The following is a 71,275-nucleotide window of genomic DNA, read 5'->3' on the forward strand; positions in this document are numbered from 1 at the left end:
CTGCCATTACTGTGCATTTAGGTGACCATGATGAGAGAGACAGAGTCTGGCTGGCTCAGATGCTGGCAGTTTTCGCTGCAGTCTACCGTAGCGTCTCCTTTCAGGCCAGAATGTCAACGAACAGTGACTAAGTTTGTGGTAAAAGGCATTTGCCACAGCAGATGCCCCCGATTTTCGGTAAGTGAATGTGTTTAATTGTAGGCAGGGACATTACTGGATATCCTTGTGTAATTGCTACAGAATAATTTATGTTATACTTTGTTATTGCTACAGAAGAATATTTATTTTATTTTTTACATTTACAATTTTTTCCCCGGGGACCCTGTGACACCCCATTGAAGAGCCATAGGCTGTGGATCTCTTAAGATCTCACTATTGGGTTTGTAAGGCCATGTTACTCCTAAATTTCTATCTTGTTCAAAGAGAAGATATAAAACAAAGTTCCAAGCTAATCGACCTGTGTGTTCTCCTTTTTTAAAAAGAATCGATAAAGAATCGAATCGTTAAACAGAATCGAAAATGGAATGGGAATCGTGAAAATCTTATCAATACCCATCCCTACTCCACCCTCATTCAGATCTGGCATTTGGAACTATTTTGGTTTTCATGTGAAGTATGACCTTGATGGACAAAAGTAAAACAGTATGTCTGATGTGCCACGCAATACTCAATTACATTGGTGGGAACTAGTGCGTTAGCGCAGTTTGCTCGTTAACGTGTTGACGTCGTCCAGCCCCACGCACGGGGCGATCCGCGGTAACTTGTTAATGGAGATTTGTTATGGCGTTAAAGTCATTTTAACGAGATTAATGCTGACAGCACTAGTGGGAACACAATGAATATGACTGCACATTTACGCCGACATCATCCTAGTGCAAAGACAAGTGGAAGCAGACAAAAACAACAAGCACGCATGCTACAAACTTTACCCGAGTCATTTAGACAGCCGTTAGCACATGATTCTCCTTATGGGGACCTGATATGTTTAATATGCTGCTGAGAATATACCCCAGAAGAAGCGTATAGTATAGCATTTATTTTGGAAAGAGCCATTTCTCTGTAATAAACTCTCTTTTCCAAAGATGAGTGATTCCTCGATCAGATAGATTAATTTTTTTATTACTTTGTTGTTTCAGCAACATTAAATTTAAAAACTGTACTTTTGAGTTAAAATATATATTTATAATTTTAATAAATGACAAATTAAAAAGGCATGAATATTTTTTTGTATCGAAAAAATATCGAACCGTGAGACCAAAGTATCGAACCGAACCGTGAATTTTGTGTATCGTTGCACCCCTAGTATATACGTAGATTAGCAGAAGTAAACCTACATCTAAGCTGTCCTTTTCAAAGAAACAGCCTACGATGATGTCCTTGTGTCCACCCAGGGAGTAGTAGATCAGGTTGGCCCAGCGCTCTGCACCGAACACCCACGTCGACATGTCTTTGCTGCCCACCACAAAACACCTGGAAGAAAAACGCCACAATCACAATGTATTCCTGTCCAATTACAGGCTTCTTCTGCACTCTCATGTTTGACAAACTCACTTGGAGTCGTCTGTCCAGTCGATGCAGGTGGTTTCATCATAGGGACCGTAGTAGCTCTTGTCTAAGACGAAAGCATTAAACTCTCGCTTCTTCCCAGGAGCGTGGTACATCAGAGCGACATTTTCCTTTGTTACAATGAACTTCCTACAAATTAAAAATGCAGCAAACAGTCGTCAGAATAATTTTTGTTCTCTCCAGATAATGATTTTACAGCACACGTCTTTAATGACTTTAAAAAAAAATAAGAAGTGGATGCACAGGTTTGAATTTATTTGGGATTTTCTTTAATCCACAGAGACCTCCACTCATGTTTGGTTAAATGTCCCTGAGTAAGCTGCACCTTGATCAGACACGTTTGGGAGCCATCAACAATCCAGTGGTATAACCTGGCACAGACCCAGCTTTTAAGTGTAGTCCACAAATTTTCAAAAGGGTGGAGGTCGGGGTTTTGTCAAAGCCATTCCAGAAGTTTAATGTTTGTTTTATTAATTAAAAAAAATAGCTTAATGTGTGTTCAGTATCATTGTCCAAGTTTTCAAGTTTCAACCATGTAACTGTTAATTTGAGGTAATGTTGAAGAATTTGGAGGTAGTCCACCTCCTCCATTATTTCATTATTTCATGTGCAATGTATCTGTATTACTGACAGCAAAACAGCCCCAGAGCATGATGTTACCACCACCATGCTTTGAGGTTTGAAAGCCTCACATTCACTCCTACAAACATACCTCTTATCATCGTGGCAAAGCTCAATTTTTATCTGGTTTTATTTTACCATAAAACGTTTTGGCTTGTCCATGTAAGCATCTGCAAATTTCAGTCGCGCTTAAAGGTGTCAATTTTGGAGTATGGGCTTCTCTCTTGGTCAGCACCCTCTCAGTCAATGGTGATGTAAATCTAACTTCACCTTGGACAGACTTGAGCCTTGGTGGTTCCTGAACATCCTAACCAATTTCCTCTCATCTGAGGGTCACAGTTTGAGTCTGCTTCCTATTAAAAGGCCTTGTCAAGTTAAAAGATATTGCTGAACCTTCAGCACCACTTATTAAAAGATTCAAGTGGGTGAATGTATACATTACAGCCTGTATCTATATGCTTGAACCTGTGGGAATTACATCCATCTCTTCCGCTTATCCGCCCTGGACAGGTCGCCAGTCTGTGGCAGGGTTAACACATAGAAACAAACAACCATTCACACTTGCATCTACACCTATTGGCAATTTAGACCTACCAATTAACCTAACCACACTAACTGCATGTCTTTGGATTGTGGCAAGAAGCTGGATTACCCAGAAAGAACCCATGCAAACATGGGGAGAACATACAAACTCCACACAGAAACACCCCGGCCAGATGGTGAAATTGAACTCAGGATTTCTTGCTGTGAGGCAACAACGCTAACCACCGTGCATGCGAATTACAGAAAATCCAAAATAAATTTAAACTTGTGCACCCAGTTCTTGCTTTTTTTTGAAGTCATTAAAGACGTGTGCTGTACAATCATTCCACTCTGGACGAAGATCAGTTTAAAAAAATCATTAAAATCCTGAAATTACCATCACATTCATGCCTATGATGAATGGATGTAAACGTCCGACTACAACTGCCATATACACCCTGCTGAGCTGTATCTTACTAACACCAACAAGAAGTAGTGCAAAATGCGTCACACAGTCTGAACGCCCTTACCTTCCATCAGGTGAGAAGCGGATGCTGCTCACAGGTTTGTGAAAGTGGAAATGATGAAGGATGGCTCTGGTGATGAGACTGATCAGCACCGCTGCACCATCTGTTTGACACAAACATGATCAGACACGCTTGGATTTTGTTGTCGTCCGAGTCCTAAAGAAGACCTTAACTGTAAATACTTTGTACCTTCATCCACAACAATCGCCAGGCTCCCATCAGGAGAGAGACCCACACAGGTTATATTCTTTGTCGTGGAGAACGGCAACGTCTCAGACGTGTTGCTGCAGGGCAGAGAGTAAAAACACATCAGTCTTATTTTCATTATTTTTAAGATAAGGTGACTTTAAAGGTTACTTATTATGCTTTTTCTTACTTTATGACATATATGTGATCTTTATGTGTGTAAATGTAGACAAAGTTTCAAATAAGAAGGCAAATGTGAAAATAATCCTACCAATAGCACAAACTTTACATGGAGCCCCTCTGCAGGCTTCCAGAAGTTGGCAAATTAGAGGAAAAATGTGCATTTAGGCAGGAAGGGATAAAGATGTCAAGATACAGAAGCCAAAGGGGCAAAGGGTTCAGAAGAGAATCATGCAAAGCTACTTCAGTGTAGATTTATCATGACAAATACAACTTTTAGATGCAACTGAATGGAAAATAAATTATATTTTCCATTCAGTTGCATCCTACACCACCTGCACACTGAAACCTATAAACCTATACTGCAGCACAATCAGTTGTATTTTAATGTGGACACCATGAAAAAAACACATGTCCGAATACTTTTAAGTGACCACAAAAAACAGTGCATTCAACTCTTCTCTTTGCAGGTACTATAACATCTGGACGCTGGGCACTACATCCAGATGTTGTAGGACAGGACTTTACAGATAACCCTTTCCTGTATATGTCATATATCACTGTTTGTCTTACTTCTTCAGGTCGAAGACAGAGATTCTGTTCCCAACTGGACTGATAACAGCGTTGCCATCTCTGGAGAAGTTCAAATTTCCCTGGCGATAGACTGCGCCGAGCAAATTGGAAAACTACAAAATAAAAGAAAAGTGATTTTACTTTTGAGCATCAGCCAAGTGTAGGCAGCTCCTGTCAAAACGTGGGAATTAAACACATTCAGGGGCAGATTCTTTAATTGCATTAAAACACACACACACAACTAAACCGATATTTTGTTATTAAATACACAAGCCGAAATAATTATGAATGATAAACCATTGAAAGCAAAAACACTTGAATGTTTACAGCACTTCCAACATCGAATAACTTATTAAATCTAACATTTTTTAAATGGAGTTTGGTCTGACACGCATTCCCGCTACCAAAGCAGCGCGACTTTAGCAAAGTCGCTAACAGCAGCGCACTTACCCTATAAGCAAACTTCATTTTACTAAATATTCATTAACTTCAGCACATTAATCTTCTCTTTTTAACTCTTTATATATCCCAGGAGGAGTATGAACGTGAGACCAACATGCTTCTTCTTCCTCCACACGTGTATCGCGTTTTGTTGACAGTCGACACATCCGGTTTGAGTTGACTTGGAAAACTGCACGGCGCCCTCTGGTGACAAGGAGGTTAAAGTACAAGGTTGTAACATAAAAAGGGGTTTGACTACATGCATAGCTCCCCCCTTCATAACATGTGTACACATCTGTATAGGCAAGACTTTTTTTGAGAACTCATAAATCTGGATGGTGACAAATAATGTTGGACTGTTGTTGTAGATGTTGGAGATGACTGTGTTATCTGTATTATTTTAATAATATTAAAGGTACTTTTTGTAATTAACACTGGCAGATAGGGTTGCCAACCGTCCCTTAAAAAACGGAATCGTCCCGTATTTAGAAACAAAAGTACACGTCCCGTATTGAGCTAATAAGGGACGCACTTTGTCCCGTAATACAGTGAGAATCAAAAGTAGTCTATAACTTTTAATGGAATTAACGCTTTGTTTGAAAACATAATTCCCAGCCCCTCTCCTGCTTTGTGACCAATGAGCTGACAGCACACTTATGACAATTCGAGTATGACAATTCAGATTACCGCTTATCTCATTGGTCGAGGAAAGGTCGCTTACGGAGAAAATACCGGAAGACAACAGATGACCACAACAAGAAGCATGGCAAACAGGGAAACAAACGCCGACACTGCGGTGCAAGTCTCGGACGACAGTACACCTAAAGCTGGGCATACACTTTGCGATTTTTTCAGTCACGTTATTCAGCTCCTGCTCAAACTGCACGATTGACTCGCAGGGGTTATAAGTTCGTAGGTTACGATGCAGGGTCTCACACTATACCGCCCGATACTCTGATGCGACCTGAGTGCTCACACTGTGCCTCCATAAAATGAAGGTTATAACAGAAAATCTGTCGTTCGCTCTCCCTCTCTGTCTTTCACTCACACAGACACGCACACCACCACCATCAACTTCGCTAAATTGCTAATGAAAAACATTGATCAGGCAGCTGTGATTGAGCAGCAATGTAAATCCAACTATTTTCACGGTTGTTGTGGTCGTGATAATTTTGTGATGCCACATCGAAAAGGCTCGGATGAGCTTTCCAAAGTTCTACAAGTTGTGCCTCCATCACTTGTGTCCAGATCACACGCTGCACAGCCGTGCTGCTCCGTCTTTTTCACTGACGTTTACGTGTTTGCGCGTGAGCAGTGTGAGTGGCTGCAGTGACACCCTCACGAGCGATTGATGATCGGGAGCTGGTCGTGAGGTGTTAATCGCTTCTCGTTACCCCACGTATACTACACGATGCACGACGAAGGCCAAAATCGGGCCGATCACCAAATCGGTCGCACGACTCAAAAATCGGCTCAAAATGGGCCAAAAATCGCACAGTGTAAGCCCAGCATTAGACCAGCAATGTTTGTTCCCCTCAGAGAAAGAAAAAAAAGGCTGCAAAAGTACTGGGAGGAATGGGAAAAGGAAAACACCTGGCTGGAAAAGTGCACGACAACACCTATAAAGCGCACTGCACTGTGTGCTGGCGCACTTTTTCCATAGGCATGCTTCTAATGGTGGGCACATGAACAACATGAGGGGCGTGAAAGCTCGGGGAACCCTTAACCAATTTTTTGTCCACCAGGCCACGGCAGAAGCAGATATGGTATGTAAACACTGGTTTGTTTTTTTAAACCCTCTGGTTAAGGTTAATATGGGCATGTGCAGTGAATATCAGCGCTATGTGGCCAGAAGTGTGATAATATAATTTATTTTGTGTAATAAACAACTGCAAGGATAGATGATTACAACAAATAGATGACTAATACATAAAAGTAATACATAGATGAATAATGATGATGAGTTATGATGCGTAATCATGGGAACAAGCGGGTTTACAAACGGGAGCAGCTGATTAGCGTTAGAAAAGCTGAAATAATACCAAGCCAATTGTACTAAATGCACTATATGTGCACTGTTACAAGAATGTTTTTCGTTCTATTGTTTTCTATTAATTTATATAATTTTAAGTTAAGCAGGACAGAGTTCTTTTAAAGAAAGATTTACTTATATTCTCAAAAGTTAAGCATGACAGGCTTCTGTTTAAGAAAGAGACCTGTTTTATTGTGTTAATGTTGTCATTTTGAGCTAAAAATAAATGGCTAAATGATCATTTGTTTCCCATATGGTCATGTCACAAAGAATATTCATCTACTTAAATCAAATTCAAGTCAAATGGTTAAAAAAAATAATTTCACACACAAAAAAAAGAGCTACAAAATTCACCACACTGGGAAGGGTGAAGACAATCGGGTCGCCCGGCCCTGGCCACGAGGTGTCCCTTATTTATTTTTCAGGGAGTTGGCAACCCTACTGGCAGAATTTGACTACATCTTTTACCACTGGGGGGCAGTGTTTCACCAGTTGTTTTCATTACCTGTGCTGATGCTTAACTTATGACAACCTGTTTCTTTTTTGCTCTCCCCATTTCCCCAAGGTGGCTTTATCTTTCCCCAGGTCTTTGTGGTTAATCTGCTTTTTAAAGGTGCAGTGTGCACAATCTCACCACTAGACGTCAGTAGACGTGCCACAATTCAATTTTGAGGCAGTGATTCTGCTCACAACTTTGCCACTCACTCTCACTTTGGGTTTTGTCTAACCCTCATCTCATCTCCTTGCCTTTTTTGAAGCATAATTTTTATTTTTTTTTTTTTTGTACAATTTATTTTCAATAACAGGAGAGTCATCATTATGCTGATCAGGTTTTGTTCTTAACAAAATAAATCTACTTTTCATTGGCATATGGTGAGAAAAATAAGATCAAGCTTTCTGCAATACCTGAAACACCAGTGGAGCTACTGAATATCAGTATCTCCGGTCAATTTTAAACTATTTACTATTGTGTGTATTTTGTGAGTGTAAAAAAAGAGAAATTACACTTTATTAATTTTCTTTTTGTCTGCAGGCCATTAATAATTCATTTTAAGGTAGAAACGACGGGCCATATAAGATCTTACCTACAGCCATGATTGGCCCCAGGGGCCAGACTTTGGACATGCCTGGGTTACACTGACTCATTGCACCATCTTGTGGTACAAATTGTTATTACACAAAAAGTGCAGCATGGCTCTCTTTAAATGTACATACATAGACTTTAAGCCATACAAAATGTTTGAAAGTAGAACTTACTTTTTTACATATTTTTCATTCTTACATCTTTCTTTACATCAAACAGATTTTAATATCAGACAAAGGTAACCTGAGTAAATTAAAAATTCAGTTTTTAAACAACGATTTCATTTATTAAAGCAAATTAACTCTATTAAAGGAAAAAGTCTATGCAAACCTACCTGGCACAGCATTTTACATTTTCAAGTACCTTTAATAATGTGTTCAACCAGGTGTTCACTTAAATAATCAGTTAAAATAAGAACAGAAAGATAGAAATATGTTACCCCTAAAACATCTTATTTTCCTAGTAAGAAGACATACAACCTTGATAATAGTAGATTAGGATATAACCATTGATGACTTTATGGCTCTTGTGTAGTTGTGTTTCTTAGCATGTGAGAAGTGCATGTCTTTAAATAAAACAATCCCAAAGGGACAAAAAAAAAAAAGGAAACTGAAATTCAAGCGAGACAAATTTAAAACAGAAACTCAACATCAGTGACACACTTGGAACTTGTTCCTCACTGGCCTTCACACAATCCCTCCTCCTATCTATTTTTAATACCCTCAGTTAATAATAAATCAGCTGGCAGCTACAGTACACACACAGCACACGTGTAGAAATGCGCCGGTGCCAGTGGGAAACTGAAAATGATACACCACAAAGGTACGGATAGCACCAGGTTTATGTTTACATCTTTTACTGGATCACTTGGCTGCGGCTGAAGACATGGTGTGTTGAGGCTGTCGGCCCAGTTTTCACGACAGCGTGATAAACAGTCGCACTTGTATCACTTGTAAGAAAAAAAGGCCTTTTTCACCTCAAGGTTTTATGCCAGAGATCAAAACAGGGTACCACATGCAGCCGGACGTATTTCTGGCCCCCGGTCGAGCACTCCAGGCAGCCGTACACGGTTTCCCGCCGTTGGTTGCCCATCCCGCAGAGTGCGCAGGGGCCCTTGGGGATGTTGTGTTTGAGGAGGTTGACCCTTGTATGTGAGCTTTCCCTCAAGTAAGCGGTGGAAATGTCCGTCATGCTGGCAGCCTTCTCGTAGTAGTCGGTCACCATGTCGTCCATGTAGGTGTCAGAGTGAGTGAGCTCTTCGAATGTTCGGTCATCTACACAGGGGTTGGATTAAAGTGGACTCAGTGTCTCAGAAGGATGGGTCAGTTTATTTAATGAAAAATACTGTAATCATACCTGCTCTAAAGGGGTTTCCGTAGATGATCCCAGAGAGGAAGCGGCGTAGTCGCCCCATGGAGAAGCGACCAATGAAACCACCAAGCTGCTCCCTGATCTGCTCACGCTCAAAGCCTCCCTGTGACTCCGGAGCCACACAAATATCTGACACACAGGAAGAAGAAAACCAGGCAATGTGTGTTGTTTATTATTATTTTTGTAGCAAATCAAACATTTCATTATTGACTTTGTATATCTCTAATAACAACTTAGTCTATGAAATGCTGGAGTAAGATTTGTTATGGTTTTGCTATGTTGAAAGTTTATTCTTGCTGCAGTATCAAACACTTCAAGAACTTAAGTAGTTGTAGTAAGGGGTGGCCAGTATGGGGACTGAACCTGGTCTAAAAGTTCCTTCAATGCCTGGACATTAGATTGGATGTTGTGTTCAATCACTCAAAAACATTAAATTCTTGTTTAAAACACTTTATGACTTCATTCCAAGACTTCAAATGTGTGTTCACTAGCTGGTACTACAGGAACACAAGGAGTCGCGTGGCCTAACAGGTAGAGTATCTGCCATCCGACACTTTATCCATTAGATAAAATCCCAGAAATCCAGATGAGGTTGCAGGCGTTGCCCAGCTGAAATTCAGAATCATTTGTTTCTAGATGATTTCAGCAAACTTGTTATCAAACCAATTCAGTAATTAACTGCTGGTAGGATGCTTTTACAACCACCATCAACCCAAATTGATGACAAGCTTCAAACACTCAAATAAATATCACACAGGCTCACGATTATGGTTTCAAATCATTTTGAGTGTTTCATTTTTGACCATTTTGACTTATTTCATCACTTACACTTCACATAGTTCATACAGATTTTGTCACCTTACCTGTCAACTATAAGTTCACCTGCTTTCATAGTGACAGTTAAAGACTAAAGCTAAAACTTTAAAAGGGTCAGACACTTCAAAGCCATTTGAAGTGCTTCATCTCATAAACATGAATTAATTGGCTAATTAAAGATTGGCATGGTTTGCCCACCTACCAAGTCGTCCATCCAGTCGAACAAAGAGCTCACAGATGCTGAACGCGATGGTGGTGTGAGCTGGGATGACAATGGCCTTGTCTCGACCTTTGGGGTTTCTGCAGTCGTCAATCTGAAACTGGAGCACAGCAGGAAGCTGATAGTTACACATGGAAAAGGCGGCTAAACGGAGAATTCGGGATTAGGTGAGGGAAAAATGATTGAGTTAGGACTCGTTATTTTGAGTAAATGATTGGGAGATGGATTGTTCACTGCCCTTGACACATTTGTTTTAAATATAAGTGTTATGAATTTAAGCATGGCAACATTACATACATGAAGACATAAAGTTTATTTCTATAGCAGATTTTCAGAACAACTTCAGCTGATCAAAGTGCTGTACACGTTATGCCAAATACACATTAACGATTTACAATCACTAAATAAACTATAAATACACATACATAAATAATAAAAGTCAATAAAACTTCTTAAAATAAGCAATAATTCAAGTAAACAAGACTATTTGTGCAGTAAAAGCCAGGATACCGAGCTCAACTAGAACTGGCAGTGAGTGAAAGTAAGGATTTTTTTTAAAGAATATTTAAAAATGTCTGTGAAGGTTCTCAGTCATCCAGGTCATTGTAGTCTAAGGAGCTTGGAAAGAAAAGCATCTGGACTTCTCTAAGTTTCCTTAAAGACGTTTCACCTCTCATCTGAGAAGCTTCTTCAGTTCTAAGTAACTGGTGGAGAGTCCCAGATTTTCAGCCATATGGGAATGTCCCCAAGAGGGTCATGGACCCCCTAATGATCCTCTATCTAATCACATGAGCCGAGGTGGGTCACAATCAGCCAAGGTTTCGGGTGAACCCATTGTGAAGCCTAGCCCCACCCTATTATGTGACTTACTGAGGTCAAATGGCCCAGGATGTGAGTGGGCATTAAGACACATTAAAAATGGTTGAGTAATTGGGCAGCTCTTGTGTGAAAGGGTAAATTGTTCCAAAGAATGGAGACAGCCACTGAAAAATCAGGGTCTTGGTCCTGGAGGGTGTTAAGATGAAAAAACTACAGGTATTTTTACCCTCATGGTGGTCCCTCTCATGCCAGCATGCACGGTCAGAGAGCATTGACGCGTGGTGCGAATACTCTCCACGACAACACAGAGGACACTGCGTCCGCTCTCCTTTGACTGACGAATCAGGCAGTGATCGAGGTCCACCTTCCTGGAAGATCAAAAAATGAGAGCTTGAATTAAACATGAACTCATTAGCACCTGTTAAAGTCAAGCAAGGCAACATCTCTGGCTTGTATTGTCCAGTATGGCCTGTATGTATGTATGAAGGTGTAGAATAACATGATTGTTTATTCATCCTTACGGGGAAACCCTCTTCTCACATTCTTCGTGTAACAAAGAGGTCGAAGGTCAGACAACTTATTGTGGACATAAGGAGAATACTTCAATGCAGATATCTGAAATATCCGATTTACAAAGTGCCATAATTTAATAACTTTTCCTAGGGTATTTTATGATTACTTTTCAAACTGATAAATAATTGATTAAAGAAATATATCCTTCTACTTGATTATTAATAAAGCACTACCTCAAAGTAACTTCATCTAATCTGTATTGAGAAACTATGATGATATTGATGCTTTAACATCCAGCACATGTAGATAAGAGCCCCCGCTGAGCTGCTGTTATACCCTGTCTGTCAATGCATATACCTGGAGTTGAGTTCACGCAATAACGTCGGCACCTCCAGCTCGTGTTTGGTCACAATGCCAAAGGAGGCTTTTACAGCCACTGAGTCTGACCCGCTGATGTTGAACCCCACGTCATTGATGATGTGGTTCCCTAACCGACCATTGAGAGCTACATCAGATTTATCTTCGTAGTTGAGGAGTTGGTAAGAGGAAACCCCTGCAAAAGAAAACAATAGTTAATATTATGGTTAACTTATGCTTTTGTAAGCATTAACTGTAAGTAGGTCCGACTCCAGGCCCAACAGTAAAATGGTATCTGTTCATGCATCTGTCAAATAATAGTTATTTAACATATAGAAGAGACAAAGTACATTTTATAATATTTGTTGCAGCAGTGAAACATTTTTTATAGTGTTAAAATGTTTATGTAAGAAATTAACTGTTTTTTTCTTAGAATGAATAAAATTAATCATGTCTCAAAAACTTGAAAACTATAAAAATGTTTTATGTCTCACTCTAACAAACTACACGAAGCCAAAGAACTCAAAGAACTATTTGTTATGACAAAGATTTTCAGAAGAGCGTCTCTGCATGTACAACATTCAACCTTGACGCAGATGGGCAGCACCACATCGATGGAGGAATTGCTTTATCAGTCAGATTAAGCTGGTGAATATATGCAGCTTTTATGTCCTGTTCACCACTGAAATAATCAAAGTTATGATTCTCTGCACATTACTTTAAAATTATTGTCTAACTACAGGGAAAGTATTAACAACATGGTTGCTACGTGCTGAAAAATGCTTTCAGAATGACTGGCAATAGGCTTAGATTAGCTTGTTAGCTTTTTTTTGTCTGTTTTATTATTGAGTTAGATTGATAATACTCTGAAGAACTGTATAGTGATAAATAATAACAAGAAATCAGCTGGTTATCTATGTATGGATTAAAAACTAGGAGCAAGGGGAGACAACTAGCCTAGCTAATAGTAAAGCTCCCAAATGAGCCATTTTAGATGTTTCTCTGCTTGCTAACTAGCTAGCTTGTTAAGCTCCTGGGCTCCTACTCCACAAACATAAACAGTGGTCACCTCAGAAACATAACAAGCTACCAGATTTCCTCATGTGGGTTGTAAATGATTAGAGAAAACAAAAACAAAGTTCGCTTAAGTTAAGATTTGTTGCGAAACCTAAAGACGACCATATTCCAAACATTACTCATTATAATTAAATAATATTAAGGCTAAAGATGATTTAAACCTACAGAAGTTCATTTGAAACTTTAGTGGAGACAACAACGTTTTCAGATCAGATATGTTGGGTCAGATATGTTGGGTTTTATATTTATTTATTTATTTTTGTCCATGTATCCATATAACATTTTAATTGAGGTTTTACTGACACATAACCACTACAGACTACAGACAAACTATGATCATTTTGCATCACACTTTTTCACTTGCAACTCAAGTTGTACCAATTGCAGACAAGCATGAGAAAACTACCGGTGACCATGGCAATCTGCTAGCAACAAAGCAATGACTGCAAAGTTTTTGGTGGGTTGTGTGACTATAAAGGCATTATGCTTGTTTTATGGTAGCGCAGTTATATCTGTTTGCGGTGTTTGCCTACACAAAGCTTATAGATAAGCGTTTTCAGTCTATGCAAATGTGTTCCTGTTGAGTCCTTAAGGTGTGTAGCTCAATGGTGCATAGGTTGCTTGGAATCAGCAAAAAAACATCAATGATTAAAAAAATACTGTATGAAAATTAGAGACAATGGCTGCAGTGGACAGCAGTCTTTATATATTCAACAAAATGCAGGAGCATGATACAATACTTAGAGTGGAATACATTTATTTTTCCCCAATCTTAAACCTTTTAAAGGGAAAAGGCTCATGTTTCAACATAAAATTTAGCTATATTTACTCAGATATGAATTTTCTGACATTAATGTACCTGCTGTGATCTCTTTCTCGCCCACCAGGATGTCTTTCAGTGAGAAAGGTGTTGAAGCATACTTGTCCTTCTTCCAAAAATGCCTCTTTCTCTTTCTGGTAACCAGGCTGAGGGGCTGGTAGCGGTCAGCCTCACTCAGGCTCGGGACAGGGATCAACCTCCCTGTGTCTCCCACCTGCTTCACAAAGTTTTTGGTGGCTGCAGCAAACATTTCTAAAGATGCATAAATATCGAACCAGGTAAGAAAACAGCTTGTACTCGACTGCTGGGCACCCTTTGCCTGTATTGGTTATGGTGAGGAGTGCTCCCTCTCAATGGGGAAGCTGATTCGGGAGTGTTCTTTCAAACTCGTGAAATGTTAAATAATGCAGGGAATTTGTAAGGGAATATGGGACAGTGAGGTGTGTGTTAACCTGATAGGTTGCTGTAGGCCTGCACCTTCCTGTCACCTGACAAATAAGGTGGAAGAAGTAATTATAAGTGCCTGTTTTGTACTTTTTGCCATCTGTATTTGGAAAATTTGATTTTCAAGGCATACTTAAAGTCTGGAAGTCTATTGCTATTAAGTATTAAAGGAATTATACAGATGATGTTGTTGCTACATGTTCCTCTTTGAGTCTAATACACGAAACATCTGCTATGGCCATTAGTCTATCTTTATTCAGCCTGAAAATGGTCTGGATTTTTTTTTTCTTTGTTAGGGATGCCTCTGTGGTTTTTGTAGGATTAAATGTTTTTGCATCTGAGCTTTTTTTAGTTTGGATAATGTCAACCTTTCTGACTGGTGGCTTCCACACACAGTGTGTCCTGCATGCATGATGGTGGGTTGATCTCTCCTGTGGTTGCACTGCTTTCTAGTCTATACAACCAGAAATAGTATGTTTGAAGGTTTAAAGCTTTCTTGCCACAGAAGCTAAAGACAGCGTTAGCTTTCTATGCATTACACTCCCTTTAATTTTTTAACTTTTAGGTCAAAAAAAGTCATGGATTTGCTTGTAAGTATTATTTGTGTGTTTAAAAAATCTTGCTGTAATTCACAGTTATATTGTTCTAAGTTGTAACCTCACCTTCTGTCACCACTTTAGGCCATTTCGTCAAGAAAACAAGACTCATTTTTGCACATAAAAATGTAGGTTTAGGAGGTTAGAGTTGTATACCAGCTTTAACCATTGTGACAGATCACATTAATGAGAGTAAAACATGTACTGTTGACATGCTCAGTCTTCCCAGAGAAAATCAACAGGCAACAAGGTTGTTCGATAGTCTAACCCCCATGACCTGAAGTGAAAAGGATATCTTCTCTAACCATTAGTCCATCACAGCAGGGAAAAAAGTGCATGGATATACAGAACCTGAGCTCTCATTTGACAGAGGAACTGACTTCCCATCTGCCTGAGTTTTTGTCCCTGGTGGCTTCGTGATGAGAAATCAGCGTGTTCTTCAAGCACCTGAAACACTTCCTGTCTTGTTCAGCAAAGGAAACAAGTGAAATCCACCTCACCCGCTGAGAGAAATGTTACTTTAGGAAGACCCTGACAACTCAGCTGAAGCTAATATTACTCATGAAAACAAACATATTCTAGTGGAGACAATGACAGAGGAGTCATGGTGTTTGTTTTGCCATCCACCTCTGGGACATCACCTTGGGGACTGAGGGTCAGCTTGACACAGTGACTTGGCAGACAGCTTTTATCTGGAAAACAGATCGAATGGATATAACATGCGCACCATATACCGCTCCAGCTGGAGTGCACAGATGTTGGACAGATATATCAGGCTGATAGCAAAGTTTCCAACAAATTCCATCTGGTACTCAACAAAGAGATAAGGATTTGTATAAACTGCTGTAAATGTAGTTTCATTTGGACACTAAATGTTCCCAAATTACACTGAAATCATCAGAAATCATCAGCTAGAGCAGCGGTCCCCAACCTTTTTTGCGCCACGGACCAATTTAATATCAGACTTTATTTTCAGGTGTCGCGGATAAATACAACAAAATAAAATGATACAAGCAAGACAAAAACTGTGGTATTTTGTAAATATAATAATAAACACAAATTCACTGTGTAATTGTTTTTAACTTTAACATTATTAGCAGCGTCCTCCTGAAATGCGCCAACAACATTGAGAGCAACTTCTTCCTCTCTGCCCCTTAATGCTCTCTGGTCGCTATGGTAACACATAAATATTTCTTTCAAAATAAGACACACAAGTACAACTCGGGAAAAGACCCAGGGAAACCGAGTTAACGATAAAACCCCTGAAAACCATAAATTTCACACCCGAGCCAGATTATCCCTAATGGCGAATTATTATAATCTAGGAAAAATGCTAAAGATAACATAGTTTGACAGACATAAAATAGATTTTTTTCACCAATACATTGATTCTCAAAGCGCTATTAGCTGAAAACTTAGCATAGCACGGTGGAGGCTGTGTCATGGTTTGGGTCTGCAATTCAGCCAGTGCTGTTCTGTTCAGTGGAGATCTTGTTAAAACTGATAATTTATGAACTCAGAAAAGTACGATGAGATTTTGATACATCATCTGGAAAGTATCTAACTGGTAACAGCTTCATTTTTCAGCATGACAATGATCCCAAACACACTGTCAATGCAGTAAAATCATACCTGGATAGAGAAACACAGTAGAACACTATCGGTCATGGATTGGCCTCCCCAGAGCCCAGACCTCAAGATTACTGAAGCAAAAGGCAGTCAACTAGACTAGTTCACTAAATGTAATAGACTTTAAGAAAAGATTGTTAATCGGCATTAAAATGTTTGGTGGATATGATTATCTTGAGGTTAGGCAACAGTTTTAGAGCTCTGTTTTTGTCTTCCGCAACCCCAAAGTGAAAGAAACTTTATATTAGCAGCTAGAACATTAACTTTGTTGGCTGTTAAACCAAAGGCCACTAAAGAACACCCCAAACTCACAGACGTTTTTCAAACAGACCACTTCTTTGAGCTGAGGTGTCCCTTTTCACGTAGAGTAGCAAGGGAACAAAAAGAGCTAACTCTCTTGCAGATCTTGTTCTTAAGCCTCAGATTATTCAAGGAAAATGGTCATGCAACAAACTGCAAATTATGCACAGCACTCAACTGTAGCTTTCAAAAGAAATTTCTTCAGCTTCACCGTCCAACCCATCTTCTTTCATCAGCCTTTCAAATGGACTAATTTCATGCAGCCTTTAATTATACCATCTTTCAAGGCAAATGCAGTAGGAGGAGGAGGGTGGCCCTGAAATAGAGCAAAAAGAAATGATGATGATAGAGGAGACTAAAGAGAGGGAGGGAGTTTGAGAGAGAGAGTAAAAGAAGGAGGTGTTGGTGGGGGGGTGGTTGAAGAGGGAGCTCCTTTCAGTTTGCAGTAATCGCTCATCCAGGAGCCGTGTTGCACTCAGGGATATTTGGGATTTTTCAGCCTGGATGCTGTAGTTCGGGGTCGTGCTCTCGCTGACTTCCTCTCCTGCACGGCGACTTGTGTGTGAGGACGCTGCATGTCTGGCATGCAGACATGGGCCCCTCGTTGCACTCTAGGATTATCGTCTGCCTGGCCCTCACCTTGGCTCAGGTGATCGCCGTGACCTGCCAAGAAGACACTAAGAATGGTGAGCGATATCCACCAAATTATGACTTCTTCTGCTGTCCTCTGATTGGCTTTCTGTGTTGATACCTGATAGGGATCCTTCCTGTGCTTCTGTGGGCTTTTGTTCTGGTAACAGGTTTATAAAATCACCAGTTCATGTGCTTAATTGATCAAGTTTTTCATGTTTTCCTTATGTAATAACAATGTTTTCCTTTGATTTGTTGCCTTCTGATTTTTCATGATTCAACAAGGCTTGTGAAAACACTTTAATCCGTATTTTTATAAAACTTTTATGTTCATATTCTGTGTTATTTCCCCCCCTATTATATCCACGTTTTATTTATTTATTTATTTATTTTCAGAATTTCAGAATGTGGTTGTCCTGTAAAGTTAAACTGGGATGTTCTGCCTCCTAAAGCTCAGACCGCACTGGCCTTGTGGTTTAGGGATGAAAGGTTAAATTCACACCCACAACCAACACCAGAAAGGCTTATCTTGCCTTAATGAGACACCATTTAGGTAAAGCTGCTACAAGCCACTGACCAGGTGACAATTAGTAAAGAAGCTAAACTGAAACTGTTTGAAAGTCTTGAAGTTGATAAAAAGCTTTGACACTGAAATGACAAAATTCGTGAGGATTTCTCAACAATGGAGATGTGGCTCATTTCTAAAATTAAATGTCTGAGTAAATGTGATCCTGGGTCAAAAATACTTTCCCCCCCAACAGGCTCCAGTGCACACTTAAAGAGCACACAGGGCTATTTCAGTGCGAGGTCGAGGCTGAATGAAGGGGTTCGGAGTGCCACGGCTATAATGATGTGGCCTTGTGGATGGAATGGACAAAAGAAGGCCACTAATTTTGGTCAGACTTCAGGCCAGTTGCAGACAAGACACACCCAGACTAAGACTATGCTGAATATGAAATATGCATCTCTTACTTTCATCCAACTATACCTCCACTGAAGCATTCATGCTGCAAAGGGATAAACAACAACCTCAAAATATGTGCACCAGCTGTTTTTCGGTCTGAATCTGCCTTTTTTTTTTTTAACAGTAATGCCTATTTATGGCATTTTCTCCAGCTATGGCCTGATAAGTATCACTTCAGACCAGAAATTATATTTAGGGTCATTTTTGAATAATTAAAAAATGAATAAGAAGTCATAACCGTGTTTAGAGCCAAGAGGCAAAGGTTTACATGGATATGTAACCTGAAATTCTTTGAAGACTGCTAAGAGACAGAAATATACATAAAATATTTAATTATTAAACTATAAAGGCAGGGGCATTCAAATGTTAACTGTAAAACTGAATAGTTTTGAGAATTTTCGCAAGTTAATTTTTTTGCTTGAGACGACATAATTTATAACAAATACCAAAATATGAAGCTAATTGTGGCAGCTGCTTAGCTTTGTTTTCAGTCAACAAACAGGCTAGATGACTTACAAGTTTCATCTAATTTTTTTCAGTCTCTACAAAAGTTTTTTTTGCAGTTTCTTGACTTTTGTGCTAATTAAACTCATTTTTATTTTAATATAAAATATTAATTAGCCTCAGATGGGCTAATATTTATATTTTACTAACTTTAAACACTATCTTGCTAATGAACAGCTAGCTGTAGCATCATCAGTAGTAAACAATTCATTCTTAACGAGACATCTAACAAGCTAGCGTAACTTACATCTCCTCTAGTTGCTAGCTTAGACCAAAATTAGGCTTTTATCACATTTCACTTTTTTCAGTCTGTGTGCTAAGCTAAACTAAGTCTATATGTTCAGTTTAGCATACAGACAATAAGATTTCCCCTTAATCTCAGCAAAATATTTAAAAAGGTAGTGTAGCATTGTAGAGTATTCTCTGGTTTCCTGCTTTGCACTGAGTCAGTTATTGTTAGTTTCCAGACTGTAGCGAATTGCTGCTTAAAAATGGCTGACCCCAGCTTCAAGTGTAGCATCCAAATTAAAAAGTGTAATTAACATTTTTCATTTCAGATTCAACAAAATATATAAATAAATAAATATATAACAAGTGAATGTAACTTTGTCTAATCTTTATTGGTGGACTGCTTATGTTGCAGTCCTACCGTTTCCAGAGTATATGTAAAGTATATGTAAAGCTAAGCTATTCGGTGTCATTAGCTTATTTAGCATGAGAGTTATTCTAACTTTTAAAGAGGTTCTCGAGTTATTTGGAAGCTGTCGGTGCATATGACCTTGAAACGAGTTAGGTGTTATGCATAAATATCTGACAAAAAGTAAAGATTAAAGTAAATCTGTGAATAAGTTTAATTTTGTGCAGCTACAAATTGTGTTGTGGGTTTATCCTCCATTTTTAACTGAAATTTCTGTTGTTTCCTTACAGCAGAGAAGTTCACAAGTCATTTCAAGTCATTTCTAGCTGAAACCATACATATGTGACAGTATATGAGTTGTTATGAATGAACTGTGCGATTTATGATGCTGGCCACACGCTTGTTCAGAATTAGAATCAGAATCAGAATTCTTTACTCCTATCCCTAATGAAATTATATTTTGTTGGTATCCTATGTGAGATCTCTAGGTCAAATTTTGGGTTAGATTCTGGAAACTTTCAGGAAACTTACTCATAAGTAAGTTGATCTGACTTTTTTTTTTCTAGTGGCAGAAACAAACTTCCATACTATCAATATCAGCAAGTCCTAGTTTACTTATGTGTGCAGGTTTCTGCACATGTTTGCTTTTCACTGGTTCTTATAGATTTTTTTTAAGCAGTGTGTGGATTGGGATTCTTTATTGTGACCCTTTAAATCTAAGGTATAGCCTTCAGGACTGTTTCTGGTTACTCTTGAAACCAAGTTTGTAATGTTGGATTTCTCCATTTCAATCATTTTAATTGTTTTTGAACCTTTAAAAGAGAAAGTATTCAGATGAAAAAAGTAAAATAAAAAGACATCAAAATATAGACTGTTGGTGTAAAATAAGTATGAGAAATTAGCACAGACTGATTTTATATCACCTTCCCATCCTATTTATTGAAATAAGTTTTAATAAATGGTAAAGAACAATATTACAGTTCCTTTTTCATATCATAAATCATCTTAACATGACTCATCCCTCACTTTGTGAATCTCTAGTCTGAAGTCCTGTTTTTGCGAACTGAATATGGTTTAAAAACTAAGCCTGTAGTCAGAAAGCATGGGTGGAAAGCTGAAAAGAAAACCACAGCTAGTCATGATAATTGACCTCATGCTGTACTGTATATATAAGCTATAATCACATAAAAATAGCTGAGGCACTGCCCAAGAGTATAAAGTCTGCAGTATAAAGTTTAAGTGAAAAAAACTACATTTTATCTGCAGAAGTGATGAAGAAAAATGAGCTTTCGCAGATTAAATGCCAGTGCTAATTACTGGTATTAAGAGCTCTGCTTGGTAAAGACGCTGCAGCTACAGGGTGAAACAGGTTTCATGGCAGGAGGTTTCTCCGGGTGTGGCACCTCCCAAATAAAGTGAAACCACAGCCTCTGAGCCCAACGTATAATACAGCCGCTGTGGTTTCCACTGAAATAACTGCTGCATTTAAGAAGCAGCCTCTCTGGTGGGGAGCGGCTCTACCACATAATTAGTGCTTAGGGACGTCACTAAACTGCCAGGATTAAAATGCACTCAGAAAGCCTGCAGCAGGTGGCCATTTGTACCTCTTTTTTTTCTCCCTTTTTTTAAAAATGTTTTTACTGTTTCTTGATGGTTTTGGGATGATTTCACGGCAGGGACATAGCTTCATCCAAGGCCAGCAGGATGAAAGTGCCTAAATCTGCCCTCTTACAATGCATAAATATGTTAATATGTGCTGGCATGTACATTTAATTCAAGAAAAATTTATTTGGGTCACTGAAAACTGAATGTAGGTGTAAAAAACTTAAATAAGAGGGTTTTGAAAATAAGTGCATTTTTGCTTATTTTACCCCAGAACCCTGCAGCTGAATGAGGCAGCTCTCTGTTTTCTGTCATTTTTCTAAATTACAATATTTAAACAGGCTCCTTTCACCTTATATTTTAGCCCCTGATTAACTGACATGCTGATAGATTTTTGACATGAAAACTACATGTCTCGCCTTGCTTTATGTATATAATTGAGCGACAAGAGACATCGCTGTTGCAGAGATGATTGCATACTTGCATACAGACACTTTTATCGTCGCATTCGCAGCCAGGAGCTGTCAAATTCAACCACAGTCTAGTCACTGACTGCTCAGAAGCAATTTACCTAAAAGTGTCTGTCATGAGGGAGAAGGATGTTCGTGGAGATTCTTAGTAATAAGATCAAATGTCTCATTTTGAAACCACTTTTTTTTTCTCGTTTATGTTTAGCTGACTTTAAAGGTAAAAGACATCTTTGTAGTTTGCACTGTCCATAGACTGTATGTAAAAGATGGATGAAGGCACCATGGCATCACATAAAACCTCAAGCTGAGCATTTGAAACCGGTCACAACGAACAGGCTCTAACCACAAAACTAATAGTCACTGGCTCATTGGTTACTGAGGTGTGGTTAAAGGTCTGTTAGCCAATGAGCATATACTGGCTTGTCCTCTTTCGGACTCGATTAAAGACCATAATGAGTTTCATGCTTTATTTAGTTTGACCTGAGTACCTGAGCCTCGAAACTCATCAGGAAACAGTTTACTAAGGAAGCTGAGACTTCTATACAACCACAGTCGCCCCCTGCAGGCTGTTTTAAAATATGCACAACATTTAAATCGATTTTTCAACGATCTACTTTTACTGACCTGAGGGGAAAAAAACCCGTATATACTGATGGGTAGTTTTTATATCCCCTGATAAGCCACTTTATTAGGTACACCTTGATAGTACCCAGTTGAGACCTCTTTTGCCTTCAGAACTGCTTCTTCATGGCACAGAGTCAACAAAGTGCTGGAAACATTTTTCAGAGATTTGAGAGATCTCCTGTTCCATCACACCCCAGTGGCGCTCTACTGGTTTGAGATCTGGTGACTGTAGAGGCCATTACAGTTCACTTAACTCATTGTCATCTTTAAGAAACCAGTTTGAGATGATTTGAGGTTTGTGACATTTCATTACATAGTTTTTATTCCACTGACAATACAAGTTATTTCCTTTGGAGGGAATCGCATCATGGATGTGCGGCAACTGCGCAACTGGTCATGCCAGTGTGGACCAAAATCTCTGAAGAATGTTTTTATGGCACAAAGAATTAAGGGTGCTCCAACCATGTAATTAGTAATGTGTACCTAATAAAGTGGCCAGTACTAACTGATGTTGGGTGGGTGCACTTTCAAAGATCACTGTTGCTCAGGTTGAAACTTGCTGAAAAGCTGCTTTGATAAAGGACTTAAACAGCTTTGACAGGATTTAATCATGATTACGGTAACAAGCATTTTGCTCTGTGTGAGTCACGGTGCGCTGGGTTCACTGCTGCTTTTTGTTGAGAAAATTGGAGTCTGCTGGGCGCCACATGCTCCTAAAGAAGTTTTAAAATCCATATATTTTTAGTAAGAAATGTGAGTGAATCATTCGTCCTGTTGGTGTGGTCTTCCTGCTGTATTTCCCACACCACTGAGGAGAGACTCTTCCTGTAACCTCATAGCGAAAACACTGAACATTTCTTGTTCAGCCTGTGAGGTTTTACAGTACATGGTAGGGTCACTGAACTCACGTCAATTTGATTATTTTAGATACTATACTGCCTTAAATTGAAAAAAAAGTAAAGACACTGCAGGACAGTAGTACCTCTCCTTGTAGATAAGGTGCTGTTCTCCACAACCAGGGATTGTTGATTTTTAATTAACCTTCACACAGCAGTTTAGAGAAATTAAAAAGTGCTGCAGAGTGCAGTTATTGTATATCCCAAACAGCACTGCCTCCATTTTACATGTGTATTGAATAAATTAACTCTTACCTCAAGGGCAGCTGGTGCATCCTGATGGATGAATATACATCACATTAAAGACGGGGTTTGTGTTGCTGTAGATCTACTGCTCCAGAAGAAATACCCTCTCTCTGTGGTTGATTTAAAGAATATTAATACACACATACTGCTCCAGATGTTGATTGCTGCTCTGCTTGACTCAGACAGCTGTACAGAAAATGGAAAAGTCTACCGCAACTATGAGACATGGAGCCCAGAGCTGTGTCGGGTCTGTGTGTGCGACTCGGGGGCTGTAGTGTGTGAGGACGAGGTGTGTGAGGAACTGAGTGGCTGCCAGATGGCGGTGACTCCAAAGGGCGAGTGTTGCCCCGTGTGCTCGACTCACACGACAGAACCTAAAGCAGGTAAACCACTGCAGCTCTACCTTCAGTATGGGGATATAATCCACCTTCAGCTCCCTTTCAGCTGGTCATTGTGAGGTTTTCAGTACAATGTGTTTTTGTATACAGCTGGGGATATGATAACAAAGCTGCTGGCAGGAAAACAGATTCAGTTGTTTCTGGTCAATTTGTGGTTTGAGCCAAATCTGCTGAAGCTGCTTTTAGCTGCTATGCTGCTCACATCTGGAAAAAATCTCCAAAAGTTGATTCTGTTCATCTGGACGTAGCGTTTTGGAAGGAGATGGAAAGACCATCTCCTCGATTCAGAGATGGTCTTTCCCTTTTCATGTAAATGGCCTCCTTGACTCCGCGCTCAAACCAGCGTTCCTCCCTGTCCAGGATGTGTACATCCTCATCATTGAAAGAGTGTCCACTGGCCTGTAGGTGTAAATAGACTGCAGAGTCCTGGCCTGACGAGGTAGCTCTTCTGTGTTGTGCCATCCGCTTCGCCAGGGGGCCTAAGGGTACATCTTTTGCCATCTTACAATGCTGTGATTGCAGCCATTCCCCAACTCTCTGTGAATGGTACTCATGGTCTTTGATCAGTGGGTTTTGGTCAGTGGTTGTTGATCAATGGTCATGAGAATTTGCATAATTATGATTAAGGAACTGACCTCCCAGCTCATTGTTCCTTCAGTGGGCTGGTTTCAGTCATTATGCAAATGTACTGTTTATAAGATTTGGGGAAACCTGCAGTCAGCTGAGACTGAAGAAGTCACTTGGATGAGTGACGAAACATTTCTCCCACAAAACACTACGTCCAGATGAACAGAATCAACTTTTGGAGATTTACTTTCCTGGATGATTAAGAATGCATCAAAATCTGGAAAAAACTTTCAAATCTAAATTGTGGAGGCATCTATTTGCATTTTGTAGTGATGTACTGTTACAGTGATTAGCACCCAAGAAGGCCTCTGTTAGCCAGCTGAGGACTTCCTGAATTGAGTTGTCTGTGTGGTTCTCTCCAGTACCTCCAGTTCATCCCACAGCCTAAAAACATGCAAGCTAGGTTAGGCCCAGGCCACAGAATGACCCCTGTGGCGACCCCTGAAAATTTATATTCCCATGTCAGTCAGTCAGTCTCCACACCAGGTTCGTGATGAGTTACCACCCCAAGTACTCAAGTAAGTAAGCATCTGTTGTGGAGAAGAGAGCCGAGCATAAAAGCAAAGCTTTTGATTTACCATCAATCTAAGTCTGTACCCTCAGCAGAAGTCATGAACTCTGGGTAGTGAATGAAAGAATGAGGTCAGGGATACAAGTGGCTGGCCTCTCCCTTAGAGATAGGTTTAGGAGCTCCATCATTTGGGAGGGGCTCAGAGTAGAGGCACTGCTTCTCTACATTGAAGGGATCCAGTTGAAGTGGTTCGGGCAGGAACCAGGATGCCTCCAACATCCTGCCTTGTCTCCTAGTTGACATATTCCAGGTATATCCTACCAGGAGGAGGCCCAGAGGCAGACCTAGGACATGCTGGAGAGATTATATCACTTGATTGGGCTGGGATCTATTCTGTCTTTCCCTCCAGATGAGTTAACTGGATAAGCGATATTTAATGGATGAATGGATGAATGGATGCAGTTGGCGAGTGGATGGTGAAGGCTGCTGGCAATTGCCATGAAATCGGTCACAAAGAGGCTGCTGCACCAGAAAACTCCTTGTGATTGCCTTGATCGGTAGCAGTTTTCATGGGAAGCAGCAACTCATCTGCAAACACTGGCCAACTTGCGGATGAGTGGCAATGAAACTGAAGAGCATTCACCTTCAAAGTAAAAGTTGACCTTTTGAAACAACCTTTACTTTGAAGGTGATTGTTCACCATTTACATTTTTTAAATGTAACTGCAATTTAGCCAGTAGTTAGGAAGTGCAGACAAGTCATTGTCTTGCTTGCAAACTACGGGAAACTGCGGAAATCTGCTAGCAACCATTACAATGGATTCCTAACTTACTAGAGAGGGCAAAAACTGTGTCTCATTGATGAAACCCTCACAATGACGTACGGGCTGAAAGGGACTCACCCACGATACTCATGCGGCTGCTGTTCTGTCTCATGAAGATACCTGCACAGAAAATGGCACGACCTACTCCAACAATCAGATATGGAGCCCAGAGCCGTGTCGAGTCTGTGTGTGTGACACGGGGACTGTGGTGTGTGAGGAGGTGGTGTGTGAAGAGCTAGGCGACTGTGAGACCACTGAGGTGCCTCAGGGCGAGTGCTGCCCTGTGTGCTCAGCAGCCACGCAACAGCCTCCGAACACGGACAATAAAACTGGTAATAAATATTTTGAGCTTCATGTTGGACAGATTCAAACACTGGGATGTCTGTTCCATAAATATCCACACTGCTTTCCCACTTTTTATTACCTGTGGTATTCTTATAACAAGTGTGATTACGACTTTATGGCCCTTTTTATTCACTACAGCACATCTTCACAGCACTACAGAGACAATAATTGAACATTTTGTCAGTGGAAATCAAAACCAGTATAAAAGATGGACGTTGCCACTGTGACGTCACTCGCTGGTTGTTGACGTCCTGTTTCCACCATTGCTATCTTGGTTGCGAACAGTGTTGGGTAAGTTACTTTAAAAAAGTAATTAATTACTAATTACTTAGTCAATATTGTATTTAAAATACTTATCTAATTACTGTGTCAGAAAAGTAACTTAATTACTAAATAAGTAATTAAACTAAATACTTCTTAAAATCCCTATAAATCTTGAGTGGACAAACAATAGAAATTAAACTCTTTAAATAATAAATAATTGTTTTTAAAGACGGAGATGCTACAGTACGCAGCGGTAGCATGTCTTCCACAGTGTAGCCTGCAATCATTTTTTAAGCTCACCTTCAGACGCTTTCTGTGCTGCTGAAGTAAAATCAAGTTTTGCCTGCTTAGCAGGAGTTGCCGCGGTGTTATCCATGGATGATGAACAAGGATCACTCAGAAGTGTTCGTCTATGCTCTGGTGTCAGGCGCTTCAGTAGATTACTCGTGCTATTAACAGCAGCCGATAGTTTTTTCTCCCCAGGACATAGCTTACATATTACTGTAATGTTCTTGTCTGCTTGTTTCAGAAAAGTGAAGAGACGGGAATATGTCCATTTCATAAAACAGCCACACGCTTCAGCCGAGTCCGACATCTTCCGCTTTAGAATACGACTATGCAGCAAACTGGCGCGAAATGACGTGCACCTGCACTACAGTGATGTTAAAGCGGCGGAGTTTACTTCTACGTTTAGAAGATAAATTATTGAAATTAAATAATGATATTCAGCGAGTTTAATTATTTTACATTGTAACGCAAGTACATTGTAAGTAACTGTAATTAAAATACCTAAAAATGAACAGTAATTAGTTACTCTACTTTTTCAGTGGAAAAGTAATTTAATTACAGTAACACGTTACTTAGTAACACATTACACCCAACACTGGTTGCGAATAACCAAATGTGTCAAAACTTGTGATTAGCAAGTTGTTAACCAATGAGTGAGCAGTAAAGCACTGCAGTCAATCTATTTTTTCCCCAATCAGAGCTATCGCCATCTTGTGGCCTTCTGGTAGAATGCAAGAATAAGGCACCCACATTTGCTTCTGTTCTTTTTGTTTTTTTAAACTACAGTTAACTTATTTTACTATTGATGGACAGGATACTGCCACCAGAAAAATGTGTATTTCCTCACCTGCTGGCGACTGGTTGCTGGATGGCAGTCATTAATTGAAATCAGCAACACCAAAAACCTAGTTACAGTTGCTTTCGATGTTATCAGCCTCAAGTTTGCATGGAAGATCCAGAGTTGACTACAAACAATTGTTGACTACTTGCTGAAAAGTAGAGAAACTAAAAAAAGGCACGACTTTTACTTTGATGGTGAATTGTCTCCATTTGTGTGTAACTTTTCACAATTTTACATCTACTCCAGGATTAGCTAGTCTCTGCAGACAAATCCCAAACTGCCAGCAACCAAACTGGTCACAATGAGTTTTTCATCAGCCAGTCGGAGAAACATTCTTCCCCTTCATGACCAGTAGATGACCAATGGTCATTGACCAGTCTGTAGGGCTGTGTGACTGGGACCTTATTCACTTAATGATTGAAAGAACTTAATAACTGAAAAAGAACAAAGAAATACATGTAAAACGTCTTAAGACATCACCTCACCTGAACTGCATAAATGCGTATCAAGAAGTCAAAGGAAGTCCAGAAGTACTTCATCAATTTATTAAGTAATTTTGTAAAAATTGTTTCATTGCTAACAGGTAGCTTGAGGTTTTTCTAGAAGGAGAGTTCATCAGTAGTGATATAAAGTCTGGGCTAAATGAGATTAAAACAAAGAACGTTTTAAAAGGGATTTTATTCGAAAACAATGTCTGTTTGCTAACTTTCAGTAGGTGTAACGAATTCATGATGTCTGTAGTGTTAGCATGCTGACCTGTGAGAATTAGCCCCAAACACAGAGCAGAGCTAGTGTTTATGGGAGTGCAGTGATATTGAGTGGATGACAGTGGCTGTGAATCAAGTAATTATGATGGGGGCAAAGGTGAAACTGAGTTAACAAAGTTACAGTGATTATGCACATAGAAGGAGGTGGTTGGGGTAGATGGAGGGTCAGTAAAACACAGTTAAGTTCCCATTTCAAACTGTTTGAATTAATCATAATTATTCCATACACTTAAAGAGAATTTTTGTGCTTTTTCTCAAAATACTGCAGTATACATTCATATTAAAAATGATCAAGACTTCAAATAATATGTGATTACTTTGTTAGAGTAATCACTCAGTTTTCTTGCTCTGACTAGTTAGTTCCCAAAAGTATTCTACTTTACCAATGAGCAGACTTGTCTTGACAAAGTACAGGAAGTAGTAGGAAGTTGCTCATAACCATTGGGTGCTGCCCCTTGGCTGTTTTCCCAGAAGTTGTCCAATCAGAAGAAAGTGGCCATTTAAGGTGGGATCAGTAAAAGGCAGTAAAATGAAATGAGGGGCTACATAATGGGCCAGTATGAGATAAATAAAACTCTTTATGAACTGCGACACAGAAAGTTACTCTGATGGTGTCACAAAGTGAAAGTAGAAAGCTGGGAATGAGTTTAACTGGTCCTCTGTAATGGCATTTTAAGTTGCCTCATGGCTCCATCTGTGTTGCAACCCAGTATCAGGGCAAAATAGACACACCAGTCCACTGTGTACATTTCATGCTTTGCCTCTCCAAAAACTGAAATGGACACACAGGCAGAAGTTGCTTTACCAGCAGGGGGAGATCATATTGCTTTCTTCAGTAAAATTGGCAGAGCAAAAGTGCAAACCCATAAACTACTAATCCACAATGATGCTTTAATGATCTTATACCTACTATATTATATACAGCTGACACAGAAAATGATACTGAAGTCAGCTGCTGTTCTTTGTCATAAAGATTCCTGTACAGCGGATGGCAAACTCTACTCCAACAATCAGATATGGAACCCAGAGCCGTGTCGAGTCTGTTTGTGTGAAATGGGGACGGTGGTTTGTGAGGACATGGTGTGTGAGGATATAGGTGACTGCCAGACCACAGAGATCCCAGAGGGCGAGTGCTGTCCCGTGTGCTCAGTCGCTCAAACTGGTAAAGCTGGAATGAAGCCTGCACATTTGTCCCGGCGTCAGTGGTACTCTGCTCTCTCTTACAGCCCGAAGCCCTCCTTTTCAAGCTCCGTCCTCTGCACACCACTGTGAAATGTTGTTCTTGAACCTGTACCGAGTTTCCCTTTCAGTTTGCAAAAGGAATACATGAAGTTTTTGCCAGATAAGTTCACTTTTCTCAACTAAACGTGTGCAATAAAAACTTTGGAGGTAGCTTCATTCTTTTGTGTTTGTTAGAAGAAATAATGGAGCTGCGACCAGTTTTACTGCCACCCCCCCCCCCCCCCCCCCCCCAAAAAAAAAAAAAAAAACAAGCTGAGAGAAAGTAACTTATTCAACAAATAAGGTGTATTCCTCTGGGAAATCAACATCTTCTTTGTCATGTTTAATGCTTTTTGTAATTTCTTTACATGCACCTGTGATGATGTATTTCTGCTGCTCTAAGCACAAAGTTCGGCTTAATGATGCACCAGAAGGATGATTGTGGGCATGGTCGTGAGATTCATGCATGTTAGAGTAAGATGCTGGTATTTTAAGGACTAGAAAACACACATACTTTGCATTTTGTGACTGTATTTTTGAAGGAACCCAACAGTATGGATTCATAAACGAGTATGTTTTATTTTAAAAATGTGTGTTTTCCAGTAAATGTGCAAAGTTGTGGGAATTTCCATTAAAATGTAGATCCTTTTTTAAAATCCAGTGACAGCCAGTTGCAGCACATACTAACTGAGTTTCTCTTTCATGAAGACACCTGCACAGAAAATGGAAAAGTCTATGCCGACAACGACATGTGGAGCCCGGAGCCGTGTCGGGTGTGTGTGTGCAATAAGGGGACCGCCATGTGTGAGGACGTGGTTTGCGAGGACCTCGGTGACTGCCAGAAAACGGTGACCCCAGAGGGCGAGTGTTGCCCTGTGTGCTTGACTGCAGCTTCAACACTTATTCCCAGTACAGACCCCGCAACAGGTAAAAAGTCCATTTTATGTGATTGAAAATATAATTTATTATATGGTTGATCCAGGGCCGGACTAGCCTTTAATGAGGCCCCAGGGCAGAAATTTGTTGCTGGGCCCCCCGCAGCAAGTTTTTGATCAAATACGTGTTGATTAGATTTAGCCTGAAAAAAAAAAAAAAAAAAACCTCAACAAAAACTCGTTTAAAAACTTGTTTAGGATGTGATGAGTGAAACTACAAGGGTGCTCTGTGAACAGGGGTGCCTCCAGAATTTTTTCATAGCGGCGGCCATATGAGGGCCAGTAAAAATATTGGGTTGGCACATCTGTTGTCAAATATAGGTTACTTGAAAAATAAGTAACCTAACCTATAAGTAAAATAAGTAACCTATAGAACAGAGAGACAGAAAAGAATTATATGTTTAGTTAATTTCCTGCTATTAAAGTTGACATCACTGAAAAATAGGTACATATGAAAACCAAATAACATTTTTAAATCCATAATAATGTGTTTTAATTTATTGACTGACTGATTGATTGGCAGTCCCAACCAGCACTTTAGTGATTCTTCCTCTCTATTGTGTTCACATTTATTGAAATTATTACCAATATTTCGCAGTCTTGCCGGGGGTGGCCAGTGCCCCCCTAGACCCCCCCTTGGTGACGCCCCTGTCTGTAAATGGAACTTCAGTCCATACCACAACAATGAGTATGTTATAAAAGGAAAAATTGAATTTTTAAAATTTTATAATTCATAATGTAAAAAAGCAAATGCTGTTATGATGATGTATTGTTTATGACTTTGTCTCTTTTGTTTCTTTGTCTTGTATGTCTGGTTTAGTGTTAGCATTCATGCCTACTTTCATCATTTCATCTGTTTTACTTTGAAAGCTTGTTTTCTTTGAGTTCCTGGGTGAGTTTTGTGTACGGGGAAGGAAAAGAGATCACGGTTGTTTGTTGCTCCCAAGAATGTGTAAATGAATTTCCTGGTTGTCTGTCCATCTGTTTGAGCCATTTTGGGGTTTTTTCTTGCAGCTGCAGATGAGAAGAAGGAGGAAAACTGCAAAGTCAATGGGGAGGTCTACCATCACAATGACATCTGGAAACCCGAACCTTGCCGCGTGTGCGTCTGTGACAACGGCGTCACTGTCTGTGATGAGATACAGTGCGAGGTCCTGTCAAACTGTGAGAAGGCTGTCACGCCCGCGGGAGAGTGCTGCCCTGTGTGCGACAACTTTGCAAGTGCCAGCAGGATGATAGGTGAGACGGATTTACCCGCATCCAGAAGAGAGATGGTCACTTTGTGTTAGATTTACACCCCTTATAAAACTTAGATACTTTATTTTATGTCTTATCTTTATTTTAATGTTTTTGAAGTGCTTTAAAGGGTAAAATTTACTACATAAATTGTGAAAAATAAAATAAATAAAAATATTTTTTTCTCTTTTTTTCCCAAGAAATTATGGGCCTCAAGGTAAGTCATACAGTCAGTTAAGAAAAATATATTAAATTGGGAACATTGTTACCAAAAAGTGTTGCTTGGCTTTATTTTTAGGGGCAAAAGGGTGAACCAGGAGACATCCCATATGTAAGTAAAAAGAATAAGTTAGGCGTTAGTGCACGTTGCATATAAATTTAACTTTTTTAATTAATTATGCCTAGATGGAGGTCTTAATAATTCATTTAATGAACTTAATTTTTCTTGTGTTGTGAAGGTGGTGGGGATTCCTGGATCTTCAGGACCCACGGTGAGCTTTTTTCTTTCTTTCATCCCCCTCTCTGTCCTTGTCATCTTTCTGTTTGCTGTCACAGTATTACACATGATAAATGGAGTCACAGTAGAGGGCAGCAAAATGTAATACCACCATTTGTTATTACAATTACCAGGACAAATGCTTTCATGTATACAAATTTCACTGCATGATTATTCCAGTAATTAGACAGTGACCAATGTTTCAATGCTCTTATGGCTTGTTCTCTTTGCTCAGGGTCCTCCGGGGGCTCAGGGAAGCCCTGGACCAAGAGGCTTTAAAGGCAGACGGGTAAGTTGAAACCAATACACAGGGAACTAGTGGACCTATAAGTTAATAGGTGATGTTCACGATGAAAGAAAATAGCTCCTGTAACTGTTATACTGCCACAGTTAATGTTTAATTGCTGGATAGTTTAATTTAAACACAGCATCATAACTAAAAATCAGTTTGTTTGTTTTGGTGAGAATGCTACATAGCAATGCTACAATGCAACTTAAACTGCAGCCCCGCAGTTCATCATCATGTTAAACAAGATGTTTTTTAGGTGCTGCCTCTTTAAGGTCCGCCTCCTTTTCGTCAGTTTCTTCTGATTGGCTGACTTCTGGACAGTTGTAGAGGGGCAGCACAGTGTGCTTGTGAGCTGTAGTGAGTTTGTAGCAGTTCAACATACAAATAAGTTGATGACAGGCTGATGCCAGATACTGATAAAGATATAAACAACATTGGAAATCATGTATTACTTTAGACACATGTTTTAAAGCTTATCCTATATTTAATATGAACATTCAATAGTGTAGCATAATATAGCCAGTCATGATAAAGACTGTAGTGTTTTGCTTATCAGGGTGTAATAAAAGTAATCAGATCCTTAGCAGGTTCAGAAATGAGGCAACAACCCAAGAGCTACATGTCAGACTCTGTAGGCCTCTGTTATAGGTTGTTTGGAGAGGTTTCCAGGAAAACGCCTCTTCTCTCTGAAAAAAAACCATGCCAGCACAGTTTAGGTTTGCAAAGCTGCATCTGAGCAAGCCACAAAAGACAGATAATGCTTGGCCTTAACAGCACAGCAGCAAATCTACAACAGAATGAGGGAAAAGAAAAGAATCAAAGTGCTGCAATGGTCCAGTCCACGTCCAGACCTCAATCCAGTTAAAATACTGTGATGGGACCTTAAGAGAGCTGTGCATAAATGAACAACCGAAAATCTCAAGCGTGGACCGATACTCCTCCACCACAGTGTGAGAGACTGATAAAGCCCCACAGAAAAAGGAAATAATTTTATCAAGTTGTTGCTGCTAACAGTGTTCAGTAGCTGCCAGCTACCGAACGCTGGGGGGTTCATAGTTTTTCACACTGCTTCTGCATCGTGGTTAGTTTTTGTCATGGTGTAATATTTCATGTGTTGTTGTTCATCTGAGGTTGTATTTAAATAATTTTAGAACCTGCTAATGACCAGTTACCTAAAAACTTAGAGGGCATACTTTCTTCTTTATGTACAGAACAGAAATGAAGGACAAGAATAATTGTTCCTTTTTTAAGTTTTCTATAGTTAAATGTATCTAAAGCTGTGGAGTATGAGGTAAATTATTTACCCTCTGAAATGTGGTGGACAGGACGTATAAAGGTGTATTAAGCACCTCAAGGCCCTCAAAGTGCTCAAGTAGATGCAGCGAATCTGATAACACACCCTCTCGTTGACATTTACACATTATTCACATGTGGATAACTGTAGTAAAATCATAAACTGCAAACAAAATGTCAGAATTAAGCTTCTGGTCATGTAACCAGTCAGTACCTTCTGTGTGCCACTCATTAACCCATGCAAATTGCAGGGTTTCCCAGGGCCTCCAGGATTTGATGGCGAGCCCGGTATACCAGGAAATCCAGGAGAACCGGGACCACCTGGGCATCCCTCGCATCCTGGGGTGAGCTGCTCTCCAACTTCTTTTAATTAGTTAATGCAAATTTCATAAGAAAAAAAACAAACAAATCAAATTTTCTCCATGAATGATTAATTTTGGATCAATTTCTTCCTGATAGGGTAACCTAGTGACACAGATGGCTTCGGGTTTTAGCGAGAAGTCGGGTCCATCTGCGATGCTAACAGGATCCAGGGTGAGCGCTTTTAAACTGCATATTTTACATATGCAAAGTCCGGAAGCTTGAAGAGTTTAAACTGCAGTGCATAATCGTTTGCCATTTCAGGGTGAAGCAGGACCACGAGGACTTCTAGGACCGCCTGGACCACCAGTGAGTCTTTATCTCTGATGAAGTTTTAGAGCCAAATATTAGTTTTACTTTGTAGGAAGTGGGCCTAAAAATGTGACCTTTAATTTTCCTGCTCAGGGTCCTGCTGGTGGTCAAGGAATTCCTGGAGAAGCTGGAGATCCAGGACCGATGGTACAGTCGTTTCTTCATCTTGGATTAACTCTAATGCTGCTTTACATGTTAAAGAGTGAAATTTAAATGTGACTGTACGTGTGTGTCTGCAGGGGGAGCCGGGTCATCGAGGACCTGATGGACCACCAGGAAAACCTGGACTTGATGTGAGTCATGTAACAGATACTGATGAGGATTCTTCTTTTATCTGTAATTATTCCATAATCACCTGATGGTCTTTACCAGGGACAACCCGGACCTGCAGGAGCAACCGGAGAACCAGGATACCCGGGATCAGTGGTAACCAGTCGTCATGCCAAAAAATATTTAATCTTACTATTGTCATGATAATAGTGATACAATAACCTACTCTAATCTAATGTGATTACGTTTAAATACAGGGTGCAAGAGGATTCCCAGGACTGCCAGGTAATCCAGGACTGAGAGGACACAAAGTAAGTCCTTTTTCCTCATTATTACTTGTTAGTTTTCATGTGTGAAATATTAAGAACTAACCAGTCTGTGAATTTAAACCTCTACAACAGGGACACAGTGGACTTGTTGGACCAAGAGGCGAGTCTGGAGCAGCTGGAGCGAAGGTAGCTAACTCTCACGTTTGAAGAAAATAGTAGGAATTATAGTTTAAGTCTTAAAGGAACAATATTCAGTGCAGTTGCTTTAAATTATTTAAAAAAAAACAATTTAATGGTTCGATGGTGTCCAAATACAAGCTTGTGAGGTCAGCTGGTGATTCCAGTGAGAGTAAATGTCTATGTGCTTTAGCTTTAAACAGAGACACCTTTAGTTAGACAGCTACATCTCAATCACCTGAGAGATTAAACAAAGAGGCTAAAGTGGCCCTAATGTGTGTAAATATATCAAATTCACTGAAACACATGGCACTCGTTTGGCACTGGAGTAGTGTTAAATGCCCAGATGTACACTTGTATGCATCTTCGTGCTATCAAGGTGGTAAAAAGATGTTGACCTGTCTGACACACCTGCTCATATCAGTGAAGAGAACAGGGCACCAGTGATGGCCCTGCCAGTTCTGTTGTTGCTGCCCAGCGTGGGCTGTGATTGCAGGTCACATTAAAGGCTGTTGGGACCTAGCAAGAGGTCCCAATAGCCTTTAATGTTATGTTATTCTCCTTCATGTTATTCTCCTCCTGTTCCTTTTTGCACAAAGGAGTAGATATCTTTCCTCCTGCTCGATGCTGTGTCCTTCTACACCAAACTCTCCTCACTTCTGTAACGGCCCGTCTCTGGTACACACAGCAGTGTCAAGAACACACACAAAAAAGGCTAAACTAGAGAAAAAACAGTCAGTATGGATAAGGAGAACGCTAATCTATTTAATTTGTGTGAATTGTTGTTACCTCTACTACAAGCAGCTGAACTGGAATCACACTATTTTACATAACATTTTTATAACAAACACTTCATTGCATTTATCTCATGTTTTAGTTTTAGAATGAGACAAAGAAAATGAGACGTAAACCTGATCTTTGAAAACAGGATTTTTTAAATGAACTCCAAACAGAAATTTCATCACTTGTTTCCATGTTTGAAAGGTTGTTCCAGTCATATGTGCATGTTTCAATCTGTGCATAACTGCTCAGTTTCTATGCTTTGCAGGGTGCTTCTGGTACTCCTGGTGCAATGGGAGCTCCTGGTCCAGTGGTAAGTTAAAAAACACAGTTAAAAAGAGAGAATATTAGTCTGCTGCAGAGATACTGACTCCATCTTTGGTTTCAGGGACCACCTGGGATGCAGGGAGAAAGAGGCCGAGCCGGAACGACCGGCCCTGTGGTATGAGACAAATAATTGAGCCACATGACAAGAAAAGGAAAAAAAAATGCAAAGAAATGTTTCCACATTAAGTTATTTATCTTAATCTGTGTTTTTCTCTTAGGGTAAACGTGGCACACCTGGCCATGTTGGTAAACCAGGTCCTCTGGTAAGATCTACTACATCTACTTTTTTCAACACTTCTGTCCACACCGAGGGACACACCTCTGTTCAGACCCTGAGATTATTTAAAAACATAAAAATATAATTTTAATCCTCTAACATGCTTCTTGTTTAAGTGTCTAGCACATCAGAAAATAGAGAAAAATCTCCCTTGTGATTTGAAAGCAGAAGTTAATATCTTTAATTTGCATGTTTTGATTGAACAAAAACCACGTAGCACAAAATAATGGATATATGATATTACTCATTATTAAAAAAAACCCTTTAGGTTAGTTAATTTAATTGGTTTAGTAGAAAAATACTGTTGCTGTTTCCAATCGCAGGATGAAAGAGCAAAATTTGATGGCCGATGTAAGTAAAAAACAAACAAACTGAAGTCCTAAAAGGAAAGAAGAAACAAAAACACAAGGAAACAGAAGAAAAGTAACTCAGGTAGCAGATAAAAGCAAAGGGGGACAAGGCAAGAGTACCGATACACTCAACAAGAGAAAACCAGCTACTAAAGGAAAGCAGTAACAACCATAAGATACTTGCAGTGAGGAATAACTCCATAAAAACAGACCAGAACAGTGAAGTTCTCCAAAAAACCTCCAAAACTCTGTAACACCAATACAGGAAGAAGGAAACTCTGAGCCAAAGCGTCTTTATAATCAGTCCGTCATCAATGAAAGGACAGAAACTCAATCACTGGACGATGTGGGTTTATTATTAATTCATCTGTTCGATAAGGGGCTAATATTTGTCATGTTGTAATCTTGTTCACGTTAACCTGAATATTTAAATGACAATTGTGAAAATTAAACAAAATGAAATTTAATTTATCAAGAGTCTGAATGTGTTCTGACAGCATTTCTCGATGTTTTTATCTTCAGTCATTTTGTCCCCGTCAGCTTAAAGTTGAGGCCATGTTTGGAAAAAATATCCAAATTAAAAATTGTCATGCCCTGTCAAGAGCATGGCAAACCAACAGGTGGCGATATAGCCCAAGAAATGTTAACCTATCAGGAGCCAACAAACAATAACACTGTGCAAACTTTGTTGTGAGACAAAATCTATTTTGTTGGTCCACACATAAACACATAGTTGTCTTTTTTTTAAGAAGCTCAGTTTTCAGTGACCTAAACCCCATTTACCTATGGAAAAAACATCAAGATGAGTGGGAAAAACACCAGTGTACATGTGGACAGTCTGAATAATTAGTAATTAGAAGCAAAATGTTATTGACATCCAGCTGTATCCGTTTAGGAAGAATTAACTTGGGGATGTGTTTTTTTTTCTTATTTCTTGCTCCACTGGATTAAAATGGAGGTCCCGCTAGTTTTTTACCTGTTGCCATGGTAAATGTTGGATAGTTGGAGTTGATTGAGCTTAATCGAATCAGCCTATCTGTAACAGGAAACTCAGAGTTACTTACCTGGGCTCTCACAGACCCAGTCCCTGTCTTTGAACCAGCAAAAAAATCACAGCTTCGTTGCACTCGATTATAATAATTTTGGTTGTTCTGCGGTCTCCAACCACTGTTATCCTCAGTGTGACTGCAGTACAGCAAAAAATAAAACTTTAGCTGCTAGAACAACAGTGAAAACCAAACAGAAACCAACACACGACACAAAAAACATCCCACGACAACTACATTTTATCCTCTAGTTGTTCTTAGTAGCCCATTTGTTTATTTTTGGAGCACCATTTACCCAGATTGTCAACAAAATATCAGATTTGATTTTTCTTAAGTATTGAACATACTTTCCTTTAACCACAGGGGCCAATAGGAATCCCCGGTATACCAGGATTTCCTGGTAGCCCTGGAATGAAGGTGAGATTATTTGACGCTTGAATTGTAAGGAGTCTGTTTTCATTCTCAGACACACTTCGATTAGCATCTAAGTGACAGATGTTTCTGAGTCACTGAAGTCACCCGAGAAGTCCTTTAATATTTCCTGAATGTACCTGCTGGTGTAGGGTGAAGCGGGACCGACAGGGGTCAGAGGAAGTCCGGGACAGCAGGGGCCAAGGGGCGACGTTGGGCGTGTCGGGCCACCTGGACCCATAGGACAGCAGGTGTTGTACTTTATCATTCTTGTTGCTAAAATAGCTGTAGACCCATTCTGGCCTCACATTACCACCATTCCCAGTTAATATGTTCGTTTTTGAACAGGGCGCGTCAGGACAGGATGGAGCTCTGGGTCCCCGCGGCTCAGCGGTAAGTGATTGCAGCAAAGCTCTTTAACCAGCTGATCTTTGTCTACAAATGTGTTACAATAAAGGTCTTTATTTAATCTCTTGCTGCTCTGTCACCTCACCAGGGTATAGCCGGTCTCCAGGGTCCACCTGGTATGGTTGGTCCCCCTGGCCCCCCCGGCCCCCAGGGTTCAACAGGAGCTCTTGGAGCAAAAGGCCAACTGGTATGAGCTCTCATTTTATTTAATTTTCTCTCTCCCTGTCATGTGAGTCTTCATTTCTCTATCTTAAAATATCTGTTTTAAACTCTTCTTCAGGGTGATGTTGGAGCTCCTGGATTCAAGGGAGAGGCTGGAGTGAAGGGAGAGCGAGTAAGACCAAAGCTACCCCAAAATAAAGACCCTAAAAGTTCATCTTTGATGTTATTTTGGTGGTTAGGTTAATGATTTGTCAACTGATTCAGTGGGTATAAATTTATGTTAGGGTGACCATGGTGCACCAGGTCCCTTAGGCCCCATGGGAGAAGATGGAAAGCGTGGACCCCGAGGCGATGCTGGATCCATCGGGCCTCCAGGACCCCCAGGAGAGACAGTGAGTCCATCAAGAATATTCACAGTCATGCATAATATATTTTATGAATTCCTTTTTAACTCGAAACTACACGCTGCAAACAAGACAGACTAAAGCTTTCTTTTCTTTGTTATAGGGACCACCAGGAAATAGGGGTTTCCCTGGTGCTGACGGTTTACCAGGCCCAAAGGTGAGTATTTATGGCTCTAATTCGCCATCAGCTTCGTCACATTCATTTCTGTGATTTTTGAATATTTCACACCTTCTCTGAACAGGGAGCCCAGGGCGAGAGAGGGCTGCCAGGATCTTCAGGCGCCAAAGGTTTATCTGGAGATCCAGGACGCAACGGAGAGTCGGGTTTGACAGGAGCTCGGGTAAAGTCGCATGTTGTAATTTATTGCCTAGAGTAGAAGGTTTATTTCATCCTTTTGCTCATGTTTGCAGGATTTTGTATATAAAAGTGAGCGTCTGACAACCTCTGCTCACGAGGGAAATGATTCTCTTCTGAGAGGTTGGCAAGTGGTTGCTGCAGGTTGATGACATTTGCTGTGAAGCTGAAAAGCCAAAGTCATGGCAGCATAGAAACCAGTCAGTGAGTACCTGAAAATCTCAAGTCACAGGGAAAAATGTGTATTCCAGAATTATATTGGTAATAATAATTGATAATATTGGTCAGTACTGGTTGGTTGTTAGCAGGTTGCCTGTTATTTACATGGAAGATATCGATTTGTCTGCAAACATGTGATAACTAGTCATAGTGAAACTTGAAAAACTTGCAACACAACCTGGAAAAGTAGAAACTTGACTTTCAAAGTAAAAATTTAGCTTTCGGAAATGTGTTGGCTGCAGCAATAAGGCACAACGTTTATTTTGAAGGTCAATGTCGAGGAGCAATTGGCAAACACTTGCCAATTGCTCCTCGACATCAGGGCAGCAGGAAAGAATTGTCAAATCATTTTAGCCATAACAGGCCCACTGTACACTTAGACCTTAATGACCCCGCCCTACCAGATACCTACCTCGGCACCTTTTACTCTTTGAGGCCACCGACCACAGGAGGGTGCACAGGCTAGAAAGCTGCTGGACCAGACAAGGTACCAGTGTTGAACAACTGTGCAACACAATAAAAGGATGGTTAAACTGACATATTTAACTTCAGAGTAAAGACTTCTGACCTCAGCAGCCATGAAATCCTTCAAATCCTTCAAAAGCAGAGGTCCCAGCATCATAACTGATCCTTCTCAACCTTCTCACAGCATCTTCTTTAACACAGAATGCTAAACCAGAACCTGTGATTTCAAAGTGTGAACCGCTTTTAAGTTTTTATTAGGCACAAGATTTTATTCTGCTCTAATAGTCGCATTTTATTCTATACTGCCTCTTGATTCTGTTTTATATGACCCAAAATTTCATTTATGATCCATATTTATTCTGCTTATTAATGTTTATTATGGCATTTTATTGTGATTTATTATGGTTCAAAGTTCAAAACTCCAGCAACTGCTTGCCAACTGGTCAGGGAATGCACAGATTCATCTATTCAGATTGCTGCACTGCATGCTGGTTCAACAGCAAACTGACTTAAAGTTAATCTGAAATTAGTTGGTCTTTAGGTGTTGCATCTTCATCAAATTATCCTTGAGAAACTTGCATGTGCATGAATTTTATAGCCATACTCTGTTTTAAACTGCAATCTACAAGAGCGATTCTAAGTTGGTATTTAAATAAACATGCATAGCAGAATTAGCTAGTGACAAGAAGTGCTAGCTTTACTTGGAGTCTTTATAATGCATATAAAAAACTGCATATAAAATATATGTTAGCCTTGCAGCCTTAAACCTGCATTCCTACTTATGACCACTGGAGAGCGACTGTTCTACTTAAAAAATAAGTCAAGTCATGTAAACATGTATGAAAGAAATTATTCTACTATGACTTCATTAACCTTTTTCTGATGAGCTTATGCTATCAATCACAAATTTGAAGTCTGATTTATTAAAATATAGTACTCAGTTTGCAAATTATGGTCCCCAATATAGTCAGAAAGGATGATGAAAAAACCCCTCAAACTCACCTGAACTTAACCAGAAATTCTTGTTTCATTCAGCATTTAAAAGACTTGTTTGTGTTACTTCACAGGGTCTCACAGGTCTCATAGGTGCCCAGGGAGCGGAGGGGAAGCAAGGACCGGTGGTATGTAATCAAATGCATTAACTTTCACCACTTGTAGATTTGCACACGCATGCTCAGCAGTAAACGTGTTTCTGTCTTCTCAGGGATCCGCTGGAGACGACGGCAAACAAGGCCCAGCCGGTTCAACTGGAAACAGAGGCCCAGCTGGGCCGATGGGCCTGCCGGGACCAAAGGGCTTCCTAGTCAGTACGAATGAGTGTGGCTAGATAAGCTTAATGAACGAAGCCAGATGAATATATTTGTGAAAATAAATGCAAAAAAAGCTCCATAATAACACAAAATATGCTGATTGATGGTCCCTGTTGTTTTTTAGGGTGATGCTGGGAAGGCTGGAGAAGCTGGAAGTCCAGGAGCTCCAGGTCAAAGGGCAAGTTAAATCCACAGCTGATACAAATACAGCTCATACTTCCTGCTGAGGCTTCACGCTCTTCATCTCAAGCACAAACATGCTGACAAATGCTGCTCTTCACTGTCCTCTAGGGACCAAATGGAAAAGATGGAGAGAGAGGCGCCGCCGGTCCACCTGGCCCAGCTGTAAGCATCCGTCTCAGCTGAGAGTTTCTCATTATTAATAATGTAAACAGTTATGTTTTTAATATAATGTGTTTGTTTGTCCTGCAGGGTCCTGCAGGGAAGAGAGGAGAGCAGGGATCTCAGGGAGTGTTTGGCTTCCAGGTGCTCTTCATCCCATAACGCAAAGAATTTAGCTCCTATCACTGGAGCTTAATCTCACTTTTAATTCTTTATTTTATTTATTTATTTGTTATTTATTTAACCAGGTAACAAAGGAGATTGGCCACGATTAAAGTCACATTTACAAGAAGTTCTTCTCTATTGTTTTTATGATTATCAAATAAAATAAAAACTGGTTGGGGCGTTTTTAGGGTTTGCCCGGAACACCAGGCCCACCTGGAGAGTCAGGAAAGCCAGGTGACAAGGTACGACTTGGGTATTTTAAAATATTTTTCAAGTTAACCCACATAATATAAATTGTGCAGGGACTTCTATACAGCATGTAAAATCTGCTTAATGTTTTTTTTTTTTGTAGGGTCTTGCAGGAGAGATTGGGGAAGTTGGCGCTACGGGACCAAGAGTAAGTCTGTTAGTCCAATTTCCACTTTTCTATTGCTCAGTTCTGAAACTTCAGATCATCACAGTCCAGCTTGAAACGTGAACATTTTCTGTAACCCACCAATAGCTCTAATCATCATAAGAATAGGAATTTCGGTGCATCCCTTTGTGTTTTCATTGATTGATTTTGATCGTCTGATGATTGTTAAATTTTACTTTTCTTTTCGGTTGAACTTGTTTCCAGCTAATGATGATGAGCTGTAAGAGTTAAGGATCTAAAATAGAAAACAAATATTAGTTTCATAACTTATTGATGATTTAGTAGTTGAGTTTCTTCTTGAAATCGAAACCAATGTCAAAAGTTTTAAAAAGGTTTGATTTGGTAACCAGTCTGAAAGGATTTTTAGAACATAAATGGAAATATATCCTAAAATATTATAACATGGGATTAACTTAATTAAAAGATGTATCTAGTATTATTATATGTGAAAAAACAGCTAATACAAAGTGTTCTTTTTTTTTAACTTGTTCATATTTCCTAAAATGTCAAAACCTCTAGATTAACATGCAGCAAAACAGATTTATTTAAGATAACTTATAAAGATAACTCTTTATTGTCATTGCATAGTCATGCTTAGTACGATAGTACAATGAAATTGGAAAACTGTTGCACGTTAGCACTAAGCACATCCAGTGTTGGGAAGGTTACATTTAAAATGCTACAGATTACAGAATACATGGCCGTTAAGTTACTTAATGTGAGTAACGTATTCGGAATACTTTGGATTACTTAATATATTATCATGCTTTTTACAACTACATGAATGTACTATTGCGGTGTGATTTATTACTATTACTGAAGGCTACTCGCCACCGAGCTAACTTTGTTAGCTGGCCTTAGCTGAGGTTAGTTCATGAACTGCAGACTGTTAGACTTGATGGATAGAATTAACAACCTGCTAGCTGCAAATAATCATGTGCAGTTCTGAAAGCAATACCAACTAGATTTTTAAATCTTAATATAAAATGAGAATAGTAGGGTGGACAGTAGGTAAGGCTGCACTTTTTGCAGTGATCCCGTATAGAAAACTATTTCTGTATCAGTAATATATTTTCTTTCTGTCTGCTTTCAGAACTGCACATGATTATTTGCAGCTAGCAGGTTGTAATGCAGCCTTTAGTAATAGTAATAAATCACACAACAATAGTACATCAACGATACTGAAGTGGCACATAACCCAGGTAGCTACCACAACTAAAACAAGGTAGTTGCAGTAGGCTAATGTTAGTTTTTTAAAAAGAACTTAGTTCCAGATGTTTCTTTAGGTTGGAGGTGGAGTTTTATTGGTCAATTTGTTCATATGCTTAAAGTTGAACCTTTTAACATGCAACTCTCTGGGTTTTGACTAAATTTGGAACAAGCCTCTAGTGGCCATTTGTGAAACTGCAACTTCCTTCTTGATTTTTTAGCCTCAGCGGTTATCTCTAACCTTACACATACTTTTTTTGTTCAATGCGATAGGATAGGGATGTCAAACTAATTTTACACATCTTGGGCCACATACAGCCCAGTCTGAGCTTAAGAGGGCTCATCCAGTGAAACCCCTTTCTGTCAGTACAAAGGAGTTTAACATGTGCAACAACATTGCACATTTAATCCCTGAGATCAGTCTCAGGAGTTGTTCCAGGGGCCATTTCTGGGCCTGCAATAAGAAATAAATGTATAAACTTATCTTTTGGTTGTTCTTGCAGGGAGAGAGAGGTTCTCCAGGAGAAAGAGGTGAAACTGGGCCCAATGGGCTGCAGGGACCCAAAGGTAGTCCAGGTGCACCCGGACCAGATGGGCAAAAGGTATGGTAACCATAAAACTACTGATGCTTAACCCTGAACAACAAAAAGACTCGTTGCTTGCATTATATTGTTTATAACAAGCCTTGCTGCTTACTTTGCACATTTTAGGGTAGCCCTGGACCCAAGGGTGCTGCTGGAGAGCCAGGAGGTCCAGGACTTCAGGGGATCCCAGGAGAAAGAGGCATATCCGGACCTTCAGGCCCGAAGGGAGATGCTGTAAGTTAAAGAATACATTCATTACACCATCTCCAAAGAAAAAGACAGCAGTTTTACCAATAGCATGACTGTAAGAGGAGCAAAATGTAAGGTACTGTGAGACCTCGAGATATTGGGGATAATCAGAACCAAAGGAGGGAAAACTAAGAAACCATTAAGTGAACCTGATTTGTTCTAACAGGGCGCTACTGGAGAAAAAGGACCAGAAGGAAAGGCGGGGGCTGATGGAGCGAGGGTGAGTCCCCATAACCGTGATCCTTACTGCAGATGAAAAAACTGTGTGTCGAAATATTTCACTTCACCTGAAGCAAGTTTGTGATTAAATCCAAATATAAATTGGATATGTAATTTAGACAAATATAAATATATGTCTAAATTATGTCTAATATATTTCCTCATGTCATTGCACCAGGGGCTTCCTGGTCCCATTGGACCTGCTGGTCCCAGTGGACCAAACGGAGTGAAGGTAAGCATAAAAGCCTGTTTTTCAGCCCAGAAATGTGTTTGTTTCAGTTTAATGATTTATCACAAAGCGCAGCTGCAAGATGATTAACAGTGACCCTGCACTGTTTCTGTAAAACTGATTTAGAGCTCTTCAAGTCCCGTAAGGTGATTTTGTGATGATTTTATGATAACTTGTGAACATTAGATAAAAAATATATTGTTAGAGGGCTTTAAGGGCTTTGTATTTATGTAAATAAACTCTTGTTAATAAATACTGGTTATGTATTTTATTTTAAATATTTATAATATTTCATTTCAGGGTGAAACCGGCCCATCGGGACCAACAGGGCGCAGAGGAACAAGAGGAATCGCTGTCAGCACAATATTTTATTTTACATTTATTTGAGCTGATATCCACTTTTTTCATTGCTTTAATTTTGTCTTGATTGTGTGTATTGGTATGTGTGACCATGTTCACAGGGATCTACTGGTGAGCCTGGTCCGACTGGTGCTGCTGGCTTCCCTGGACCTCCTGTAAGTGGCCTGTTACAGCGTGACCCACAAAACCACCGAAGGATTAACAGAATAATAAACTAGAAGTTAACTGAAGAGAGATTCATCTCTAGCTACTGTTTTTTTTCTTTCCCAGGGTCCTGATGGTCAGCCTGGGGTCAAAGGTGAAACAGGTGAGCCAGGTCTGAAGGGAGAAGCAGGATCACCTGGACCTCAGGGCGTGGCTGGAAAACCAGGAGAACAGGTACGCTGCCAAATGTTTTAATCTATAAAAACTGAAACAATCCTTATTAATGTGGGTTTACAGTTTCTGTGAAGCAGAATTAATCACAAAGTTTTAGTTTTACACGCACCAGTCTGAAAAGTACAAAAGCAGTGCACATATATTCAGTATCAATGGCTCACTGTGGCTCTAATAAAAATCTTAATGAATATGAAAATGAAAAATGGCTCTTTTTCAACACTTTCAACACATTTTTACAACACTGTGAAGGAGCCACCCCTCTTTTTTGAAGGATTTATTTATTTATTTGAAAGTTTTTCACTCATGCATTTGTTCTTACGCAAGCATCACTGGACCATGAGGGTGATTGGCATGCACTTCGTATGTCGCTTGGATTTAATTGGCATACATTCTGAGAGAAAAAAGTCTCTCTGGTTATGCTTTACTTATTTTGAGAGCTACATTTGACCTTCGTTTCTCTTAATGAGTAACTTGACAGGAAGTAGATGGGTCGCGTGAAAAATTGTCCTGGGTCTGTGTTTTTTAGGGACCTGTTGGTGTGACCGGGCTGAAAGGTGGCAGAGGAACAAAGGGTCCAACGGTGAGTATTTTGACCCGGACAAGGCTCTCCAAAACTCAGTGATGAACATATTTGAGGTAAAACTTGTCTCCTTCCCACAGGGCTCCCCTGGTTTTCCTGGATTGCCTGGAGGAGTTGGTCCACCTGGTCCTCTTGTGAGTTCCTTATAAAAACAAACCTTAAAGACCTGACATAGTGTAAATCAGTGGTTCTTAACCTTTTTGGAGGTACCGAACCCCACCAGTTTCATATGCGCATTCACTGAACCCCTCTTTAGTGAAAAATAAAATAAGATTTATTTTTAATTCAAGACATACATATGTTTTTTACTGGTGCACAAAATGATCCGTGCATGTCACGGCGGAGGCTCTGCCGAATCCCTGAGACCGACTCACCGAACCCCTAGGGTTCGATCGAACCCAGGTTAAGAACCACTGGTGTAAATGAACTGGGATGCACAAAAACATCCAGTTTTCTTTTATTAAGTCACTTTTATGTTTGTATTTCAGGGTGCAGTTGGAGCAGACGGGCCTATAGGTGCTCCAGGAAAGCAGGGTCCTTCCGGGATTCGAGGAGAGAATGGAGGTCAGGGACGTCAAGGCGAGCAAGGACCTCCAGGGCCACCCGGCGGATCTGGAGAAAAAGGAGAATCTGGAGAGGACGGTCCTCCTGTAAGATGATGTTTTTTGTTGTTGTTCAAATTCAGAGATGTTTCAGTTGCTCATCAGCTCTGGTGCTTCTCCGTCAGGGTCCTGATGGGCCTCCAGGACCTGCTGGCGCCGCAGGGCAGCGAGGAATTGTCGGCCAGCCCGGAGTCAGAGGAGAGAGAGGCTTGCTGGGACTGCCAGGTCCTGCTGTGAGTGCTCCCGCTAATGTTTCCTGTTTATTGTTATCGCTCACAAAGGCAGCTCGCTCCTCGGCAGTGCCATTATTAATGTTAGAGTTAGATGAGGAAGTTTGTGTTTATTTGTGCCTCAGGGTCCACCGGGAAAAGCAGGAGCACCTGGACCTCAGGGAAGCACTGGTCCTCCTGGGGGTATCGGTTTACCAGGAGCCACTGGGCCACGAGGAGATCCTGGACCTGAGGTTTGTCCTTGAGATGGAGTTGTATGAATCAAATTTGAAGGACTTTCATTTAAGCAGTTTAAGGCTTCAATCTAAAGGTACTCTCAGAAAGTGCTGTTTATGTCTAGAAAGCATAACTAGAATGTTTCTGTAGCTCAAAAGCAGATTTCTTTGACTGTTCAGTATTCACCAACTTATTAAAAGTTTATTAAGACAGCAGTTTTGTCACATTTCTTTTAACCTGTCAGTTACAGGCTTGCAGGTTTGTGGCCTTTAGCAACAACAGCACATAAAATTTGTTTTCAGTATCAGCACATTCAGCTAAACACCTGGAAATCATAGAGTCATGCGATTCTTTGTAGACGACTCAGCTTTTTATATCACAGATCTGGTTTTTCCTTCCTCTTATCAGAAGTGAACAATTTCTTGTTTTGTTTTTTTGTTTTTCTCAGATCTTAAGTTTCTAATATCATTTCTTATTCAGGGTATTGCTGGAGCTGAGGGGCCTCCTGGTAAGGACGGCCTAGTCGGAGAAAGGGTAAGATGAAATGTATAAAATGTATCTGTGTGTTTGTTTTAGAGGCTTGATGTGGTCTAATTTCTGGCCTGTTTGTAGGGTGACAGGGGCAATCCTGGCCCAGAGGGTCTGGCTGGTGGTCCAGGGTCTCCAGGTACTGAGGGTCCAGTGGGAATAACAGGCAGTCCAGGTCAAATGGGTGAAAACGTGAGTTTAACAAACAGATCAACCAGGACTACAAAAACTAGAAAGTCTCTGAAAAAAAAAATGACCACAACAAAGAGGGATAAATTTCTAACTTTTTTTTTTTTTAAATCATGGATGGTACCAGATGTAAAACACGAAGACACGGCCATGTGGTAATTAACATGTAATCCAGCAGCCCAGTAATACTGATAATGATGTCAGCCACTCATGTAGGTTACGCTGTAGGCTCCACAAAACTTCCCCTCAGAAGTCTAAATCAGACCTTTCAACTTTAACAGCTGTGTAACTGACAAAGGTGTGAACAACTGACAGTTAATGAGCTATGGCTTATTCAAATGCCATTATCTGATTGGTCATCTCCTTCCTGTCTCTGATTGGTGGATACCTTTGATGTGTTTTCACTTGCATTTCAGATAAATGGCTGAATCTGATTGTAAGACTCTCCTTGAAATGGACGTACACAAATGTAATCCTGTTGAGAGTTAATTATTTATTTATCCATACAGTATTGGATAGATATGTAATTCCAGCTCAGTTTAAAGCCAAATCATCACAGCTGCAGTGTCTCAGCTGCCATTCATAGTTTAGAGCTACTCTCACTCTCACACGGACACACATAGTAATGAGCAACAATCCCGGACACCAACAGAGACACTTTGTTCTTTTCCTGATTTTCAAAATAAAAGTATATTATTTATTTTACTGTAAGTACCCACTGTTATCTCCCATCAGATTTTTTAGCCAATTTATTTTTTTAGTTCTCTTTTTCTTTAACAGCAAGCAACAGATTAAAGTTCAGCAGCAGCAAAACTCCAGCTACATCTTTAAATCCACAACTGTTACGTCTCTTTTGACTTTAGGGTGAAAGAGGCCCTCCTGGACCCCAAGGACAGCCAGGAATACGGGGAAAAGTTGGCCCTCAAGGACCACAGGGGGACAAAGGAGCTGCTGGAGAGCCTGGGGAGAGGGGTCAGAAAGGTCACAGAGGATTCACCGGGCTCCAAGGCCTGCCAGGAACAGAAGTAAGATGTTTGGACATTAAGGTTACATCATGGAAACAAGAAATTAGAAGTTTTAATGTACTCCTTTGTGTTTTAGGGTGCCACAGGAGACGCAGGAGCTATAGGAGTCGTTGGACCAAGCGGTCCGAGGGTAAGCAATAATCAAAATCACATTAAAAACTAAACATAATTTCTCTTCCTGTCGTCTTGTGAAAATGTTTTTCTGATATCCACACAGGGGCCTCCTGGAGTGGTCGGTCCTCCAGGTAAGGAAGGAAACATTGGCCACCCTGGAGCTATGGGTCCTCCTGGAAGCAGAGGGAGCAGTGGAGACGTTGGCGCACAGGTGAAAGAAGCGGGAAAGAAGCTGTGTTTTTTTTTTCCTGCATAGTACACCAGCGTGTACAACAAGTTCCATTGTGACATATTCCAGGAATATTTCTGCACTCCGCAGTCAGACTTTGAGCACTTTACCACACTTATTTTATCAGTACAAAATACATTTATGTGCTTGTACAATGGTTTTCTCTCTGGTTCATGCATTACATTGGATACATCTGATAAAATTACAGTGAATGCTGTTTGTTCAGAACAAACGGGGAGGCCAGACAGACACGGGGACACGACTGGGAAGATGGAAAGATGTGATTTGGAGCTATATAAATAAAACTGAATTAAATTGCATTGTAAACAAAGCATCATTCTGGACAGAGCTTAAACTTGTTGCTTTTAGCCTGTGATTTCTCAACGAAAGCATGAAAATATTAGCTGAAAACTCTCACGTTTGCCAATCGCCAAAGATTCGGTGGGACGGATTTTCATCGTCACAGCATAATGAAGCATATTTTTGGACGGTAATGTGATACTTTACACCTAAAGTTAAAGTTAGAAGTCAAATAGAGATACTCAATAAAATTTCAGGAGGTACAAAGTCATAGTAGATCATCCTCTTTGGATCAAAAATAGCTTTATATTTTAGTAACTAGAAAGTTCATTAATCATTTTCATTATTCAGGGCCCACCTGGTGAACCAGGCCCCCCCGGCCCTCCAGGATCCCCAGGACCTCCCACCTCGCTTTCCGAAGACCTTTTTGCTGGCCTGGTCGATTACGAAGCACAAGGAATTCCTGAAGCTGTGGAATTCATTGAGGACACTGTGGCCGCCGAACCTCCTCTCCTTCCCGAATTCAACAAAGATGAAGCCCTTCCCAACAAGAACTCGGCCACACTGCGGGCAGACACTGGCATCCACGCCACGCTGAAGAGCCTCAGTGGAAATCTGCAGAACTTCCGCAGTCCTGACGGCAGCAAGATGAACCCTGCAAAAACCTGCCAGGACATCAAGAACTGCTACCCACAGAAAAGCAGCGGTCAGGATCTGCACTTCTTCAACCATTTACTGATTATTAGATTTAGATTTTTCTACAGTTTCAGTGATGGCGCTTGTATTTCCCATACAGGTCAGTACTGGATTGATCCAAACCAAGGAAGCGTAAAAGATGCTATCAGGGTCTTCTGCAATATGGAGACTGGTGAAACCTGCATCTCTGCCAACCCACCCAACATTCCCCGCAAAGCCTGGTGGACGAAATCAAGGCCCAATGACAACAAACCCATCTGGTTCGAGGCTGACATGAACGGTGGCACCAGGGTAAGAAGTGGATGCTTTTCTAGAAGTGGCATGCATGGTGTAGTTGCTTAAAAAAAATCACTGAGCTTTTCATATGACATGTGATTTCAGTTCCGCTACGGCAACAAGGAGGAACAACCAAACGCGGTGGCCGTGCAGCTGAAGTTGCTACAGCTTTTGTCCAAAGAGTCGCACCAGAACGTCACCTACCACTGCAGGAACAGCGTTGCTTACAACGACGAGAACAGTGGGGATCTGAAGAAAGCACTGGTCCTCAGAGCCTTCAATGGTCAAGAACTGAGAGCCCAAGGCTCCAACCGGCTACGATATACCGTCATTGAGGACGGCTGCTCGGTGAGTCTTCAATAAAATGCCTAAATTTGTTTTTCCTGGAAAATACACTGACTGATGTTTCTGTTGTTGTCCTTAGAAATCAAATGGCGCATGGGGTCGGACGGTGATTGAGTACAGGACTCAAACTTCCACCAGGCTGCCTATCATGGACTTGGCCCCCATGGACATCGGACAAGCTGATCAGGAGTTTGGTCTGGACATCGGCCCTGTGTGCTTCTCATAAAACAAGAATCCCCAACACAGGGTTGACTGAAACTGAGTAACATCATCATCAGGAATTATAGGGAACAGGACAGGGAAGGGGGGACTTCTTTTTCTGGGAGAAAGACGAAGGCCAGATGTTTCACAGAAGTTGCTGAAGCACAGCGAACGAGAGCTTCACAACCGCTAGGATATAATTTATTCACCTCGTCGATAAATTCACCGAACTCTAGACAAGTTCTCTGCAGTTTAGATGGAATGTAACCTTGCATGAACTGTGGAAAAGTCTTTGCAGACGAGTTAACATAAGAAGTGAAGGTTTACAGTGAATAAAAGCATTCAAACCTTTTCATTTTTATGGCTTTTTTTTTCAGTACATGCACATCCAAAGGCCAGGATAGAGAGACAGAGAGAGAGTTAACAGTAGTTATTAATTTTCATTGAAAAGTATGTTTGAACTAAATTATTAAGTTTTGTGCAGAAACTCATTTAGCGGAAACCATTTGTATCTCCTTTTTAACACGACTGTAAATGCAAGGAATGACTGTAAATGGCAAATTATTTGTTTATTGTTGACTATGGATGTTTGAATAAAATGTCTTTCTTTGGACTGACTCTGCTCCTCCTCAAAACCAAAGCGAGAAGAGGTGAATAAACGTTCATTTTGCTTGAAATTATGGAGGGTCACGAGTGCCAAAATGAAATTAATACATATATCATTAGATAATTAATCAATTTTAATTAATTAATTTGAACTATAAATGATTAATTAAATATGTTAATAATTAATATAAATTTATTTCATTTACAACATTTGATACAGTTATTTAATTCCAATTTTAATTAAATAATTACATTTAATGAATTGCTTGTGTATTTAGTTAATTTATTTTGGCCCTCATGGCCCTCCATTCTACCCAACTCAAAAACCCACTATCTCACCACTAGAGGGAGCCAGTGCTTTAGATTTCAACATCTGAGCACAACAACCCAGGTGGCTTGGGTAAATAAATCCTGATGATTTTGTTTTATAGATCCTCCATTATATAAATATATATTTAAAAAAAATTACAAATCCAATATAAGTGTATACTTATTAATCTGACTAAATATTTTTCGGATGACAACACTTTAAAAAAAAAGACAGCCGGAGAAAGAGGGAGCGGGAAGGCGTCCTTACAGGAAGAAAAAGCCAAAGGTCAGGCAGCATATGTTTCTGGGTCGACCTCTCCTCTCCTCGCTTGCTGAAAGACGTGACACTCTCGCCATTTCCTGCTGCCCGAGCTCGCTGCACATCTGTCGAGGTGGTCATTTTTAGCCGGGTCCTGCTATTTTCATTTGAAGTGTGGAAAGTTGTAGGAAGCCAGATTGACAAGTGTGGCTATGCACACGTTTCCATCAGTTTGCTGCAAAGAACCTTTGCTGTAAATGCAGCTCGAGTTTTTCCACTTTGCACCTCAGATGTACTTTTTTCTGCAAGTAAAATTCAGCAGGAGTAATTTAACAAATGAATCCCTCACTGCTTCACAAATCAAAGACATGAATAACTCTTATTCATTTATTGTACCGTTTTTAAGACCACGTTGAGCATATTACCTCATTACAATGAGCTTATATCTTATATTTTTATATACACATTCTTAAAATATGTAAATAATGATCATTTTTATTTGCATTTAATTGATCTTCTTAAAATATCAAGAATGGCTATGCTGTGTATCTGTCCCTGGTGGGTTTTATCCTGCCTGCCATGCTAATGCAGGAGCTAAAACTTAAGGACTGAGTATGCATGTAAGAGCTTGTGGTCTGCATGTAGTCTGTGCATTTCTGACAATCTGACAAACCAAAATTTATGTTTCTCCATTTGCCTTTATTCATCTCTGATTTACTCCCTTGGGTCATGCCGGCCAGGAGACTGGTCAACAACCAGCTGTCACTGAGTAAAATTGGTTGCAATTCAATTTGTTTCAATTCATTTTTACTTATAGCACCAAATCACAACAGCAGTCACCACATGGCGCTTTGTATTGTAAAGACGCTACAAAAATATAGAGGAAATCCCACTAATAAAAAACCCAGCTATGAGAAAGCACTTGGTGACAGTGGGAAGGAAAAACTGTAGTTGCCTGTAGAGAATAGCGTCTTAAAAAATTATATTTTGTGTCATGAAACAGTTTCTATGAGCATGCCGATGTGAACATAGAGACACTGTCAGCATGCAGGGTTTGGAAATTTATCTTTGGACTTAACTTTTTGCTGATGGCACTAAATAAAAAGTGAAACTAGGATGGTGTGATAGATGTTTGAATATTATAACTAAGGCAGATCAGTATAACATGGAAACAATTCATGTCTATCACCCTGATGGACCGCTAAATGAGCACTGCATGAATGCATATCAATAATGTTATTATTATAAACGGGCATGTGGAAGTGCTTGTCCCCAGAAACTGTGCAGTCTTCTGCTAATCTCAGAGAGGAAGTCATTCCTCATCTCCTGAGGAAACACTGCACATGAGCACCGAGGCTCCTTCTCCTCTTTCCACGTCCTCCCGCTCACATGCATGTTTACATTTTTGGGTTTTCTCTGCAAGGCTTTCTGTGCCTGCTTCACCGAAACAACGGCCGCTGCAGTCTGCGACCCTGAGATGACTTGGCAGCGACGCCCAGATCCTGACTGGGGTGTCCTCTTGTTCGCTGAGGAGCCTCGATGAGATTTCCCAGCTACACCTTTTCCTTCCTGTGCACCCTCCAACCCCACCTCACTGACGCCCCTCTAAAAAACACTTAAAGCACACTGGGAAAGGAGCATGAGAAAGGATCAAGCCTCTGGCGTGAGTTATTCTCACTGGCGTGAAAACTCTGGGCTGACGATAAAATTCTCACCATTGAAGGACGGCGTTCAGTTTTCTCTGTCAACAAAGAGATCAGATTTGTTGGATATCCAGGGAATATGTTTTCTTGGTATTTCTTCTATAGCCTTAGCCTAATCTCATCTTGATTTCTTTTACAACTTTCCTCTTGTTTTTACACACCTCCCACTGCTAATATCACTTTAATTGACACATTGTTGCCTACAAGGGAAATCTTGTGAGATCTGAAAAAGTGATGTTAAAAAAAATCCTCTGAACAATGGTTTTATAGCCAGAGATTGGATGTTAATCATATTACAGACAAAAACAGCAGAACTGATGAGAAACCAAAGTATTTTGAATGCAGCCTCATTTTCCAGACCCTACGGTTTGGTGGTAGTGGACAAAGTTTCCCTTCAGAGCTCCAGGAAGTCCCCTGTGAAACAATAGTGAGTGTTGACTTGTGATTTTCAGTGGCAGTTTGGTGAAGCAGCCAAAGCACCCCAATGCACACATTGGGGTGCTTGGAGAGTATGTGAGTTTCAGCATGATCAAGAACTGGAAAAACTAGAGACTGAAGCACCAACCATCATGGCTGCTGACTCTTTTCTGGGTTATGAGCCTTACACATACTGCAAAACTCTATTGGAGGTCTCCCCAGATGGGACTCAAACCCATACCCCCTGGTTTATGAGGCCAGGGATGAGTTATGCCAGTTTTTACTTAAAGTGACTTTAAAGAGAGGCCATGATAGTAATGCTTCCACCTTTCAGGATGTTGTGCATCCCTGGGAATAATCACTTTGGATGTGAAATATAGCATTTAAGAAATATAGCTTTCTGAAAAAAAGGTGGTCTTGCAGCACAACTTGCCCCCAGTGCGGGGTAAGTTGTGCCTTTGAAGAGAATGCCTTGGGGTAAATTGTGCCACTGATTATTAAAGTAAAACATTATATTTTGATCTCAGAAACTGTAATGCTCTATAAAAGCTAGACAAATTCAACACAAAATTACTTGTCTAAGGTTTATTTAAAGTTATTTCACAAGATTAGAGGCCAGTTTTATACAAGTCAATTGTGCCATATGAGCACATCAAAAGTCAGTTTTATTAAACAAGGCCTAGGGTCACATGAACACATGTTCAGAACAAAATGAAACTCAAATGAAGACGAAATTAACTGCAATTCTCTTCACAGATCTGGTCTATTTCATAACATCCCACATGTTGATGCTACCCACTGCTCCCTTCTGGCTGTGGGTAGTTTTTTATGCACATCTTCTCTAGGGAAGACTCCGTCATCATTTTCTTTCAAAGTGAAAATGAGCACCAGTGTCGGCACCATCAACCGTCTCAACCAATCCAACGTAGTTGTAGGATTTGGTGTTGCCTGCAAAGTTCACAGTGACAATCACAATTACTTTCAGATTTACATAAGTTACACGTTCTAAATAAGTACCCAGTTTTGCTTCCCTGAGAACTCTTGCATTTTGATAACTGAGTCATTTCTTTGTGCATATTCAAATACTGTGAATTGGCTTTTGAGTATGAAAAAGAAATGAACACAAAGGCTGCTAGTGCTTTTATATGTTCTACCAGCTCTTTCTCCATATGTTTGTCAAAGACTTGATTGGCAAGTCCAGATCTTTTATATCCTTTTATAGCCTTGTTTCTTTTCCATCTACCTTTTCCTTTACATGTATCGTTTTAACGTCATCCTGAATATGTTCATCTTCCTCGCCACCTGACGACTGGACTTCCCTTTCTCCACTTCATTCACTCTGTCCATGTCTTCTAAAGGAGTGGAAGCCCTGCCTGTCCTCTTTATTATAAGTCCGTTGCATGATGGTCTATTTCTATTTTTGGTCTGAAATTAAGAATGTCACTGTGAAAAACTGTAAAAATACAATCTACAATTACAATAAAACAATATGTTTAAAATATTTATAATTTGGGGGAGTTGTGCCACTGGCACAACTTAACCCAGGCCCCTTAGCACAAATCATGCCAACCCCAACATTTTGAAAAAAAAAAAAAAAAAAGCATGGCATATAGACTCATAGTGTAGCTTACCAAAGGACTAGAAAATTTGGGAAATGTTTTCAAACTTGTCTATAACTGTTCAGACAAAACAATCAAAGAACCTTGATTGTAGAAACTTTACAGTTTTTAAACTTAAATGGGCCTATTTCTCATGCAATGAGGCTCTCTTCTTTGCAGGATGAGTGAAATGGCTGACTCTTCAAAAATGTACTGCCACATGATCAGTTTCTTCTATGGCTCCCTAGAAAAAAGGGGTGGCACAAATCACCCCACTTTCCCCTACTGAGCGGAAGTCTCGAGCCACATCTCATTTCTTCAAGAAGTCAGACTTTCTTGTCATTTATAACAGTGCCGTTGAGCAATATTTCTCCAGGCTTTTTGAACGTCTTCAATCTGAAGCCTCATCAGAAATGGCCTTACTGGAAAGGCGGCTGTAAAGAAGCCGTTCTTAAGAAGGGAAACAGGGAGAAAAGGCCGAAGTATAAAAATTACACAAGAACTAGACTGAAAATCAATGACAACAGGTCTGATAGAGTGATGAATTGGAAAGGTCTGGTTAAAATCCTCGCCAATATGTTTCTGTATGCTGTATTTAAAAGATGATGGAGGCTGTGTCATAGTTTTGAGGCTGAAGTTTCAACCAATGGTGTTGGAGATCGTGTCAAAATTAATGGAATACGATCTGGAAAGCCTGGAGAACTATTCCTGAAGAAATGAGGGTTGAATCAACATTTTTGCACAGTACTGTATGTTACAGTAACGACTCCAACTATCAGCTGTACTTCTCTTTGTTCTCATTTTGGCTAAAGTGCACTTTTTTTTAGTTGTTGTTGTGGGTTTCATGACAGCTTAAAAAAAGCCAGCTGTGTTGTAAAACTCTTTAGGGCAAGCAAACGTTTTTTTGTTTTGGGTTTTTTTTTGTATCAACGCTTTCAGTCACATGACTAAAAACGTCTTTTCTTTTTAAGCAGTTAATGCTGTGACGGCCTTTAACTTCTAGCTGAAGGTCAACAGTGGTGTTTTTCAACACCCCTGTGCCGTAAATCCACAAATCCGCCTTTTAATTGATTTAACTGATTAGATATTTTCCAGGAGAAACTCACTCATATGGTGTGACAGGAAACATTAAGAATAGATTGTAAACCTAAACCGTGGGAACTCACTGACATCACAAAACCTCAATCAGATCTGAATCTAAATGGTACTGTTAAATCTGTATACAGTACTTTCTAAAAGTACAATTTTACCTGGGTTATTGTTTAAGATCATGTATTTGTACATGCCAGAGCTCCAGGCTGGTGTTTTTTGTTTTGTTTTGTTTTGTTTTTAATCTCTTTTTGAGGTGGTATTTAAAGTCAAACGTCTCACACACACACAAAAGGCCAGTCACTTTTATGGATTCTGCCCCTAACACACCCCTCCTCCACCAGCTGTGATGGTAGCTGATCAAAGGGGAAATGGGCCGCTATAGAATCCCACCTTTTCCCAGATCCTGGGAGGAGCCTGGGCCTGGTGGCAAAGAGAAGAACAATGGCAGGAAACTAGGAGAGGAGCTAGGGAGTTCCTGTTGGCAAGATGATCCTGAAGACGAGAGTGATGGCACGCCTCGTACAAGTGGACACTGGCCCGCTGCCCTGAGCAGGAGGAACTGTGCTCTTTAAAACTAGAATAAGGTTATTGTTTGAGATGTTTTCAAGAGTTTGATTCAAAATAACTGATGTTTGCAAGGAGGGATGTCTTAGATGTCCTGCTGCAAAATGTAAAAAAACAAAAAACAAACTGAATATCAGAACACAACTGTTTGCAAGGTAAACAAATGGTAGATGTTATAGTACCTATGGTTCATTTAGACTAGCATCAAGCAGGGCTCCACCTAACCCAAGGGGTACTGCTGCAGTGGGTGGAGGTAGATGGAAAGATTAGCTCAACTATTACAGTTAGAGAATTACATCGATCTTAAGTTAAATCTAAAGTTAAGGAGTTCAATTGAACAGATAAGGAATAATTAGGTGACTTTTTTCATGTTTTCAACGTTTTGATACTAGTGTCCGAACAGATTGCAACATAAAAAACTGTTGCGTGATTTGCCTCCAGTAATCTAAAGACTGATTTCCATCTGAAGTATTGTCTAAAGGATTAATGAAATTAATGAAGTCTGTAAAATTCTAATAAACTTGAAAGGCAACATTTGGTGTGACCACCTTTATTCTTCAGCACAGTCTGAACTCTCTTAGGCAGCCTTCTTGTCATTTCTTTAAGTAGTCTTCAGGAATAGTTTTCCAGGCTTCTTGAAGGACATTCAAAGCTCTTCTATGGATGTTTTTGCCTTTTGTTCTGTTCTCTGTCAACATGATCCCACACTGCTTCAATGATGTTGAAGTCTGGGCTCTGGGGAGGCCAATCCATGACTGATAGTGTTCCACTGTATGTTTTTATATAAAAGTATGAATTTACTGCATTGGCAGTTGCTAATGCAATTGTTTTGCTAGGTTGTCTGTTATATGTCTTTTTATGCTTGAATGATTCATAAGTCAGTGTTACGTGGCTTAACAAACAAAAAAAATTCTTTTGAAAATGGTCAGGTACAAGGCCTGGATTGAAAAATGAGTAAAAAAGCAATGATGTCCAAAGAAAACCTTGACAGGCCTTCAGAAAGCTTGGAGAAACATTGCTTAAGATTACTATTTAAAAAGTGACAAGAAAGTCTGTCTTTCTCCAAAATATAAAGAATTGAGGGTTGGCTTGAGACTTTTGCACAGCACCTGTGCTTTATTTTAGCTGAGCTCACTTTTGGATTTTACCTTGAAATAAAATTATTAAGCTGACTAGTTTGACACCTGTCTGGTTATATGTGCCCTACTGCAAACGTGATAAAAATGCCTCACCCTACAGCAACAGAGTATTAAAGAATGTTTTTCCTCCAAGATAATGGCTCGAACTTCATACAGCTGCAGAGGACAAAAAGAAAAACAAAAAATGAAACAGCTCAGTAGGATTAATTAATACTGCCTTAAGAAATGCGGTATTCTGTCATGGGTCTTCCTAGCTACACCCCTGGCTGGCTAGAACTCGGGAAATGAACTCTCCACATGATAGATTCACACATTTGATCGTGACGTTCCTTTTGGAGCCTCTAAAGTCGACAACGAAGTGTTGACATCACGCTGTGATGAGTCGCTTAGATAATTCATGACCTTGCAGCGGTCTGAGAGGGCTGTGCAGCAAGCGGCAGACTTCCTGTGGTCCCACCCAGGCCCGGGTCACATCCACACAGCCGGGGCCACATCGCTCACCCCAACCCTTGTGCTGTACGCCCTCAAGCACAGCCAAGAACTCATTCCATTGTTCTCAGGAGTGAAACATCCCCATGCACAAGTGGCCAGAACAGCACGCCATGGGCCAGATGTGCGTATGGTATGTGTATGAACAGGGCAAAGCATTGTTTTCAACAAATACAAAAAAAAGAGAAGTTTCTAATGAAGTGCAGTTACTGGAAATTGTTTCAGCATATTGTTTCAAGCTTGAGTCATTCTTCCATGAAAAAAATTAACTGATTCTCGCTATTTTAACCTACTGGAAAATGTGCATGGCATGATGCACAGTATGTTGTCCATCCAGCTTTTGGAGCTATATGCTCACCGGTGGTTGGTATCATCACATTTTCTGCACCAGTCAAACCACGCCAGAAGTGACAGAACACCTTCTTCCCGCATTTCTGAGCTCATTCAGACCGCTTCAGCATTCCTAACATACCGCCCACGATGCTAGTAAGGTAGATCTCACCGTGTCTTTTTTATCAGAGGGATTTTCCAATCATACACCACACTCATGACAAATGGGAAGCGGGGAGTTTCCTCTTTCAGGAGAGAAAAAATCCATTTCACTGACCCAGAAACTCAGATGATAAACTATTAACTTACTTCAACTGCATGACGGGCTTATTGGCATTTCTATTCACTTGTTTCAGTGTCTGTTAATTGTTTTTAGTGCAGTATATGATCACTTATATCATACAGAGCGTAATGTATGAGCAGAAATCTGTGCCATCAGAAACTGAATTTGAATAAGTTAAATTTGAATTTGAATTGTAACTTGAATAAAAGCTTTTGAAAACTGAATTTGAATTAGTCTAATTTGAAATTGAATTTATGGTTTGAAAATGATCATCACTAAATTGAAATTGAATTTTATATATTGAAAATGAATTCATTTGCTTTGAAACTGCATTTTATCCTTTAAAAATTCAGCTCTCGAATAATTTCAGTTTCACTCTCACCATTCAGTTTCAGTTCTACAATTCAATTTCAGTTCCAAAATTCAGTTTTTTGGAACTTACTTCCGGTTCCGGTTCAAGAGTAAACGAGCGCAGATTAATAGAACTACGTTTTACCAGCGGGCTGAAAGTGTTACTGACGGGAATCTACAGCGTCTTGAGCTGAATTAAGACTTCAGAAGTCATTCGTCATGTCGAATGACCAGCGGATAAACTCTCAGGTTGGTAATAAATGTATTACGTGTATAAGAACAAGCGTCATGTTAACAATTGATAGCCGTACAGTAACTTTTATGCTTATTGTAGCTGTTAGCTAAAAAAGCTAATTTAGCCTAGTTTGCCCTGGATTTAGCTTTGACAAACAAATATGATCGACTGTTTCTAATAGAAATCCAAAGTTGTCATCTTGTACCCTGTCAGAGCCTTGTATGCTTGCAGAGACCCCTACAGTAGGGAAACATGCAAAACGGTGTCCAAACCTTTGTATTTTAGCTTTATTTATGTCTTACACAGCATCCCAACTCTTTAGCTAACTTAATAACTTTAGCTTTAGCTTACCGGAAGTAAGTTCCAAAAAACTGAATTTTGGAACTGAAATTGAATTGTAGAACTGAAACTGAATGGTGAGAGTGAAACTGAAATTATTCGAGAGCTGAATTTTTAAAGGATAAAATGCAGTTTCAAAGCAAATGAATTCATTTTCAATATATAAAATTCAATTTCAATTTAGTGATGATCATTTTCAAACCATAAATTCAATTTCAAATTAGACTAATTCAAATTCAGTTTTCAAAAGCTTTTATTCAAGTTACAATTCAGATTCAAACTTAACTTATTCAAATTCAGTTTCTGATGGCACAGATTTCTGCCCATAGGTAATGCAGTATTATGAACTGAACCATCAACCATTTAATGCAGTGGTTCTGAACCCTTTGGCACATGGCACATCCCATTTCAGAAGCTCAGAAATGGTTTCTTAAAGTCATGTCTTTAATCAAAAGAAAAGAAATCCAGCACAGAAGAGGTTGGGTGGCCATTCTTAAGGAAGGAAAACAATGAGAAAATGCTGAGGTATGAAAATTACACAAACTGGACTGAAAATCAGTGACAACGGATCTGATGGACTGAAGAATCCACATTTGACTGAATTCTCATTCTAATAATTAACAATAATTACTGAGGAGGTCAGGAGAGAGTTACAACAGTAAAACATAGTGTGCTTTAAATACACTTTAAAACACAGTGGCCGCTGTGGCATGGTTTGAGGCTGCATTTCAGTCAGTGATGTTGGAGATTTTGTCAAAACTGATGAATTATGAACACAGAAAAGTACCACCAGAGTTTGATCCACCAGCTTCATTTTCAGCATGACAATGACCCCAAACACACTGCCAATGCAGTAAAATCATACTTGTATATAAAAACACACAGTGGAGCACTATCAGTCATGGATTGGCCTCCCCAGAGCCCGGACCTCATTTTTCAATCCAGGCCTTGTACCTGACCATTTTCAAAAGAATTTTTTTTGTTTGTTAAGCCACGTAACACTGACTTATGAATCATTCAAGCATAAAAAGACATATAACAGACAACCTAGCAAAACAATTGCATTAGCAACTGCCAATGCAGTAAATTCATACTTTTATATAAAAACATACAGTGGAACACTATCAGTCATGGATTGGCCTCCCCAGAGCCCGGACTTCAACATCATTGAAGCAGTGTGGGATCATGTTGACAGAGAACAGAACAAAAGGCAGAAACATCCAAAGAAGAGCTTTGAATGTCCTTCAAGAAGCCTGGAGAACTTTTCCTGAAGACTACTTAAAGAAATTATCTATGTTTGCTAAGCCAGCTAGCTAGTATAATGTTATTTAAATAAAGACACATCTGGCTCCAAAAAACTCACACAGTGTTTTATCATCTAGTGGTCCCTTTTCCTTTTTTTCTTTTTCCTTTTTTTTTTTTTTTTTTACCAAAGGGCTAAGAAAAGCTAGTGGATAAAGATGCAGTGTGATTAAAATGACTCTGAATTATTCATTATTAATAATTATTAGAGTTATTATATGTTTACTCTCAGTAAGATTTAAAGACATGTTTCTTCTCACATTACAGAGCAAAGCCAGCATTGCATGGTTTACTGATAACTGAAGGTCCTAGTCATACAGCAACTTAATTGGTAATTGCTTTGCCCAATGATGCAGCGATGCAGAGATACAGTTATGATTAAACATTTACATCCACTCATCATGGGCATGAACGTCATGGTAATTTTAGACTTTTAATGATTTGAACTACTGACCCAGAGCATGATGCTACCACCAGCTGGTACATTTTTCTTAAGTCTGAAAGCCTCGCCTTTACTCCTACAAACATACCTCTTGCCATTGTGACTCAATTTGTCAATCTTTGTCTCATCTGACCATAGAACGTTTTGGCTTGTCCATGAGGGCATCTGCAAATTTCAGTCGAGCTTGAAGGTGTCGACTTTGGAGCAGGGGTTACTTTCTTGGTCGGCACCCTCTCAGTCCATGATGATGTAAAATTTTCTTCATGTTTTCACTGAAGACAGTTCAGACTTGAGCCTTGGTGGTCCCTACATTTTTCCTCTCATCTAAGGATGGAAACTTGGGTCTTCTTCCAGAATTGTCTAAACTGATGATCTTTGAATCTGCAGTTGTTTAGAAATGGCTCCACGAGACCTTCCCAACTTGTCAAATCTACAATCTTCACTGATTTCCTTGGACTTTCTGATTGACTTTCTGAGTATTTATCAATACAATAAATGTTGTTAAAAAATCCTTCATAGAGAAACTACCAGTTGTAGTCACTAATGAGACGTTACCAGGCCTTAACCTTGTCAAGTAAAAAATAATTGTAGAATCTTCATTACCACCAAAGATTTAATTGAATGTCTATAATTGAGCTTGTATGTAAACTTCAGGCATCCAGTCTTGTTTTTTAAAGTCATTAAATGTGAGTGTGCTGTACAGTCATTCTACTCTGAAAAAGGAACAGTTCAAAGAAATCATTAAAACCCCCAAATTAACATCACATTCACGCCCAAGATGAGTGGTTGTAAACTTGTCTACATCCCACACATTCCAAGGCCTAATTTAAATCTCCACCTTAAGGCCTGAACTGTCACACACGTAATTGATGCCAGCTGTGTGTGAAGCAATAGTGCTTAACTGTGCTTGATGGTTTGAAATGCTGTGAACAGGAATGAGACCGCACTTTGTGACAAATGCCTTGGCGTTACTTTGACGGTCTCAAAGCATGTTTCACACTATCATGGATTTGTGACGTTTACTTTGCTCAAGACCACCTAAGGACTACCTTCCTCATTTGAACATCAGCTAACAGTAACAGATGTTGTGCATTTTTATATCAGTCTATCCCTTAACCACAGGAAATTACTGCAGATCAGTGCATCAGCTACACTGAATTAAATCTACTTGTGACAATGCCAATATGAGACAGATTTATGTGACGATTTCTGCCACATCTGCAGGATTGCCGCCAAACATGAGCGCACGTGTCTCTGTTAAGTCACATCCTGTGGAAATGGCCTTGACAAATTCACAGAACTGCTACTGACTGCTGGAAACCCGGGGACAAAAACATGCATTAAAGTTTCAGTGAAGGCATGAGGAAGTTAAAGCAGTAAACAAGTGTTAGTCATGAGGCTGAGGAAGTGCTTGCTACCAGCACACAAGAGCCGACGGATCAGGAGTTCAATGGCAATGTATTCTTAGAAACAGGAAGCCTGCAATGCATCCAGTGGCCTGATTTCCATCGAAGTAAATAGAGATGGGTGCAGCTTATCCAGTGGGGCTGTGATGGGTAAACAGGAAAAACACAGATCTTTACTGATCTTGCGCTGATGTTTTTACATGTGCATTTCTTCAAGCTGAATTTGCACCTCTGACTTTATCTCAGTTTTAAAGGAAGCCCATGCTACCGAAAACCTCACAGGATATCACATCCTCTAATTTTGATGCAACTTATTAAACTTCCTTAGCTCAAGTATTGCAGAAATGTTTCTGCAGAAAATTACAAGGGAGGGGATGGTTTCATGATTACCGTAATGATGCTCCAAGCACTGCTCAAAAACCCGCAGATAACAGGAGTCCTTTGTGGATTGAGGTCATGACTATGAAAGGCATGTGAGATCATAAAAAAACCCCAAAAAAACACTGGTCGTGTACAGATGCTTTTCATCAATGTGCATTGTCCTTGCAAATGAATCTGTTTAGGAGGAAAAGTAGCCGGTTAAGTGCTTTTACAGCTTCTCTCCTTTGAAATTAATAAAGTATGCACTGTAAGGACAGATATAGTCTTTTTCCTTTGGGACTTCCTAATGGTACCTGCTCACATACATTCTGGATGAGAAGCAGACAGTAACACACCCTGCTTTGTGTGGAAACAATATTCATTGCAGTGGGAAACACTTTCTGAAGTCAAGGAAATCCCACCCTTAAATAAATATGTGGGAACGATGGTTAAGATGGTTAAAGATGGATAAAGATGGTCTTGCATCTCAGTTTAAATCAGCTTATTTTTATTTACAGCATTATTTCTCCAGTTTAAATGAGTGCTGTTAGGATTTATCCAGAAAAATGTTACAAAACAAAAAAATCACAAAAAACTGAATGAAAAAAAGCCACAAAATACAAACTGTACAACAGCCCAAATTACTTAAGTTCTTCTCTCTGACACAAAACAAAAATTTTGGTCTTGTATTCATGTTTTACATCTGCTTTAAAGTTTCAAAATATGTAACACTTACGTGAAACGATAAGACCAGCTTTCCAGTCAGGTTGTCAATACACTACATTTTTTTACATTCTAAAAACAGCGGATCTGAGGGCGTAAGGCCACAGTCACACAGTTCTAAGAGACCAGTCTGCAACCATTTGGGAACCATAAGAAAAATGTGTATTCCCCTACAGGGTGGTAAGTGGTTGGTGACAACTGGCAGGAGAAACAACCGGCAGTGCTGCATGAACAACTCTCTATGCTTTAGTCCCTGGCGGATAGTTGCAATCACTTGTAGTGCATGTAAGATGCCAACTAGTCTGCAAACACTCAACAACTACTCTCCAAAACTGTGAAAAGTGCAGTGCTAAATGGAACCATTTGTCTTCTAAGTTGAAGCTGGTAATTCATAACTTTTACTTTGAAGGGGAATGTTCTCTATTTCCTGGTTGTGTTGCACTTTTTCAGATTTTTACTAGCGCTCGACTAGTAGTTGATGAGTGTTCAGGTCACCGTCTTGCATTCAAACTATGCATGACTGTGGCATTCTGCCAGCAGCCAAAATTGTGATAAGGTGTTTTTGGTGCAGCACCTAGCAACAACACGCAACCTCCAGCAACTATTCTCCAATATGCATTTTTCCCTAGCAACTGGAGTTTACAAGGGGGTCATGAACTGGTCTCTTGGTCTGTGACTGAGACCTAATATAAAAACATTACTCTGACTAATGTGACATCAAAGGCCTGTAAAATACATCATATATAGACTGCTTACATTGCAAAAAAATCTCTCTGCGTTCTGGATATTTTGTGATCACAAAGCAATCCTGTCAAATTATGACCAGTATAGCGTACTATGTTTGTAAGGAAACTTTCATGGTAATCACCTGGTCTGGTAGCGTAGTTTTTGTAACAACATGTTTTCTCACTCACGCAGAGATGAGAAGTAGCCATGGTTATGTAGCCATAACCACCAGGGCCAGAGGAATTTTAGCCGGTTAGCTTCATCAGGGAATCGAACAGCTAGCATGGCTCTGTCAAAAATTAGCCATTAGGTTACCAGCTAACTTTAGCTAGCTATATTTCAGCTTGATATTTATTATTTATTATTTACAAAGGAAATACAATCATGTATGTCAGTCTTCTCATTCTCACCAAAAAAGTACTTTGCAAATCCCAAACTACTAATTCAAGAAATCAAAGCTGAGAATCCAAGAATAAAATATTATAATATAAGCCAGTGTCAAAGATTTCTTTAACAGCAAAGTGCAGTTTGTTCTTCTGAGACAAAAAGCACTGTGTACTAGAGGATTCACTGTCACACAATACTTAAGCAAGATTTAATTAATAAGTTGTAGAAGACACTGGTAGGAAAATTTGTTCCCTTTGGAAATTAAATTGCCCTAAACTTTCCCACAAAAAGCACCCACTCCAGTGCAAATACTTCTAGAAAACTGCTGAGGGTCCTTATTTGTTAAATTCAGAACAAATGCCATTATTACATTCTGTGTGTCCTCTCAAGCAACTCAAACAAAAACTCACCATGTAGAACAGCCAAGAGCTGTTTTCCCAAAGATTTCTCTGTGTTCACATTGCTCTAGAATTATCTGCTACATGGACACAACCGCCTGTTGCAAGTGAAAAATATAGATTTCCCCACTGGTTAGAGAGTGATTACTGGAGGTTGCTGCCTGCTGCTAGGTGAAATCGATCACAAAGAGAGACCAAAACCCTCCTTATGATTGTTTTTGTCACGAGCAAATTGCCTGTAGTTTGCATTGTGGTTGCCAGATGGTTGCAAACTGGTCTCTAGGCTGGGGCCATCTGACTCTGCATTGCCATGCATCACATGTTTGGCAGTTAAGTAAGGCCTCAATAGGGCTGGAAATACCTTTTGCAACCAATTGCAATTCTTTTGCAAAAGAATTCAGGTTTAAAGCATTTTAAAATTATATTTTCCTTATATCAGACCTGCGAGCTATGCTGTCGACTTCTACATGACAGCCTCACGCTTGTGATCCTAGACAAACCTATTGGCTTTCATTGTTGTTTCCCCCATGTTGTCCCATAAAATTTCACACCACCTTGCACCTGCACCGAAAACCTGCAGTGGAAAGGTGCTTCCTGTTTTTAAAGGCCAGAACCAGCAGCTCTACAGGACAGTTTTGTCTTTTAATCTCAGACATATACAGTTTCCCCCCATTTACTTGATTTAAATGACAGTAACAGTGAGAATGACAATAATTATCAGTGCACTGTGTGAAATAAGTGATCCAGAAGTTATGAGTTTATGTGACAATATTGCTATATACAACGAATGGTTTATAACTGAAACTAATGAAAACAACATTATGTTAAGTCCCTTACAACATGTCATTCATACACAATCAAATTTAAGTACAAACATATCAATCACGTCTCCAGCATTTTGGAATAAAACAACAGTGAGCCAAACCAGTATACTTATCTATTAAGTATTAACTTAATAGAGACTGGAGCTGTCGCCAAGCCAGGCAAAATTATTTTGTGGACCTCACTCAGAAAACAAGAACTACATAAATAGAAAATTTACCTCAAAGTTGAGTTCAGTCCTCGTCCCATGCCGCATATCTTTAATTGACAAACAGCTAAAGCATAATTGACATTTTGCAAAGCGAGCAGGTTATTTTTGTGTCTTTTTATCCGTTTCTATTTTAGTTTATGTTATTTTACATATACTTTACAGATGCCATTGATAATCACTACAAATAATATAAATAAAACCTCTTGCTCTTCATGCTCGCTATTCAGCTTAACAGCAAACAGCTGCGACACTGAGCTCCTCCATGAAACTTGAAGTGTCAGAAGGAGTGATGATAGAGGAAGCAGTATTTCACTTAGTTTACCGTCTATTTTTAAATTCCATCAAGCTCTTGAAAATGCCCAGAAAAGATATCCGCACAATACAAAAAAGAAATATTCTCTAGGTTATCTGCACAGTGCAGTACACTTTATTGTTGTTTGATGGCATTATCCTCATAGGATCTTAAGTCTTTGTTCTCACAGTCCTTCTAATGAAGTGAAATATGGGAGGGTGTCTTTTGGTTTTGTTTTTTGCTTTGAAAATGGAAAAAATACCTCTGTTAGTTCTCAAAATACTTTGGGAGGAAAGCAAAACAGTAAGTCATGAACCTGAAGAGCTTCACACAAAAGGGCTGTCCGATCTGAATATGTCTGAGTAGCTCTTGCCGTTCATGTGCTCAGTGTGACTCTCGATGCTGTAGCATCGGTGGACTTCGGTCAGCGACGACGCCACGTAGGAGGCCGAGCGGAAGATGTCAGCGTTGGCGAAAGTACCGGCAAACTGCATCCGCTGTTGATTCCAGTATCTCCGGAGAATGCTCTGAACCTGCAACAGGAGGAACAAAGACGATGAGAGAAAAATCCGTGGTGGTGTTTGGACTTATCTCCAAGGGCGGCCCTAGCCTGTTTGGTGCCCTGGGCGAACACTCCTGCACAATTCATGCAGTCGGGGTCAGAAGTTCACTTCCACTCATCATGGGCATGACTGTCAAGGCAATGATGTGCTTTTAATGATTTCATTGAACTGTTCTTTTTCCAGGGTAGAGTGACTGCACAGCATACATATATCATAACTTAAAAAAAAAGAACAGGATAGACAAATTTGAATTTATTTTTGGAATTTCAAGAACTAGAAACTACTGAAACATCAGCATCACTGTCCACAGTAACGCCTGTTTTACATGGGCTGAGCTGACCAAGAAAGAAGCTGACCAAGAAAGACGTCGCTGTTCCAAAATCAACACCCGCTGACCAAGTGCTGACCAAGAAATAAGCCCCTGTTCCAAAATCGACACCTTTAAGATAAACTGAAATTTGCAGCTGCTCACATTGATGAGCAAAAAAGCTTCATGGTTGGATTAGTGTTGACTGTGGAGATCTTCAAGTTCCTGGGTACCACCATCTCCCAGGACCTGAAGTGGGAGACCAACATCAACTCCATCCTCAAAAAGACCCAGCAGAGGATGTACTTCCTGAGACAACTGGGGAAGTACAGTCTTCCACAGGAGCTGCTGATCCAGTTCTACACTGCGGTCATTGAGTCTGTCCTGTGCTCCTCCATCACAGTCTGGTATGGTGCAGCCACTAAACAGGACAGGCGCAGACTGCAGCGGACTGTACGGGCAGCAGAAAGGATCATCGGCGCCCCCCTGCCCTCCATCCAGGATCTGTACCTCTCAAGAACCAGGAAACGGGCAGGGAAAATCATCACAGACCCCTCACACCCTAGACACAGACTTTTTGATCTGCTGCCCTCTGGCAGACGGTACAGAAGCATGCAGACCAGGACCACCCGACATAGGAACAGTTTCTTTCCCCTCGCCATCTCCCTTCTAAACAGTTGACCTGTCACACTGCTCCCACTGCCAGACTGCAACTGCACTTTATGTACATTCTGTAGTATTCATTCCACCTCATTCCTGTATTTTATGTATATAAGTTTAGATTAGTTATTTATAGTTGGTTTACACAGCTTTGTGTATGTATGTGTATGCATGTGTAATGTATATATAGACACGTGTGTGTGCGTGTGTGTGTGTGTGTGTGATTTACATTGCTGTGCTTGAGAGCCACCATCTACCGGAACCAAATTCCTTCTATGTGTCTGCACATATACTTGGCCAATAAACACGATTCTGATTCTGATTCTGATTAAAAGATTGAGCTGTTTGGCCACAGTAACAAGAGGTATGTTTGGAGGCTTTCAAAGCTAAGAACACTGTACCAGCTTTCAAGCATAGTGGTGGTAGCATCATGCTCTGGGGCTGTTTTGTTGCCAGTGTTGCAAAAAGGTTTTGCACAAAATGGTTGGAATAATGAACGAGGAGGAGTACTACCTCCAAATTAATCAACTTCACCTCAAATCAAAAGCTAGGCAGTTAAAACTTGAACACAGTTGGGTGGGTCCAACAGGACAATGATTGCAAACACACATTAAAACTGGTTTTGGAATAATTAAAGCAGGCTAACATCAAGTTTCTGGAATGAGTCAGAATGTACATTTTGACACTGTGTGGTCAGAGAAAACTGTACACTCAAACCTTTTTTTCCAAAGTCATTAAATGTGTATACTGTACAGTCACAAAGTCTTTAAAGAAATCCTCAACCACAACGTTCATGCCCAGTATGAGTCGATGTGTTTGAGCATAGCTGCACATTTTAACTCCAATCACCCAAGTCATTATAACATGAGAACCTTTTTATTTTATTTTTGTGATTTTGACTCTGTATATGACAACAGTGGTTCTTAAATCAAACAATCAAGAGGTGATTAAAGTGCAGACTTTCAACTTTAATTTAAGGGGTTTTACAAACATTTCTACATTAACTGTTGAGGAATTACAACAATTTTTATACACAGTCGCCAATTTTCATTTAAGTTGAACAAACTAAGGTAATTTTATGTGTAAAGGAATTGTTTAAAGACTTGGATGTAATCAAATCTATAACTCATGGACCTCACTAAGTGCCGCATTTCATCCCTCAATATGTTTTACTTGGCTTTAGGTCAGCTAACTTATCATCTGAATAATATCCAATTTCTTTAAGACTATAGCTCTGCACACTTAAAGATTCCTCCTGCTACTCCTATCAGCAGTCACATCATCAATAAACCAGTCTCACTAATGATGGTGTCCTTCAGAGCAGAAATTTCTTTGACCTCTTAGTGGGAATTCCAGGGAAAAGCTACTAGCAAATGGAAATCTGCCCCATAACTTTCATCTGCTTAACTTGTCATGAAGTAAGTTTGAAGTTACAGAGAAACAGCAAATAATTATTTTTTATGGAAGAATCGGCAACTGTTCATTTATTAATTTGCTCAATTACTCACCTCCCCGTTGAAGAAGCAGAATATTGTCGAAACCAAGAGACCCTGAATAAAAAAAGAAAGTTTATTACGTAAAATATGTGCTAATATTAACATTATAATGCCTCTTTCTCCAATGCATGGACTGACCTGGTAGTGCATCAGGATGTCCATGATGTAGTGATAGATCTCAGAGCGGCCATCAGGTTTATATGGGATCAGGACAAACTGGATACCAAGAAGAGGGATGAGAATGAGGGTGGCTCTCACAGCCCTCATGTAGAGGCTGGATTC

At 39.9% G+C, this 71,275-nt stretch overlaps 4 protein-coding genes across 5 annotated transcripts in view; 1 reads left to right on the plus strand and 3 right to left on the minus strand.

Moving 5' to 3' along the window:
* The window catches only part of pwp2h (PWP2 small subunit processome component), an 11,530-nt gene extending 6,766 nt beyond the window's left edge, over positions 1-4,764 (minus strand). Inside the window, exons 1-6 of the mRNA XM_063466626.1 lie at positions 4,626-4,764; positions 4,176-4,288; positions 3,426-3,520; positions 3,240-3,339; positions 1,552-1,695; positions 1,335-1,470 (exon numbers count right to left, since the gene is read on the minus strand). Of these exons, the coding sequence (XP_063322696.1) occupies positions 1,335-1,470; positions 1,552-1,695; positions 3,240-3,339; positions 3,426-3,520; positions 4,176-4,288; positions 4,626-4,643 (606 nt within the window). The 5' untranslated portion in view covers positions 4,644-4,764. The remainder of the gene's footprint in view (positions 1-1,334; positions 1,471-1,551; positions 1,696-3,239; positions 3,340-3,425; positions 3,521-4,175; positions 4,289-4,625) is intronic.
* Positions 4,765-8,704: 3,940 nt separating this feature from the next.
* pjvk (pejvakin) lies at positions 8,705-13,975 on the minus strand. Of its 2 annotated transcripts, XM_063467758.1 has the most exons (6): positions 13,765-13,975; positions 11,829-12,024; positions 11,185-11,326; positions 10,122-10,239; positions 9,089-9,232; positions 8,705-9,006 (listed from the first exon to the last, which is right to left on the minus strand). In XM_063467758.1, exons 1-6 carry the CDS (start codon positions 13,973-13,975, stop codon positions 8,705-8,707), a joined length of 1,113 nt encoding a protein of 370 aa, XP_063323828.1. The 2 variants fall into 2 exon arrangements, with proteins under 2 accessions (XP_063323828.1, XP_063323829.1); XM_063467759.1 differs by lacking the exon at positions 9,089-9,232.
* A 3,311-nt stretch (positions 13,976-17,286) lies between these two features.
* LOC134621198 (collagen alpha-2(V) chain-like) lies at positions 17,287-51,707 on the plus strand. Its single transcript, XM_063467631.1, has 56 exons — positions 17,287-17,380; positions 23,450-23,650; positions 25,743-25,958; positions 29,105-29,293; positions 30,061-30,279; positions 31,302-31,526; positions 31,724-31,740; positions 31,982-32,014; positions 32,255-32,308; positions 33,853-33,945; positions 34,061-34,135; positions 34,226-34,270; positions 34,367-34,420; positions 34,513-34,566; positions 34,646-34,699; positions 34,801-34,854; positions 34,945-34,998; positions 36,038-36,082; positions 36,158-36,211; positions 36,315-36,359; positions 38,133-38,186; positions 38,333-38,431; positions 38,529-38,573; positions 38,677-38,775; positions 38,869-38,922; positions 39,035-39,142; positions 39,258-39,311; positions 39,397-39,495; positions 41,261-41,314; positions 41,398-41,496; positions 41,628-41,681; positions 41,795-41,848; positions 41,936-41,989; positions 42,199-42,252; positions 42,363-42,407; positions 44,138-44,236; positions 44,345-44,452; positions 44,634-44,687; positions 44,865-44,918; positions 45,216-45,269; positions 45,377-45,430; positions 45,546-45,653; positions 46,180-46,233; positions 46,314-46,367; positions 46,722-46,883; positions 46,961-47,068; positions 47,191-47,298; positions 47,762-47,815; positions 47,894-48,001; positions 48,862-49,023; positions 49,100-49,153; positions 49,241-49,348; positions 50,018-50,372; positions 50,463-50,653; positions 50,744-50,986; positions 51,063-51,707. The coding sequence occupies exons 1-56, from the start codon at positions 17,287-17,289 to the stop codon at positions 51,207-51,209; spliced, it is 5,340 nt and encodes a 1,779-aa protein (XP_063323701.1). The 3' UTR covers positions 51,210-51,707.
* Positions 51,708-64,915: 13,208 nt separating this feature from the next.
* The window catches only part of calcrlb (calcitonin receptor-like b), a 16,789-nt gene continuing 10,429 nt past the window's right edge, over positions 64,916-71,275 (minus strand). The window contains exons 11-13 of the mRNA XM_063467320.1: positions 71,132-71,275; positions 71,006-71,047; positions 64,916-68,500 (exon numbers count right to left, since the gene is read on the minus strand). The exon at positions 71,132-71,275 is cut by the window's right edge and continues 69 nt beyond it. Of these exons, the coding sequence (XP_063323390.1) occupies positions 68,294-68,500; positions 71,006-71,047; positions 71,132-71,275 (393 nt within the window). The 3' untranslated portion in view covers positions 64,916-68,293. The remainder of the gene's footprint in view (positions 68,501-71,005; positions 71,048-71,131) is intronic.

Source organism: Pelmatolapia mariae, linkage group LG23 (assembly GCF_036321145.2).
Source record: "Pelmatolapia mariae isolate MD_Pm_ZW linkage group LG23, Pm_UMD_F_2, whole genome shotgun sequence".
Lineage (NCBI taxonomy): Eukaryota > Metazoa > Chordata > Actinopteri > Cichliformes > Cichlidae > Pelmatolapia > Pelmatolapia mariae.

What these genes read in the sequence shown, in the direction of transcription:
- LOC134621198 (XM_063467631.1), top strand. Translation starts at nt 17,287, where the DNA reads ATGGGCCCCTCGTTGCACTCTAGGATTATCGTCTGCCTGGCCCTCACC. An exon ending in CGATGCTAACAGGATCCAGG is followed by an intron (nt 34,136 to 34,225) that starts GTGAGCGCTTTT and finishes TTGCCATTTCAG; the next exon opens with GGTGAAGCAGGACCACGAGG. An exon ending in CAGGCCCGAAGGGAGATGCT is followed by an intron (nt 44,453 to 44,633) that starts GTAAGTTAAAGA and finishes TTGTTCTAACAG; the next exon opens with GGCGCTACTGGAGAAAAAGG.
- pjvk (XM_063467758.1), bottom strand. Translation starts at nt 13,975, where the DNA reads ATGTTTGCTGCAGCCACCAAAAACTTTGTGAAGCAGGTGGGAGACACA. An exon ending in TTGCGTGAACTCAACTCCAG is followed by an intron (nt 11,327 to 11,828) that starts GTATATGCATTG and finishes TTGATCTTCCAG; the next exon opens with GAAGGTGGACCTCGATCACT. An exon ending in TGAGAGGGACCACCATGAGG is followed by an intron (nt 10,240 to 11,184) that starts GTAAAAATACCT and finishes GCTGTGCTCCAG; the next exon opens with TTTCAGATTGACGACTGCAG.